Here is a 72,089-nt window from a genome sequence, read left to right on the forward strand (position 1 = left end):
ATTAATAGTGTGTATGCTGTTTTATGGTGACATAAGCTCTATACCATTTTCACTGACCACCATCTGCTTCAGTCAAGTGTGTGTGTGTGTGTGTGTGTGTGTGTGTGTGTGTGTGTGTGCGTGCGTGCGTGCGTGCGTGCGTGCGTGCGTGCGTGCGTGCGTGCGTGCGTGCGTGCGTGCGTGTGCGTGCGGCGTGCATGTGTGTACTACTGGAACTGTAGTAAATTTCTTCTGCATTAATGCAATATAATAAGCCATCCTCTCCAATAGTCCATGTTTTTAATCAAGCCATCAGTGGATCCTGTTTATGTCCAGCCTATCCTTTTGTGTTTAACTTGCTTCAATGTAGAAGCATCATTTTGTCCAGCCTCGGTTGGCTTGTGGCGCATGCCTGTTAATGGCATACCGGTTAAACCGGTCCTCACCAGTGGCACTTACTCACTTTCTAGCATGTTGAAATCCAGTCTGAAGATGTCCTCATGTGACCTCCCTGCCAAGAAAAAAATAATAGTTGAGACAGAGAAAAAAAGAAAACACATAAGCGGTGTTTCCTTCTCAGATTTCTCACTGTCTGTCTAGATAAAGAAGATATCCCAGGGGGAGTGGACAGGCAGTACAAAACAAAAAAAGTGGAGCTGTGTGTGTGTGTGTGTGTGTGTGTGTGTGTGTGTGTGTGTGTGTGTGTGTGTGTGTGTGTGTGTGTGTGTGTGTGTGTAGATCATGTGTACCGTTTTTTGTGGCATTTGAAGAAAATATGTAGGAAAAGGAGCAAAAAGTGTGTTTTGGAGAAAATTCAAGATGGCGGAAAATCTATCCTGGCGCAAATGGGCGTGGCCTATATGGGGAGATGCGTCTTGACCCAAGGAATCCAGGGAAAAAAGAATTTTAATTTTCCGATCTACGGTTCAAGAGTTACGGGGCAAAACGTAAAGTGGGCCGTTATAGCGCCACCATGAGGCCGAGTGATGTAATTATTTTTCGATTCATTCTTAAAATCATTGCAAAAAAAGTTAGACCAAGGCACTCTTGAGGGACAGTTAAAAAGCCTTTATTTTAGGGCTAATGCATAGCAAGAAATATAAAAAAGCACCTACGCGTTGCGGCACAATGCCTTCTTCAGGGTGACTCATTCTTAAAATCATTATGAATCTCCTCTCCGAGGTTTGAAACTGTAGCTCCTATGGTTTACGAGAGAAAAATACTTGAAAGTGATTTCTTGCATTGTCCCATTATAAGTCAATGGGGACAATTAAGCGTCGTTTTTTGCCGATTACGTCGGCATGGTAAGGCGGATCGGAACGAAAGGTAATAGAACACCATTCCCGGCCGAGCCGCACATTTTGATGTATATATTGCGCGAGTGGCGTAAATGGTGCGGCACTAGTTACGCGCCGAAGTTCAGGCTACATACACACAGACAGACAGACACACACACACACAGACCCACACAGCCACGTATAGGGAGCTGCACACAGCTCCAATAAAGGGAGGCTCTGTGCACATCAAATGCTAGGTTTCCCTATACTCCTCATACTTTGGATTAATATCTTCCCGATTCTAAATGGACACACAAGAAAACATAAAACAGTGACCTTAATGAACATTAATGAACTGCCTCATTATTACATGTAACCATGATGTGTCCAATACTGATGAAGGCCATTGTAGTCTAACATGGTTACAATAACCATGCTTTCTCCAATAATGATGAAAGCCATAATAGCCTATCTAAAACATGTGTGACATATGTTGAACTGAGACTCTGGGCAGCTCCCATTATGACTATCCTCACAGCTCACATGTCGAATCACCGCTCCCTGCCATATCCGATATCAGCAAAGCCAAGTAGACTTTTTGTCACACCCTGCGTCATGTGATGTGGGCAAACAACTCAATGCCTGACATCGGGAGGTGAGGAGGTTGGTAAGGAGATGGGAGGACACCTGAGCCCTGGCTAATCGTCTGTGCCTTCACACCCCGACGTGGGTAGCTTGTCACCTAATCTCCTCCTCACATCCGTCTCGTTAGTGTGGTTAGCCAGGGTTTAGCACGGTCAAGTCATGGGTCTGGTGACAATCGGATGTGTGTCTTATCAATGCGAAGCAATGCCCACACTGCAGGGTGTGGTTGGAATGGAGCTCTATTGCAGTGCTCGCCACCGTTACAGAGATTAACTAGAAGCAGTGCTCTTCCGAGCACAGGTCTCCACCAGGCCACACAAATCGGCCTGTTATAGCGCCACCATGAGGCTGATTTAAAAAATGTGGGGCAGAGGTTCTGAATTAGCATCCAGGGAGTGTGTGTGCTCAGTTTGGCAGCGATCGGGCCAACGGCGCCGGAGATTAGCTGGTAACAACCAGGCCACACAAATCGGCCTGTTATAGCGCCACCATGAGGCTGATTTGAAAAATGTGGGGCAGAGGTTCTAGATTGGCATCCAGGGAGTGTGTGTGCTCAGTTTGGCAGCGATCGGGCCAACGGCGACTGAGATTAGCTGCACAGAAACTGCGAGGACACACGGACACACGGACACACGGACACACGGACGGACGGACGCACGGACGGACGGAGGGGAAAACATACTCTCCCTCAGCCTTCGGCTGGTGGAGACAATGATGGGGGTAAAGGGGTATTTGTTTAAGTGGCTCAACCATTGTATTGATACTGCTCATGATACATGCCTAACCACAACAACGTGGGTCCCTCTGCTCCAGTGATTCTCAACCTTTCATTTCACTGCTCTATTCTATCTTTCCTATCATTCCTACTATTACTATTACTACTAATACTCATCATACTTAATGAGGTAATTAGTCTAACAGAAGGATTAATGATTAAGGGGAAATATGTGTGTAAATTATGTGAGCTATAGTGCCAAACTGTAATGAGCCATATGTGGTCATGTAATCTTGGGTAAGACAGTGTTACAGTGATTAAATATGACATAATTACACTCTAGAGATAGAGGTGGGTAGCAAATATGACCATCTGGAACCATTTCTAATGAGGAGAATAACATTGGAGAGTTGATAGAGCATCACAGAGTATACACATGGAAGAGAGAGTGAGAGTTACCCAGAAAGGGATATTTCACTTATAAAATATAAAAATAAATAAATATAAAAAAGGACAATATCAGTCATTAGAACCAGGATGGGCGTTTTAAATGAATCTATCATGCTTAAAATGGAGTTTGGAATCATAAACAAAAGTTTGAAAGTGAAATATCCCTTTAACATAAAGGTATAAAAAAAGAAAACCTCACAGTTCTTCCAAGCTGCAAACGGACAAATCAATCGGAATCCACTGTCTTGCTTTCTTGGCACAGTTTCTCAGATTCTCCAGTGTAACCAAACTTGGTTACACTGTAATGTCCACTTGAAATGTGACAACCCTGTTCAGCAGTATAAATTAATAATCTTGCAGACCTGGGTCTTGTCTGCGAATACATAAAGTTATGTAAGTGAATTTGTTATTGTTCAAATAGATGTTAAATAGAGCTAGATTCCGTGACAGGGAGGGAGCTCAACGACTCTCCAGCTCTTTAGTAAAAAAGTAATTTTATGGGAGGGAGAACTCATACAGGATAGGCTACAACATAAAAAAAGTTATATTGGAAGTGATAAAACCAAAAGAATAAGACAAAATTAGAGCTGTAACACTGTAAAAAAATGAAGCTGATAAAACGATCTTTGTGGAGTTATCTCTCCTGTGAATTGGTATCTGAACCTGAAAATGTATTTTCTGTTTACTAATGAGCTGGAGAGGACTGAACAATAACTGATTACTACCAGAATACAGAGCTTTCAATTTTTAACAACATTTATTTTATTTTATTTTTAGAAAGAAATATCACTTAGGCCTACATCAACGTTAAGACTGATTTGAGTGGGACAGACATTAGTTGTTCAATAATAGTTTCTGGTGTTGAGTCTACATGGTCCGCTGCACCGCATTATGCCTGTGGATCCTCACCTCATCATATCTCACCTCATCACGCATGAAATTTGACCTCCCAACTTGTCAAATATGTCAGCTTGATCAAAGGTGACAATTTGAGGTGAGAATATGTTGCAGCATCCTTTGTCAACCTTGCATTTTGTTTGTGAAGGCAGTATTATTGACAAACACAAATGTACCTATTCTTACATCATTCATTGCTCTCTAAACCACTTTGGGACAAACCTCAGAATGAAAACCACCCCATCATACACGTCGGTTTGCACAAACAAGGACTCTCTTTTGTTAAAAGTGAAGTTGATTTGCAAAGGCTTTAATGAGCAGGTTTACCACAAAGTGCCTCACAAGAAAAACAAAAACACGCACGCACGCACGCACGCACGCACGCACGCACGCACGCACGCACGCACGCACGCACACACACACACACACACACACACACACACACACACACACACTATACAAAAACATGAGACAATTGGGACTCACTGGTAGCTGAGTGGATTGTGCATCAACCACATAATCGCAACATCCCCAGGTCAATTTAGGCTGGAGAGACTTGTGCTGTCTGTTCCTCCCCACCCTGTACTCAGTTTCCCGTCTTCTTGCTATGTTGAATCTAAATAAATCAAAATAAATGCTTACAACAAAATGACAAACAGATGATCTATAATCTCAAAGTGATTATAAAATTGGGGAACTAAAGCACTGGATGGGCCGAAAACTTTCAAATATGGCCAGTGTTTGTGAGTTGCCTAGCTTCATTGGGCTATTATGATTTATGTCTGATCTGAGAGTTTGGGCAGCCTAACTGCATGTACAGTAGGCCTAATCACATTATGAAGGATAATATGATTATGTATGAGCGTGCCGGGTTCTATTGTCTCCTTCGAGGGTCGCAGCTGTGGGTCTGCTAACAGAAGGGTGCCAGATACATTCATTATGTGTGGATATTGGGAAAGGTCTCCTGCTGCTGTGAGACTCACATTTCCCCCAATGTCCCAACTTTAAGTGTGCTTGCGTGTGCTCACACGCACTTACGAAGGCAGACATGTTCCCCTGGCCCTCACACACAACACAACAATGTGTTTAGCTTGAGACTCTGCTGTTTAGCACTACTAGCCCTTACCCGTTCAAAGATATGAGCTCCGAAATGATGTGCAGTGTGTGGATTATGGGATGTGCACTGTGCACACAGTATATGAGGGATGGAAAGTAACTTTAACTGGTGCTTGCATGCTAATATGTAGGAGCATCAATGTAAGAAATACCCGTTCCATTTAACGGCTACAGAGATACTGTGTACCGATCTGCATGATTTTGGACAACATCTGTAACAGGGCCAGAACCACCCCCCCCCCCCCCCCCCCCCCCGCCCGCCCGCCCGCCTGCCCGCGTGCACACACACACACTCCCCCCCCCCCCCCCCCCGTGTGTGTGTGTGTGTGTGTGTGTGTGTGTGTGTGTGGGTTTGTGTGTGATTGTGCATGGCCTGAACAACAGCGCCCCTCCCTTAACATGTGTGGTCACAAAAGGTACTGTAGGCTAAATAGATATAGATACACCATAAAAATGCAATTATACAGCATACGATTTGTGAAAGTGACAAACGGGCTTCACAGTTATGTCAGGTGTGTTCATATGCTGATGGTGATGCGATTTCAGATCAATTGCTCCAGCCACTGAGGAGAAACGCGGTTTCAGACAGACAGACACTCAGACAGACAGACAGACATTCGGAAAATTATATGTTAGATAAGGATTTTAAGAATGACAGATGCAGTATCAAGGCCTACAGAGGAGCACACACCTGTTTTGTTGCACATGCACGTGTACACACACACACACGCACACACACACGCACACGCGCACACGCACACGCACACACTCACACAAACCGTCTGGCAAGTTTGTGATAAACCCTATATCCGTCGTAGCACCCTGTATGTCGTGCACACAATTCGAGGCGAGCGACAGACAGATAGAAAGTCAGAGAGTGTGACAGGGGGAAGAGTCTGACAGACGAGGTGAGAGTCTGGCATCCTGTGGTTCTCAAAGTGGATGTCAGGGACTCTCTAGGTTCCTTTATGGGGGTCTAAATTGACCATTACAAGTCTGTCACTTTCAGGGCCGTGCTTAGCGATTTGGAGGCCCCAGGCAAACCCCAGTTTGAGGCCCCTGGGTCGGGAGCCATAATGCGGGTCGCGGACCAATTTCTAGGGGTCGCGAATAAATACTCCCTTATGTTTTGTTTCCTATATTTTAGCTTTTAATTATTTGAAAATATATATATATATATATATATATATAGGCCTATATTTTTTTAATAACACAAGTTTAATAGCCTATAAACTCTAGCACTTTTTCAAAAGAATTCCAGAGAAAATAATAAGAGGAGGAGGGAGAAAACAGGGGTTGAGTGTTTTACTCAGGGACACTGCAACACATTGCTAACCTGGCCTGGAATCGTACCTGTGACAACCAGGGATCTGGTTCCCTTGGCAGGCTCACTAACCACTCAGCTATGGATGGCCACAATGTTTGACATAAAGATAAAGAATGAGCTTCAACTTCTCTCACCAGAAGCAACTTACACAGGACAGGTAAAGTAATAAGAATAAGAATACTGAGTTAAACATTACATTACATGACCATGTTAACAGCCTTTTGTTAAGGGCCCTTTTACTATTTATATATGAGGGTATTGAGAGCTTGAGTTTGAGAGCTGGTGGGGCACCAAATGAATTTGGGGGCCCTCAAAACGTTAAATATAAATATATACAGTATAAATCTTGTTTATATTTTTAAGGAGACTAAAGTAACTTGTGACATTAAAGCTCTTTTCAGATAATCAGAGCCCATTGTTGCAGCGACAGGCCAACTTCTTTCAGGTGGTAATTAGCTGCATGTCTGTGGCAGAAATGTCATCTAAGGATGGTTGCTTCATGTTAAATAACACACTTCAGCTCAAGTTTCATACACTATTAAACCTATGAATTGAATCAGTGTTATTACTTATAGTGTTTTAAAAAAACGTAATTATAATAAGAATAAGAATAACTTTTAAGTGCATGTTTTGCAGTGGTTTTCAAAGACAAAGTTTGTCTCACAGGACAGTCAGTGGGTTAAGGCTATACATATCCATTCGAAGTTAAACACATAGGCTACATTACATGACTATGTTAAGGGCCTTTTTACTGTTTATTTATATTTGACGATAACTCATGGAGCCCCCTGGGTGTTTCTGTTTGAGAGATTGAGAGGCCCCAAATGGATATATTTGGGCCCCTCAAAATGTTAAATATAAATAAACAGTATACAAACTATGCGTGCCATCTTTAAGAAGCCCCAGTAAACCCTGTGAAAGTATTTCAAGTTAAACATCACATTTCATGTTAAGGCCCTTTTTACCCTTCTTTTATATTGATCTCATCCCGGGCCCCACTTCAAACTATCTGGGGCCCCCAAAATGAAATGGAATTGATACACATATATTATATGTATATATAAATATGGGGGCCCTCAAAACTTTTTTTAAATATAAATATATACACACACTTTAGAAATAATGTATCCATTCCCTGCATCGATCCTTCTTAAAGTTAAAGTAATGTACGTGACATCACAGAACAGACACAAAAGAACCGCTTGGGTAATCAGGACCATTGTTCTCTGGTCACACCTTTGAGAGCCACGCTCTTTTCAGATTCTAATGAGCTAATGTTAACCCTCACCCTCACTTCAACTGTTCTCTGTCTCACAGTTGAGAGCTCAACTGGGGCCCCCTGATGGCCATGTTGGTTAAAAAAGAAAATAATAATAATCTCATGAGGCCCCCAGGCTGTGAGGGGGCCCCAGGCGGCTGCCTAGTTTGCCTGTATGGTAAGCACGGCCCTGGTCACTTTGACAGTGTACAAATGGAACCAAACGGTCCATTTGGTTCCATTGGTAGTAGGTACACTATGAAAGTTAAGGGGATTATATTGGCATTCACAGATATGGTCTTAATATTGACGACATCAGGGATCTCCATATATGGGCATAAAAGGGATTAGGGATCTCCATATCTCCATATATGGGCATAAAAGGGATTTGGTTCGGAAACCTTCAAATGTAAAAGTTTGAGAACCACTCTCCTATAGCACCCCTGGGGCACCAGGGCAGAAAGATATAGGGCGGTTGGGGGTTACGCTGACAGACAGACAGACAGACAGACAGACAGACAGACAGACAGACAGACAGGGGGAACACTGCAAGACGACGGGCTGTAATTTTAAGGTAGTGCCCCGCCCTGTTTTTCTTTTCCTCCTCCTTGTGAACAACAAAGCTGCGTCACCGTTTAGGAGGAGTCTGAGTCAGTCTGCTCTTTGCTTCAATCATAAACCGACGACTCGAGTCCATGAGGTAAGAAGAAGAGTCTAGCATTCCAGTCACTACAGATATGTAGCTAAAGTCGATATTATTTAATTGTCCACCTAGAGACACTATGGATCTATGGAGTCGTGCTCAGAAAGTGGAAACTGCGTAGCCCAAGTGAAGTTTGGACGTGAGCGTTTGAAGTGAACATTTTTTTAAAAAGAAGAAAAAACTAGTAGTCTATATCTTTTCTTCTCAACGCCGGTGGATGTACTGTCGGGGTTGGACTTTTCCTCAAGACGGGACTGATCGAGACCCAAAAGGAATAGTACGTTTCTTTAAACTGTTGACTGTGTGATCCTTGCCGTGGGAGGAGCGGGGGAAATCCATCTTAAAACTGCAAGGTATGTTGTTCGCGGTGTGTATATTTATGTGTGTCTCTTAATCGCCTACAATGACAGTCTTCTCTGGGAAATAAATGTGCTTTTAGTGGCGCTAATTCGATTGCCTAAACTTTTCTCGGAAACAAACAGCTGTTGATCCTGTAGCCTGGCATTTTTAAAGCAGCGCCCACACTGAATAGTACCTTGTTTGTCCTTTTAATATTTTCTAAACCCATTTTTGGCTCAAACCTGGCGGCCCTGTGTGTCTCTCTGCCTTTCACTCTTGGTGATGTCATGGGTTTACCCAAGATCTAAGTTTTGGGGAAATCATGAGCCTAACATTTTCCGTTAAGTCGTTGTGCAAGCTGTGTAAAGCTATTATAGCCAAGGCTTTAAATGGAATCTTATGACTGTCCGTAAGAAAAATCTAAAATCTTTAGTGTGTTCGTAACTTCGTAGACACTAGACAGACTATAGCCCCGTTCCGGGCTCCTACACCGCCTTCTACGGTTACCAGAAAGCTGTTGCTCGTTATTTACAATCTGGCGTCTACTAGGCTGCTATGGTTACTTACTATACATAGAGTTGATCAGCTGTCATTAATGTGAACAGTCAACTTTTCACCTTGTTTTATAATCCCAAAATATGTAGACCTAATGATTTTTTCCCCTCACCTTTTTAATTGTTATTGTTATTTTATTGTAATGCCCTAACTAGCTACATTGAACACATGTTAGGTGTATGGAGTGAATGAACCTGAATATGATTCTTCAATTGGCGTCCAGCTTGGTAATGGTAATACAACATGTTTTTCAAAATACAGCCTGATATATTCATTCCATTCCAAAATACAATTGCCAAAACACCTGTGGGCATGCCTGAGGAATTGACAAATTTACAAAACAATGTATTCTTTACTGCATTGTGTATTATAAGTGGTCATTCTAAGTGTGCAGTTGAGGTAGTAGGCCTAATTCAAAATGTCTCCATCTAAATTTGTATTATATTAAATATGACAATATGACATTTAAGTAGCAGACACTCTTACCCAGGGTGCAAGATCAGAGTAGGTTGTGGCATGAACCCATTTACCCCTGTCAACAAATGACAGGGTAAATGCTGAAGTAGTGAAAAGAATACAATTAAGTGTTAAGTAACTGGGATACCACAGGTAAACATCAAACCTAACATCTGTCTAAACCAGTGGTTCTCAACCTTTTTACACAAGTACCGCCTCAGAAAATATCTCTTTCTCCAAGTACCACCATAACAACTGATGTTAAAATACAGGTTCGTAGACCTATCCCATCCTGTTCAGCTATGCACAATTAACACGGGAGGCCAATTTTTTCCTTGTTTTTGTTGCATCCCTAAGCCAATAATTTGATGACCAGGACATCGGCCAGATTTAGCTACTACATTTGTGAACTTCTCGTGTAAACGGATGATATTTCTAATGTGACCAATTCTCAAATCCTAATAACGTCTAGGTGTGCTGACATGCTCATTTCAGCTTATTTCAACCAATTGCTTGTCAGAAGAACTACCTGTAGTATAATTTACATATTTCACTCAACTTATGACTTTTTTTCTTAGAACCAGTGGTTCTCATGTACCAATGAGAACCACTGGTTTAAACAATATGCTATCTAAATAACATGCTTATTATGTGAAAAGTAACAAATATATGTATACATCTGCATAGTATAACTGGGATTTATAAAATATATTACAACAAGAAGTGATACAAGGATTTGAGTGAGGTAAAGTATGAGGGGACGAGTTATCACAGTGGTTCTCAACCTGTGGGACCCAGGGGGGGTCGCCTAATTATTTTGGGGGGTCCCCAGATGATTAACTTAATGGGCAACATTGTTTTCTCACTCGACAGTAAACAAACCAGCGTACAGTTTAAGTGTATAGAGGGTATCTGAACATTTCCAAAGTGACAATTTGAGGACTTTTTAATACCTCTAAATTGACAAATTAAATATTGGTCAAATTGTCAAGTATTAGAGGCAGAAATTGTGAAAATAGCCGAGCTACATGCTCATGGCCTGAAAAGGTTGAGAACCACTGGGTTATCAGACTGTGGTGGAAAATGGGGAGTGAGTCTGCTGTCCTGACTGAGGGGGTGAGGCCACTCCACTGCTTGAGAGCTAGGATGCTTTGATCGATGGCCAGGGTGTCTTAGGAAAGGCAGTGACAGGCGTCCGGTGTTAGCTGATTATTATAGAGCAAACAGAAGGGGATGTCTGGCCAGGGTGTCCTCGGGATGGGAGGGATAGACTTCCTTTGTCAAAGTGAGCGGGAAGGGGTGTAGGGGGTGGATCATGTCATCAAGATAAGTGGGTGCCATGTCCCTGATTGCCTTGTGGTTATTGAATTGGAAATTCATCTCCACAATTGAATAGCTTTTTAAAAATTGTAGTACATTTTAACCTTACTGGGTCTAACATTAGTAACATTATTAATTAAAACATTTTTTGGATAATTACGTATTTCCGTGGAATATGGCTTTCATTACTGGTGCACCGCCTAATCGGTCGCCCTTAAAATCCCATAAACCACTGCCTGGAATAGAAAATGGCAGATGAAAGTGAAAATATTTATTCTGAACCGAACAGAATTCTAGCTAATGTTACGGTCAGTCATTACCATAATTCTCTTCTTTCATTATCATGTTGTTTAGGAGGCTGCTTTGAACAAAATTGTTGTGGTAATGAAAACACCTGTGCAGCTATGTGGTATAGTGAGCTTTAACTATACAATTATAAACCATTTATATTAGAGATGTTACCGATCAATCAGCAATGGATCGGATCGGGCCGATCAAAGCGTGATCGGCGATAATCGGTGGTTTAGATCAAAAGGTAAATTCACCGATCCGATCGGATCGGTGCATCCGATCAACCAACCGTTCAGTATGCCCACTTGAGGCCATTTTGGGGTATTGATTTCCACAGTGCTGAAGGAATAATTAGTTACTGCTATGATAATAAATACATAGTAATGCTGGTAAATAACTATAAGGCAAATATATAAATGAATTCATGAGTGAATGAATGAATTAAAGTTAAAACATTAACATTTAGAAAATATAAATAATAACTTGATCGGTGATTGATCGGTATCGGGTGATCAAACTTTTGTGATCGGTGCTCGCTGATCGGTTCCAAAAAACCTGATCGGACCATCCCTAATTTATATTATAATTCAATGAATGAATACTGAATATCCCCTGTCACTGCTGCATCTGTCAAGTTTATTTGAACTATAATTGTAGATCGTAATCTTATTTTGCACTGAATAAGAGAGAATCGAGCACTCGTCAGAAGAATAGTTCACAGTTTGTGCATATCAGGGGCACGGTTCTGGAAGAAATAGTATCTTAGAAAAGATCACCAGCACTCACTTTGATCCTTTTTTAGGATTTCTTTCACTCATTAGCCCCAGCAGCTGATCATACACAACGGATGTTGTGGCCCGCAGACCTTCCTCAGCGTGAAAGCCTTATAATGGAAGAAAGTTTTGCATATCGTTGGAATGAAAAAACTTGATTTGACAGCAGTAAACATTAATATTTTTCTTCTCTAGATTGATTGTGGAAGACCAGTATGAGGTAGATATGATGAACTGTGCAGAAGAAAACATTTTCTTTTTTGCTGGAGACAAAGTATGCTACTTCAAAGATAACATTAGAGGACATTATGCTTCATCCAATGCCAGACCATTAACATCATCTGTCAGGCATTTTAGTGTTGCTGTGGAGATTTGGGCCAAATGGAGACGAGGGCAGAGGAAAGGAGATAAGAGGAGAAGAGGGAGTAAGGAGAAAGGAAAGGAGACAAGATGATATAGGATGAGATCGGGCAGATGGAGAAGAGGAGAGATATAGGGCAGGGGTCTTCAACGTTTTCAGGCCAAGGACCCCTTAGTTGAGAGAGAGATGAAGCAGGGACCCCCCCAACCTGTTCATATATTTTCATCATTTGACAGTCACAGCACAATCATCAGTGTATTTTGGATTCATGTCAATTGGTGTTTTCAGATATTTAACCACCATACCTTTTACGCTATCTGCTCTTTTACCCCTCTACAACAAACCTCTTTGCCGAAAATAGCCGATCTACAAGCTCACAATGCCTCGGAGCTGTAGATCTGCTATTTTTGGCTACAATTCTCAGAATATGGACACTAGGGTTCAAGTTGTTAATATAAAAAGGATTGGAAGATTTGGAGGACCGCCTGTAGTAACTCTGAGGACCCCCTAGGGGTCCTGGACCCCCTGTTGAAGACCCCATATATAGGGTGAAGGGGAGAGGAGATTGGGGAAGAGCAGACAGACAGAGAGATATTATTAGAAAAGACAGGAGAAGAGAGAATTATGACGTTAATTGTTAAATGTTGGTTGTTGAATTAATGATGTTTATACGTTTTTTTGGTAGACTTCTAATTGTACTTGACATTCTAGTGTTCAATCCATTTGACCACACGTAATATGAAATATTGACCTGTATACAGTCATATTTGTTGGAATTCTAAACGAATGACTTCTGATACAGCCATTTAAGGTCAGGTAAGGCTTTGAGTCAGGCGAACGCCCTTATGTGTCATATAATAACAATATATCATGGCTGTCAAGGAGTCAACTGGTTTTATAAATCGTACATTAGGGCTGCACGATTTTGGGAAAAAACCTAATTGCGATTTTTCTGACTAATATTGCGATTGCGATTTTATTCGCGATATTTACAGGGGCTAAAGCAAAAAAAAAGATCCTAAGACGGAAATTTATTTTGACTTGACTAGCAAGTATTATGCTGCATTTTGACGATTTCGGTCATGTTATTAACATCACGGCTACACCCCCTCACCCCCATTTTTTGTTTTCTCTTTTTTGGCAAATCTGCCTCGATCTCATAAATGGCCCCTAGAGACTCCTCAGGACGAAATCCATCCCCAGGACAGAGAACCTTAACCCCTGTATTTATATATTTATTTCAAGGTAGGATAAGTGATAGTTCTTTTTTTGTTAACTGTTTTACTGCCAGATGTTGTTATTTATTTATTGGGTTTTGTGCCAGCAAAAACACCTTACCTTTGCGATGTTATAGACAAAGATGTTTTTTTTTTTTTTTTTTCACCATTATTATTTTATTTTCTCCTTAAATAGGTGTACCATGGCTATACCAGCAGTAGAGGGCAGCCTCATGCAAGAATTAATGTGAAAATGGCCTCGGTAGGCTGCCGTCCGTCAAGGCAGCTCAATCGCTACAGACCAATAGATCCAGAGAAAATAACAAGGAAGAGTGTTGTTACTCCATTGATGCTAACGTCCAGTGGGTTTTTTAGAGCACTTTTACGGGAGCTGTCTCTACGGTACACACCCGCGCGACCCCTCATCAGTTTACAGACATCAAACCAAGGTACAAAAGAACGAGCCAAAGAACGTACAATTGGCATCGCGCCGCCGGGAAAAATGGGGCGAACGGGAACGTCCAAAGCGTTGATAGAGTTAAAAGGATGATATAATAAATTATTTTAACCATAGGAAAATCATTTCACTACCTTAGGTCAAGCTTCCGTTGAATATTTATTGTGTAATACATTTAAAAAATAAATTGATTATTATTAACTAGGCTAATTGGCAATCATGTAAATGGTTTGATTCAGTTCAGTTATATTTCCAAAAGATTACCTTTTATTTTGCTTTAGCAATATAAAAAGGTTTTATATTCAGAAAATCTCAGTAATAACGCCTCTCATTGTCAAGGAAATTATTTAACCAAAGAACATCATTTAAGCTTCCTTGAATATTTATTGTGTGTTTACATTTAAAAAGGAATTGATTATCACTAACTAGGCAAATTGGCAAATGGTTTGATTCAGTTCAATTATATTTCCAAAAGATTCCATTTTACTTTGCTTATTAGCAATATAAAACGTTTTTATATTCAGAAAAATGTCAGTACTGGTTTTGTCTGCCTCTCATTATTGTCAAGGAAGAAAGTACCGTATGTGCTGCCTTGCTTAAGTTTTATCAAGGCAAAAAAAAGCACCATAAGACACACACCATAAGTTTCACATGTGTGCGGGCCCGGGGGAGCCGCAGCATGCTGCACAGAAATTACTTTCACTTTCAGTTTACGACAAACGGGATCTAATCTATGCACAAGGATTTAAGGATGTTATATTTATAATGATTACCAGAACATTCACTACCTGTAGCCATGGAGTAGGCCTACTCCTCCGTTGGAAGGGAAATACACTGTTACGTGCTGTTAGACAGACAGTGTCATGCCTTGGCTTGGCTCCTCTCCTCTGAGGAGATTGGAGCAACCCGTAATGCTAATCCTCGGTGCGGCGATGCGCGGGCACAAGGATTTAAGGATGTTATATTTATAATGATTACCAGAACATTCACTACCTGTAGCCATGGAGTAGGCCTACTCCTCCGTTGGAAGGGAAATACACTGTTACGTGCTGTTAGACAGACAGTGTCATGCCTTGGCTTGGCTCCTCTCCTCTGAGGAGATTGGAGCAACCCGTAATGCTAATCCTCGGTGCGGCGATGCGCGGGTATTTAAAAAAGACACCACAGTTTGATTTGATCATTGCTTAGTCAATTATGAACGGATTTCTAAAATTAAAACGTCTGCATAATGCTTGGGAAGTCAACTTTGATAAACCGTGCAGCCCTATCGTACATATTCCAATTAAAACTAAATTGGCAACAGCACAATCCATAGTTACACAGATACTTTGTGACACTTGTACAAAGTCACTGTTGTGAGTGCAGGGTTTTCTTAGTTGAGGAGCAGGGCGGGATCTAGCTTGCATGGCGCAATAGGCGAACACCCCCCCCCCCCCCCCCCCCCCCGCAACCACAGCATCCCTATTTTGAGCATGTCATAATATGCTAACATTTGGCAAGAATAGGTAATAGGTGAACAAACATGCACTGAAAATAGAAAATATACAAGCTCACAACATGTTACACAGCGATTTGACAGTTGCCAAATGTTGTGATCTTTTAGATTGTCTATTTTTGCTGAAGACATTTGGTTTAGACGGGGCGGGGTTTGGGAGGTTGGGTATAGACCCCTGGGGGTCCCCGGTCAACAAAGTATATATATCTATTGTATATACATTTAGAATAAGCCAATTATCTTTATCATGCCTATTAATTTCAACCACTGATTGTTGCCACTGCTGTTGTACTCTGCTGGCACACCTGTCAGTTAGGAGTCTCCAATGGCAGGACGGTAGTGGTCTCTGTCCTAATCCCCCTGTTAAAACATTCCCTGCTGACAGCCAGACAGCCTCAACCCATAGGGGTACTGGTACATGCAGTGACACATGCCTCAGCCCATAGGGGTACATGCAGTGACACATGCTTCTACCCATAGGGGTACATGCATACAGTGACACATGCTTCTACCCATAGGGGTACATGCAGTGACACATGGGAATCTGACAACCTAAATACATTTGCTGCACAATGATACATACATGTGCATATGCACAATTTACCAAACATTCAGAACAGGGACAAAAATATCTATACAACCTCCTTGGCTAAGTCTAGCCATAATATAACCCAAAATGCATGTCATTGTTTTCATAGGTTTGTGAGGATAGCCCAGTTACAAATCGGATAATACATTACATAATATGTAATGTATTATCCGGCTATATTATAGCCTACTCAACAATGATTTTTACTTTGGTGTCAGAAGTTGCTAACACATATTTCATATATATATATATATATATATATATATATATATATATATATATATATATATATATATATATATTTAAAAAATATATATTTTTTGTGCTTTTGCCTTTATTGACCAAGGGAGGTCCTGTAGACTGACAGGAAATGGGGAGAGAGATGGGGAGTGACATGCGGTAAACGTCGTCCGGATCGGGAATCGAGCCGCCGACACCGCGGCAACCATGCCTATGTGGCGGTGCCTATGTGTTATGCGCCTTGACCAGTAGGCCACCGGATGCCCCACATATTTCATATTTTTAATAGGCCTATATCTCAAAAATATCTAAGATGGTTATACCGTAAATATCAGTAGAAGAGATTTATGGCTCTTCTACAGAATATGCTGACTCCTAACACTGGTGTCACCTCATGTCATGACTCATGACATGAGGCAGAATATAGGGAACAATGTCTCATGACCGATTGCACCAGATAAAGGAAGCGTGTGTGTGTGTGTGTGTGTGTGTGTGTGTGTGTGTGTGTGTGTGTGTGTGTGTGTGTGTGTGTGTGTGTGTGTGTGTGTGTGTGTGTGTGTGTGTGTGTGTGTGTGTGTGTGTGTGTGTGTGTGTGTCCATCAGATTTACTGTATGTGTCCATCAGATTTACTGTATGAATAGTGTGTTTGTTGGTGGTACTTTTAGAATTTACAGGTCACTCGTGGTATCCTGTTGCCATGGCTGTTGATACTAGATTATGTGATATATCTATTTTGTTTCCATTAGTGAAATGAAAGTGTCATAAGGGGCAAAAGAGGGGCATGATTTGATCAATATGCTTTATCCAGAAGATTAGTTTATATGGCCTCTGAAAATATTCGCCCTCTTCCCACCCTTGCTATTTATCATGTTGTAGTCATGTGTTCTAACGTCTATGCGTTCAGATTCACCACATAGCCTGTTAAGCAGGAGGTGGTGTGGAGTCAACACATATTATAAGCAGTAACAGTCATCTACACTGTATTTAGCAGTAAGAAATGTACAATGTTGATGGGTTCCAGAACACTACCTTTTTTTGATGGACAAGCAGAGTCATAAGGTGAAAGCGGACAAACCTATGCTGCAATTCAAGTTGCATATTTGGTAATCATTGAAAGTTGGGACATTGGTTGTATTTTAACCACTTAAAGTGGAATGCCACTCGTTTTCAAATTTGAACTGTCATTAATATATCTTAGAGTTGTTGTGAGGAAATAAGAAAAGATTCCCCCCCTTCTGTGTTGCCTAGAACTGAAGGATTGATTGTGGGGTTGTGTGTTCAATGACATCATGAAGATGTACTGCAAGCCAAAGAGTACATCTTCATGTACTCACAGAAGGGGGGGACTTTTTTTTTCTTCTTATTTCTACACAACAACTCTAAGATATATGAATGACATAGTTCAACGTTGAAAATGAGTGGTATTCCCCTTTAAGCCCTATTTGACTAGAGTCCCCCAGGGGCCAGGGCTCTATAATACCTGACCTCCTCTGTCCTCCTGTCATGAAACCTATTGTCCCTGTTCTGTTGATTAAAAGTATAGATACAGTGTGGTGGACTAGTAACAACTGTACTAATTAGAATGAGAACCAAATGAAAGAATGGAGAATTTCACGTTTGTGGCATTTAGCCGTCAATTTAAAACAAGTTAGTGTGAGCAGTGAGTAATGAGCGCTATGTGTCCTGCTTATTTTTGGTGGAATTAAAACCTGGCACATCTTGATAATAAAGTAGTCTCCTATTCTCCATCCCACTAACACACTGATTTGCTCTGCCTTAGTTAGTTGAGCTAGTACAGGGGTTTTCAACAGGAGGTCTGTGGACCACTGATGATCTGTGAAGGTATTGCATGTGGTCCCTGACCATGCATTTATTAATGTAGTTGTGTATTATTTTATATTTATATACATGGTACACTACTCTACACTGTTCCATGGAACAGTGCACTAAATCACCTGGTTACCTATGAAGATGCGTCAATGTTGTCTGGGTCACTGGGAAGTCGGAGCTCAAGAAATTCCACAGCAAAGATGGGGAAGTGTACCGGATTGCCTGATTGAGTCATCATAATTATTAGGAACTGTGCCCATACTGTATGTGTCTGCTCACTCTCATACGTAAGATACAAATCAGTATATGAGTTAACATGAGTTTAGCGGAAGGTTGGATTAAGTAAGGGAATGGAATAAGGGTCAGTGTAGAAATCCCTTGTTCACAATTGGTTGAAACCCCCTTGGCTAGTAGGATACAGACTGAGAAGACCTGAGATATTGGTGGACACATTTATCCCATCTCTGACTACCACTCGAATCAGCCATAGGGCTGGGTGATAATAAGACTTCAAATCAATATCACGATTATTTCAAACTGTTGCCTCAATTACGATTAATGAACAATCGATTATTTAACAAATATTGAAAATAGCAGATCTACAAGTTCACAAAGTGTTGCGCTGCGAGCCTGCCAGCTTCTTCTAAGCCGAAGACCGTTTCATCGGTGCCTCCTCTGCAGATTTATTTTCATCACATAATTTCTTTTGGTTAATCAGACGAATCGATATAGTCAATTAAATCCCTTAGCATTATTTTGTCTATTTGTTGATATAGATTAAGTCAGTCGTTTATAAGTCAATTATTGGTTCTAAATATCGGTTTTGATATATATCCAGTTAATAGCCCAGGCCCCAGCCCTAACCTAATCAACATATTAAGACTCAACAATATTTATCTCCTCTTTGCATAATGCAACTGTGGGTGCCACTGCCAAGAAGTCCCCACACCCACACACTTAACGGCTGGCTTTCAGCCAGCTGAAAATGAAACGAAACCATGTATCAGTGTTGTGAAGGACTTGGGGAAGGTTTGGCGTGCAGTGACAAAAGAGAAGTCAGCTAGGCTTGTTCCTAACAAGGGAAAAAGAGATATTGGCTTGAAGGTGGCATAACCGTTACCTTTCCAGTTCATTTTCCCATAGCTTTTGTTTGACTGGCTTGGCAGCAGATTTGAAACGGAAACACATAAAGCTGTCACATGGTTCCAGATCTGCTGCCGTAACCATACAATATGACGGAACAGTGGAACAGTGGAATATGTAAAAAGTCTTGTGGTTAGTCTCTGGTTAAGCCCTGACATTGATTGATCCTTAGTTGCAAGTAATGCAAGACTAGACCTTGAAGTTACATACCCAAGGTAATACCATACCTGAGGCCATGTTAACTTAGCTTGTAGATACTCTGCTGTGTAATTAACACAGTTGTCAAAGTATTGTCATGCATTGTAAAGAAAAGTTTTCTGGTATGCTTGGTATTCATCTAGCTATTTACTTAAATGAATACCATGCATGCAAATGTGAAACATTTGACCTCTATGACAAAGGCTGTCGGCCTTTCTTAGCCTGATAATAATACTTATTAGCCTAGGTTACGCTTAAAGCAAGTGTTTAACATGAACTTAATTTAGTAATTGCGACCGTAAGGTCGCAGTTTAGTATGAAAACCTCCACCGGCCGTCCGTCCGTCCGTCCGTCCGTCCGTCACACACGTCACACCTTTGCCCTGCTCAATGTATACGTGTAACGCCTGATACTGAGGTGATGTGTCACTGTGACATCACAGATACTGAGGTGATGTGTCACTGTGACATCACAGGTGAGATCGCAGTGATGTCAGATACTCAGAGCAGGGATCTCCATATTTAGGCATAAACAGGTGACATCACAGTGATGTCAGATACTCAGAGCAGGTATCTCCATATATGGGCATAAAATGGATTCTGTTAGGGATCTCCATACTGTATATGGGCATAAAAGGGATTAGTGATGTCAGATACTCAGAGCAGGGATCTCCATATATGGGCATAAAAGGGATTAGTGATGTCAGATACTCAGAGCAGGGATCTCCATATATGGGCATAAAAGGGATTCAGATGGAGATTCAACTTCAATGAGTAACAATGGCAAACTGTCAACTGCCCGTATGTCTTGATAATTGGTAAAACAAACTTTTGGCCTATTTGTGGCTTATCATCACATCCAACCATCTTAAGATACTCAGCTAGTGGGGAATGCTCTCTTCCCTGGTGAGAATTGCCCCTTTATATAGGGCTTGTTTGTGTATTGTATGACATCACGCCACATCATCAGCTGTGGACTCTGTGATGTCATCGTATCTCCATATATGGCCATCTCCGTATATGGAGATATAAGTCGTCCATGCCCAGGTATGGGCTGGTGAGGTCAGACTTTGTGTGATGGGTAGGTTATCTCCATATATGGAGATTCAACATTCCAGGTGTAACTATGGCTGCCCGTATGACGTGAGAGGTGGAGGCTGTGATATTTGTGGAGATAAGCGACCAACTTATCTCCCGATTAGGGAGTCTTACTGGTGTATACAGTGCAAATTTCCATAAAGATGCAAGAAGGTAATAAAGGCTGAAATGAAAGTGTTTTCTTTGTATTCCTTACTAGTTGTGGCAGTAAAGAGTTAAAAGAGTTAAGAGTTGGCTGTTCAGAAGTCACCACTCTTCCTCATCCCGTTGTGTCTTCCTGCCTTCTACCCAGGGAGTAGCATGCTTGTTTGTCTGTTTACAATTAGACACATAGACATACATATACTGTGTGTTTATATACCGGAACCAATGTGGCACTATTCCTTTTGTGTTTTTTCGTGTGATTATATTTACATGTATTATTATTATTTCTTTTTAAATTATTATTATTATTATTATGTATTTTTTATATTGTAAAACAAAGAGGAAGTATAAAGAAAGAGTAAGACAGTTTGGAGGGACAGAGCAGGGGAGCCTATCTCTACACACCATCAAAGACAGCAGAACTCTTATTTATTTAATATGGTGGTTATTTGCAGCAATTCATCATCGTGGCCATTTATCATCATTGTGTTGTTGTGATGTGTGTTTGTTTGTTGTTATACTTTCTGTGTACCAGATGTCCTCACAAGGACAGAACGGGGGAGGAAAATCCTGGAAATTGGGTACTCATTTTCCATGGGTCTGTGTGTTAGGGTTAGAATTTGATTAGAAGTCATTGTAGGAAGGGTTTCACTATTATATGACAGTATGTGCGTTTAGCTTCGACTAGTTGTCACAACTTGTCAGCCCCCTCACCAGTGCACAATTGCACACTCCCTTATTGCCATTTTTCCTTTGCCTTCCCTAGCAGGCTAATTATTTGTTGTTGCTGAGGTTCAGTGTTAGTGGGAGGATGCTGTCTGCCTTACCCTGAGGGCCCGTGTTCTAAATTAGAAGCCACTTGCAGCCTTGCATAGCTGCAACTGGTCAGACTTCATGTACACAACATTTCGTACCATAAAGGCTGTAACACTGGCGCCATGTTTTTAAGCTTCCATTTAGTATTATGCACTCAACCCATTAGGGTGGTACTCAGAATACAAACGCATCAAACAGATGGGACTTCTTTCCTTCTTATTACATAATCGTCTGATCGCAATTATTTGACATAATCGTCTAATCGCAATTATTTGACATAATCGCAATTATTTGACATAATCGCAATTATTTTGTCATAATCGTCATAATCGTTTACATGTTGAAATATTTTCAAACATTTTCAAAAATAGTGGAAATAGACGATCTACAAGCTCACAACGCGTGAGCTTGTGCTGAAATGGGGAATAAGTTGGACTGTATGTTAGGTACACAAGCAAGCATTATTCATTCAGACCTGAATGACACACAGCTCCGGGAGACTTTGACACGACGACACGTTTCATGAGTCAATTACCACATTTAGACTTGTTTGTGTTACTGGGACCGCACCCAGCATCACCAAACGAGTGGTGAAATAACATATCACTGGCTACTATCTTCTACGATAACAAGCTGCCTATATCTCTCACTATCTATGTCTCTCTCTCCAACATCCTCTCTGTCTTTACCTCTCTCTCACATGCACAGAGGGCTGATGACAGAGATCTAGTACAAAATGTCCCTTTGGCTAGAGCCGACATTAGCTTGCTGGATTACCTAAGTGACCAGAGGTCTTTGATAATGAAGAATTCCATTCCAGGACATCAATCTAATCTCTCTGTCCGCGTGGGGGTGTTTGTGTCTGTAACTGGACAGGTTTGTTTGGAGTCAGGAAAGTCTTGTCAGTGAAAGCAGTGTCTTGTACAGTGATATCAGAAGTATTGACGTCCCCAGTTATTTGTCATTAACATTCAGTGGATGGAAGAACTGGTGGTTGGAATAATATGTTCCTTCTAGGGCTGCACGGTTAATCTTTTTCAAACCAAAATCGCGATGTGAAATCTCGCGATTAGCGAATCGCAAAGGCCGCGGTTTTGGCGATCTTCTGCGAAGTTGACTTCCCAAGCATTATGCAGACGTTTTAATTTTAGAAATGCGTTCATAATTGACTAAGCAATGATCAAATCAAACTGTGGCGTCTTTCTTAAATACCCGCGCATCGCTGCACCGAGGATTAGCATTACGGGTTGCTCCAATCTCCTCAGAGGAGAGGAGCCAAGCCAAGGCATGACACTGTCTGTCTAACAGCACGTAACAGTGTATTTCCCTTCCAACGGAGGAGTAGGCCTACTCCATGGCTACAGGTAGTGAATGTTCTGGTAATCATTATAAATATAACATCCTTAAATCCTTGTGCATAGATTAGATCCCGTTTGTCGTAAACTGAAAGTGAAAGTAATTTCTGTGCAGCATGCTGCGGCTCCCCCTCCTCCGTCCCCCGCACACATGTGAAAATTATGGTGTGTGTCTTATGGTGCTTTTTTTTGCCTTGATAAAACTTAACTCATCCAGAGCCCAGGACATTAACGGATTAGGGGGTCCAGAGTGCCCCCTCCCGGCCCCATTAACGGCCATTGTCTTATTTTGAAGGCCAGAAGTCTAGACCGGAAGTACTTCCGGTCTGACGTCATCGGATCCTGCGACGGAACTGATCATTGTTTACGTGGTGCCATGCTGGATTGCATAGGAGCGTTTATACATGTGTTTTATAAGCGAGCATCTGCCTCCATCTTCGCTTCTAAAGTGTTGTTTTGAGATAATGGACATTAAAGATGAGATCGGCCGTCCACCTCAATGTTATGGGATGACTATTGTGTGCTCGTGGAGCCGTGATGATGACAAATCAGCGCGGATTTCGTCTCCGGAGCGTCGGCCATTGTACTAGGTATTTTTACTCGCCGTTACAGTAATGTATTACTTTTCGCGCGACATCACGCATTCGGCACTATACGTACTCTAGTACTTATCGCGTGACATCACGCGAAAGGCACTAGATGAGTTAAGCAAGGCAGCGACATACGGTACTTTCTTCCTTGACAATAATGAGAGGCAGACAAAACCAGTACTGACATTTTTCTGAATATAAAAAAACGTTTTATATTGCTAATAAGCAAAGTAAAAGGGAATCTTTTGGAAATATAATTGAACTGAATCAAACCATTTGCCAATTTGCCTAGTTAGTGATAATCAATTCATTTTTAAATGTAAACACACAATAAATATTCAAGGAAGCTTAAATGATGTTCTTTGGTTAAATAATTTCCTTGACAATGAGAGGCATTATTACTGAGATTTTTCTGAGTATAAAACCTTTTTATATTGCTAAAGCAAAATAAAAGGTAATCTTTTGGAAATATAACTGAACTGAATCAAACCATTTACATGATTGCCAATTAGCCTAGTTAATAATAATCAATTTATTTTTTAAATGTATTACACAAATATTCAACGGAAGCTTGACCTAAGGTAGTGAAATGATTTTCCTATGGTTAAAATAATTTATTATATCATCCTTTTAACTCTATCAACGCTTTGAACGTTCCCGTTCACCCCATTTTTCCCGGCGGCGCGATGCCAATTGTACGTTCTTTGGCTCGTTCTTTTGTACCTTGGTTTGATGTCTGTAAACTGATGAGGGGTCGCGCGGGTGTGTACCGTAGAGACAGCTCCCGTAAAAGTGCTCTCAAAAACCCACTGGACGTTAGCATCAATGGAGTAACAACACTCTTCCTTGTTATTTTCTCTGGATCTATTGGTCTGTAGTGATTGAGCTGCCTTGACGGACGGCAGCCTACCGCGGCCATTTTCACATTAATTCTTGCATGAGGCTGCCCTCTACTGCTGGTATAGCCACGGTACACCTATTTAAGGAGAAAATAAAATAATAATGATGAAAAAAAAAACATCTTTGTCTATAACATCGCAAAGGTAAGGTGCTTTTGCTGGCACAAAACCCAATAAATAAATAAGAACATCTGGCAGTAAAACAGTTAACAAAAAAAAAACTATCACTTATCCTACCTTGAAATAAATATATAAATACAGGGGTTAAGGTTCTCCGTCCTGGGGATGGATTTCCGTCCTGAGGAGTCTCTAGGGGCCATTTATGAGATTGAGGCAGATTTGCCAAAAAAGAGAAAACAAAAAATGGGGGAGGGGGGGTGTAGCCATGGCCGTGATGTTAATAACATGACCGAAATCGCCAAAATGCAGCATAATACTTGCTAGTCAAGTCAAAATAAATTTCCGTCTTAGGATATTTTTTTTTGCTTTAGCCCTGGGAAATATCGCGAATAAAATCGCAATCGCAATATTAGTCAGAAAAATCGCAATTAGGTTTTTTCCCAAAATCGTGCAGCCCTAGTTCCTTCCAAGCGATACGTCCTATCGAGGAAATTCCCCCCTGTCAGGTGATAAGAGGCTCCACAGGTTGGCTGAGTAGAGCCCAGGATTACAGTTTACTTTAGACAATTGGTACTGGGTGAAAAATAGTTTACCAAATCATGGGATGTTTTTATTTTATTTGTAACACTTGCTTTGGCAATGTAAAAATATGTTTTCTCATGCCAATAAAGCTCCTTTGAATTGAACATTGAATTGATACAATGTAAAAAAATAAAATAATAAATCAACCAAAAAAAAAAGAAAGACAACTGTGATGAGGTTTCTGTGAGAAGACGAAGAGTGTGTGATAGCAGCCCTCCCCCAGCCCATGTCGATACTGGTGCCCTGCCCACTTTAGATATTTGGAGTACAGACAACAACTTGCCTAGAACGTGGCTCCCCTCCTCTCACGCCATGGGTTATTTGTGGCAATGGATCTCCCTTCACATCATGTGTCTATTACTCCCACACTGCTTTTCCGCTGTTTAAAGAGCCTTAGTCTTTGCCAGGCCTGGGTTACATAGCATGATATAGAGTTGTGAACAAACGTTTACTTGTAAAGAACATGTATGTCATGACAGTTTTGACTCCAATAATTTCTGAAACTCTTATTTTTCTGTGATAGGTTGATTAGGACAAATGCCACTTTGTCACACAAAAAAAAAATCACAAAGTTTATTTTATTTTCATGAATTTTCTGAAAATGGGACTAAATCTGCTGTGTACAAAATATACATACAGCTGTCAGCAATGCTAATATGAAATGTGACCATATCTCTTGGGTCAAAAATATACAAACAGCAATGCTAATATTTGGTTGCATCATGTCCCTGGGCCATTTTCAACCCAATTAAACGCCTTTTGGTAATCTGCAAGCTTCTGGATGAGTCTTTGACCAGAATTGGTGCAATTCATCAGAATTCTGTTGTCTTTCTGACATGGACGACTTCAGCATTGTCTGTATGTTCTCAATGGGGATTAGGTCAGGAATTTGGGCAGGCCACTCAAAAACCTTAATTCAAGCCTGATTTAGACATCCCTTAGTAGCACTCTCAACAAACTTCTAGCTGATGATTTGAGATTTTCCTGAAGAATTTTGAGATCCTCCTCTTTCATTATTCCATTTACTCTGTGTAAAGCACTGGTTCCATTGGCAGCGAAAAATAGGCCTTAACTCTCCTACTGCCAGATTATTTATTTATTTATTGGGTCTGGTGCCATCAAAAAGCGGCTTACCTTTGCGACGTTATAGTAGAAAGATAGACATTTATTTTTTTATTTTTTTTATTTTTTTTTATTGTGCAATAGTGCACTTTGGTCTGCCAGGCAGCAGAGGGCGGCGTCATGCGAGAATGAATGTGAATTTGCCTGTTATGTGTTGAAGAAGAAGAAGACCAGTCACTGGCTACAGAGCTCCGGGGCCAGAGGAAATCAACAAGGAAGTGAAATTGTCTCCGTTGATGTAACGCATAATGGATTTTTTTACACCATCACCGCGGAAAATGTGTTTACAGTACACGGCCGCGCGACCCCTCATCAGCTTACAGTCATCAGACGAACGAACGAACGAGCGCCGTATTGGCATCGAGGTTCTGTAAAAAATGGGGCGAACGTTAACGTTCAAAGCGTGGGGAGAGTTAATATGCTTAATACTACCATGTTTTTTCCCGTAATTAAAATGTTTTTATTGTATTTTTCTTAGTACAACATGTGGTTATGATACAGTGCAGCACAACATAAAAAATACAGATACATACAGTCAGTCCATGATACTACAAAAATACAAATAAATAAATAAAAGTTGGAATCCCTTCATATCTTCATATAAGATTCATATGCATTAGAAAACTATCCCATATCTCTTTCATTTTTCCCATACCATTCATTCTTCCCAGCATGTATTCATATGATGTAATATTGATAATTTCCTCATTCCACTCTTTGAACCCAGGCGTTCTTGGAATGCTTGACGGTAGGTGTGGTGTTCTTGGGGTTAAAGGCCTCACCCTCTTGCCTCCAAACATATTTCTGGTCATTGTGGCCAAACAGCTACATTTTTGTTTCATCTGACCACAGAACATCCTCTAGAAGGCCTTGTCTTTGTCCATGATGATCAGCCACAAACTTCAGTCGAGCCTACACAAGTATGGATGTTTTTCTAAACGTAATCTTTTTTGGGGGGCTTTCAACCACACACTACATCCCATTCAACCTTAATATGCAAACATGTTTTGTGTTGTTAATGTTATGTCATGATGGCGCAAGCAACTTGCCTGCATTCAACGTGTCACCAACTCTCACCACTTGGCACTTGGCAATCCATTGCTGCAATCAGACAGACAGTCACTGTGCTTGCTGGTATAATATCCACGTGATTCCACGACCCATAGAAGTTTGGGTCCCTATTTTATAGATTCCGCCCGGTGTTTTTGCATATCTAAAATGGCAGACATACAAGCTCACAACCTGGCACGTTGCTACGTGTTGTGAGCCTGTTGCTCTGATATTTTCAACGCATGACACTCGTTCAACGAATAGACTGATCTATAACTGAGCAGCAGAAGCGGCAGCAGCAAGCTGTCGGGAATTAAACCACAGTGACAGTGAGAGTCAGATCATGATAAAATCTTTCAATGATTATGATTTTTATTTATTTTTAATTATCCAAATAATATTAACAATAGGCTTAAATGATAAAATAGCCTAATAACAGCATTTTCCCAGCCGGCCACGGTTGCTGGAGGTTTTTATAGCCAATTAAACATTTTACTGGTCAATGGCCAGTAAATACCGGCTAACGGAAACTCTGGTATAGAGCATCGCAGTTGAAGCCCCACCCCGTCCTCACTCTGGTGTCGGAAGTGTTTTCTCCATTCATTTCTTGCTTAGACATTTCATAAAGTATTTATTTAAACGTTTTTAAGCCTTGGACAAAGCCACCTCGGCTGGAGAGGAATCATGACAATATTCAAATTTTTTTGAATGCAAAGATTAATTCGAAAGCTGAAAAAAATGGCAGGGTACAAGACTGTGTACATCATTATTTCTAAAATTGCGGAAACTACACTCCCAGAATGCTTTGCGAATGTTGTTGTTTCCTGAAATATAGCCGTTAAATCACGCTCAGTTTAGTTATCCAGGCCAGCATATGGCCTGAAATGTAGTGATTGTCATCTCTGTGGACTCTCTTATCGTCATCTTTAACTAGTGCATCATATTTGTAAAAGAACGTATTCGCTCACGGGAGTTCTGCTGACGTGCAATAATCTGCCGGGAAGACAGGGGGCAGTAAGCTACTTCCGCGGTAACCGCAAGATATGTGAAAGAAGAAGAAGCTAGACCAATCACAGACGTCGTTTTTACGTTTAGCAGTATGGGAAATGCAGTTCTTCTCCGTGCGATCTTGATTAAAACGTGTTTTTACTAAAACTAGAGTGATTGCATACATACTCGGGGGTTCTACAGGAGCATATGGAACCATTTTACAACTACCAGCCTAGCGGTAAGTGTACATTGAATTGCTACGACTTTGTGGCTGATAATGAAAAACCCTATGGTAAATATGAATGGCCAGCTTGCTTCCGACACCTCACTGCGATGCTCTATAGACATGAAAAACGGAGCTGCTGTGAAAACGATGACGTGCGTGTGTGCTGATCCATGCATGAGAGAGAGAGAGAGAAAGACCGCGTCCACGGGTGTGTCGCATTAACGACGATTAGTGTATTTTGTGTTGTGTTTTATTGTCAATTTTGACAAAATCACCGCACACGAGGCGCCGCTGCCATTAACAAGCGAGCTTGTTAATGGCAGCGCATGCATGCATGCACAACACAGACATGCACTCGTCTCAGACACAGGCACACACACCGGTCCGCTCACATTTGGAAAACATTAACGCTTATAACGTTTTTGAACAAGCGATTTTTCGACTCATACTTTTTGAGTCACAGTGAGCATGAGTCGATTCTTTTCACATCCCTAGTTGTTACATCAAACAAACAAATCGTTAGGCCTATTGGTACATATTATTCGACTCAGTGTGGATATATGGATGTACCGGTACCCCCATTATTGTGTTGAAATTGAAGGTACGTAAATAATAGTCAGTATGGCTGCTGGATGGATGAATATTTTGACACACCAGTCCAGGATTCTCTTCTTTGGGGAACAACACAATGACACACTTTAGTGTTCTGTCCATCTGTCTGGGGATCTGTACAGACAGACCAACCGTCTGTCTGTCTGTCTGTCTGTCTGTCTGTCTGTACACTGCTGTTCCTTGATCTGTTGTCCCTCCTCCTCTTGTCTGTGTTTGTTGAGAACCTGTGTGTTGGACTCAGACCATGGTATTCCTGCTGTCTCCCTATCTGCTGTCACCTCACCACATTTTGACAGATATTCAGAGACACCTATACACACATGGGTGTGTGTGTGTGTGTGTGTGTGTGTGTGTGTGTGTGTGTGTGTGTGTGTGTGTGTGTGTGTGTGTGTGTGTGTGTGTGTGTGTGTGTGTGTGTGTGTGTGTGTGTGTGTGTGTGTGTGTGTGTGTGTGTGTGTGTGTGTGTGACGTATACTGTATATATAGAGAGAGAGATTAAACTGACAGAAACATATGCACTCACTGACATTTATATTTAGAATGCACCCCGAATGACAGACATATAGTGTGTACACACACACACACACACACACACACACAGCAATTATACACACACACACACACACACTAGTCTACGACCGATATATCGGCCGCCGATATTATCGGGACGATATGACCTTATTTGGGCATATCGGTTTATATCGTTATCGGTGAAATATCCCGCCGATATAATAAAAAGTAAGCCCAGCGCATTGAACGCAGTGTTGGGAGAGCTCTAATATACATTGTCCAGCAGAGCGCGCCCTGCCACATGCCACATATAAGCAATGAGCCTTCAACATTTCAATCACCAGCCGTCTCGACATGACTCTTTTTAGAGACGTGTAATCGATGCGTTGCAGCCCTGCATGATTATGCACCAAATGCAGTGAGGTGGCATATGGCATAATAAACTAGCCGTTCAGTTCAGTGTGGATTCCAATGCAGTGATTCAATGTAAATCATGCTATGATCATGCTTCTGTTAGCTACCAAAACAAGCTAATAGGCTACTCTAACGTTCCATCCACCCTCGGCCTCGCCGCTAAAGAGTCATAACGTCTGTGGTTCTGTGTTAAAGAGTCATAAAGTCCATGGTTATGTGTTCCTTCCCCAATAGTAGGCTGTGTATAATCCATAGACTGTAGACCAGGGCTACTCAACTTGAGATGGCTCAGGGGCCACTCAGCAAAATACCAAAAGTCCAAAGGGCCGCAAGCTAAAAATGACGGTCCTATTTTGGACGTTTACATTGATTTTGTAACACACTTCATGACAAGTCTAATAATTAAGGAAACGCACAGAAAACAGACACATTTCCATTTATATAAGCCAGGCCAAACCTCATTGAACCAAAAGATTGTCATGGATGGAATGATGAAATTGATGACATTTGAAATTTTTATCAAATTAGGCTTTATTCACAAAATGTTAAGTGAAAATGAACAGATCTGGTTCAATCTTTTTGTAACCCCCCCTGTGTCTGGGTATGCAAGGCTAGTGAACTTTGGCAATGTAAAGGTATTTTTTCTCATGAGTCATGCCACTAACACTCCTTTTCATTAATAGGACACTTTTAAATAAATAAACGTTTATACTTATTATTCAATCACTCAAACCGCAGCATCCCTATTCTTGGGGGACATTTACCAAAAATAGCCGATCTACAAGCTCACCACAAGATGCATTGTGAGCTTGTAGATCGGCTATTTTTGGTGAAGAGAGTTATTGTATGGAAAAAAATAACTCAAGTACAGTTCAACTCAGCCTCAGATGCACTGTACTTGTAAAACAGTTTGATGCTTTGAGCTTTGTAAAACACAGCAGCTCGTTGGAGGAGATTTGTGGTAATAAGCATAGTTCCTTGGCTGCTGCGCGATCTTTTCATGCTTGCACTGTCTGTCCTGACTGGCGGAGTCGCGGAGGCAGAGACAAGCAGCGGAGGCAGAGACAAGCACAGACAAGGGCTACATCTTCATTAGCCTGAAACATGACGATCGCGACCGTTCATATATCGCACGACCGTCATGCGTCTCCACTCCAGTGAGCCCGACTGTGGTTGTCTGCTGCAAAATCTCCGCAGATTTGTCTGTCTCGTTGTACTATATATAGCTCTAGTGTAGCCGCCTGCATCTCCGCACTGCTGTGCTCTATGCATTGACTACATTCGCTTCCTGACTCTTATCCCTACCTACGGAGTGCACGGAGGCTCAAACATCACCGCGTTTTGCGTTACGCGTTAACTTTGACAGGCTTAGAAAAATCTTATTTTTATTGGCATGATCATGACGGGCCGCACAGACATGCGGAAAGGGCCGCATGCGGCCCGCGGGCCGCGGGTTGAGTAGCACTGCTGTAGACCATAACAAGTGAGCCCTCCTCCGGTACTGTATGTTGAATTGACAACGTAGTGAACGTACTGTGTCTGTGTCAGCCGAGCCCTGTCATATGAGGAGCCGTTTGGGCCAAAATTGCATAGTCAACGAGAAGCCCTTTAGGGCAGGGGTTTTCAAAGTGGGTGACGGGGCACCCTGGGGTGCCGTGACGGCAGTCCAGGGGTGCCGCGAGATGATTTGATGATATTTGGAATTTATTTGGACACTTGAAAAAATAATTAGTATCATTTTAAACTTGAAGTACAAAGTTATTTTCAGTCAGTTCTAAGCAAAATGGCTATTATCTCAACGTTTTCCTCGCAACATAATCACTAAAATATCGCCACTGTCGGGGAGAAACCTTGTATCTCCAAGTTTCAAATGTGTACGTCTTTTGGTAAAGCCCTGCTTCATCATACAAGACTGTCGCACAAAACTAATGAAAACAGCCGATCTACAAGATCAAAATGTTATAGATGATGAATACAAAACGAACGGTTTTGGACATACAAGGTTTCCACCGGACAACGACGATATGCTATCAATATAAGGTGCTGGGAGTGAAAATTATAATGTAGGGGTGCCTCGGATTAAAAAAAATATTCATGGGGTGCCCTGAGACAAAGAAGTTTGGGAACCCCTGCTTTAGGGCCATAATTGCATTGTCAAAAGAAGACCTTTAGGGCCAAAATTGGATTGTGTGTAGAAATATAATAATAATAACTCATTTGCTGCCCCCGCCAAGTTTCCAGAGTTGGCAGCCATTTTTTTTATTTAAAAAAAAATAATTTTTTCTTTCAAATTCTTTTCAAAACCCCCTTTTTTTTTTTTTTTTTACTTTTTTTTCCCAAAAACATTTTTTTTAATATTTTATATCGGTATCGTATCGGTATCGGTGATGGGCCCCCCTCTCTTGTATCGTATCGTATCGTTTCTAAAAAAAGTCTATCGGTCGGACACTAACACACACACACACACACACAGAACTATGTTTGTGTCTTTGTGCATGTTACTGCTGTGCATGTGTGTGCAATCTGTGCATCCTAAGCATACGTTGCCGTGTGTGTGTGTGTGTGTGTGTGTGTGTGTGTGTGTGTGTGTGTGTGTGTGTGTGTGTGTGTGTGTGTGTGTGTGTGTGTGTGTGTGTGTGTGTGTGTGTGTGTGTGTGTGTGTGTGTGTGTGTGTGTGTGTGTGTGTGTGTGTGTGTGTACAATACATTATGTGTGTACACATACTGTTTTCGCACTGTATTCTCATGCATACAGCATGTGTTAGATTCCCACGCTCTCCTCCAGTGACTTGCGTATGTGAATCTCTCTTTTTTCTGAGAGTTTGTTACTGCCAGATGACGTTCTCAGCTGACCAATACGAGTCTGTGACTGCCAGTCAATGGTCTCAGCTGACCAATGAAACCCTGTTGGCACCTTCACTCAACCATACTCTTTGATGTATAATGTTATGTCTCATTACCGTTGAGTCATTAGTGAAGTCATACTTATTTATACTTTTTTTGTGGGGGCTTTAAACACTTGACAGATATTACATAAAATATACATCAGAAATCGTAAAACGAACAAGAATAGTGCGACAAAGTATTAGCATGTCACTCAATTGGCAATTCATCTAAGAATAATAAAACATGGTAGCCGAGGTGACAAATGCTGATCGTACCATAAATATACTGAGAGAAACAGATTTCTTCTAATAGGTGCAGATGAAATTCAAACAACCCTAAAAGGGGGCCTATTCAATTTCAGCTTGAATAAAGGACAGTTTACAGCTGAACTTAACTGGATAAAAGTATATGCATTTACATGTTATGGGTTAAGCAACAGTAGAGCCTAGGCATAAGTTTAAATAAATTAGCTCAAATTCCTATGTCAGTGATGTTTCGGACATTACAGTAAGGAATGCAAAATGCAATGCAAAAGGTCAGAAATCACAAAGCATTGATAATCAATGTATTTACTGGATCCCAGTTTCCCATCATGAATGGGCCTTTATGGTGTACAGGAAGTGTAAGTTGTGAGAAATGGTTGGCATGTGATGAAAAGTGATTTTTGTTTGAAATGGGAAAGTGCAAACATAGAGGTCTGAACTTCAAACAAAGGTTATATTTAGACAGGTAGGAGATCAGTGGTGTACATGCTGAATCCACGGAGGCATTCCATGACTTATTCATGCACTATGCCCTGTGTGTGTGTGTGTGTGTGTGTGTGTGTGTGTGTGTGTGTGTGTGTGTGTGTGTGTGTGTGTGTGTGTGTGTGTGTGTGTGTGTGTGTGTGTGTGTGTGTGTGTGTGTGTGTGTGTGTGTGTGTGTGTGTGTGTGTGTGTGTGTGTGTGTGAGTGAGTGTGTGAGAGCCTATGAATCTGAATCGGTGTGAGAAAGATAGACAAGACAGTATATTTTGTATGTGTGTGTTTGTTGGGTAATAAGTTAATCATTCCACACCGTTTGTACATTGACCCACTCACAGTGAGGTCATGTCTCCTGTCGCCTCACAGTTTGTTGAGCCCCAGTGTTTACTCTGACCCAAACACACTTAATGATTAAATGGCAAACCGCTTTAAAAGGAAAGAAATATGGAGCCTCAGCCTAGAGGTGCATACTTTCTACCACACACACACACACACACACACACACACACACACACACACACACACACACACACACACTACAGAGGTTTGCGTGAAGGTTGGTTAAAGTTTTAGAAACTGTCTATTGACCAGAAGGCTGCTGGTTGGAATCCCCAGGTAAGCTGGAGAGAATCTGGGTATAAATATCCCATCCCCCAATTAATTCAATTGATTTTTAAATGTTATACATTTGTACAAGGAGAGGAACATTCCCTCTTTAGCTTAGGATGAAGTGTAGATAAGATAATGTTGTTGCTGTGGCAACGCAGTAGGCATGGAACTAGGGGTGGGCGATATTGTGATAATTATCGTTGAGACGATACAATGTCTCCACGATATGCCTTTTCAGAGATATCGTATATATTGTGATACAATTGAGGGAGCCTTGTAAAAAATCATGTTTAATCGTTAATACAGAGATTCATTGCAGAATTCAATTTAAACCTAACCTGACTTGCGTCAGATGGTGGCAGTAGTGCGTAGGCTACCGCTCTACTTTACCATCTGAGATCTCTCGGGCAGACTCGATGTAAGGGGCGGGCCATTTTTTGAAATTCTTTAGCAGGTGATTGGATGTGGCCGTCTCTCTGTCACAGTCTGGGAGTGCCAACTCCAAACACTCATATTGGCCTGTCTGCATCCACGTGGTCTGCAATCAGACTCTATTGGCTCAGAGCCGCTCAGAGCCCGCCCGTAGCTGCCGCTGATTGGTCCGGCCCGGGGCTTTACGAGCGTTATCAACTCCCACCGAGAGATCTCAGATGGTAAAGTAGAGCGGTAGCCTACGCACTACTGCCACCATCTGACGCAAGTCAGGTTAATTTAAACCTGCATTTTGATTTAAATCAGTAGTTCTCAAACTTTAAAATGTCAAGGTCTCCACTAGTTACAGTACATACTTGTAAAGTTAAATTTAGACCTCCCAAAAGGAACCCAGAGAGTCTAGTTTTTGTCAAGTAACTTGAAAAATAACCATAAAAAACAACGTGAAAAAGAATTGTGATAAAATCGTATATCGTGATACAGCTTGGGAAAATATTGTGATATTGTATTTTTCCATATCGCCCACCCCTACATGGAACACAGGGATCGATACAGATATGAGTAGAGAGATACTGAGCTAAGATTCAAGAATGCAAAAGAATTAAGAAGTTGTACGGTAAGATACAAATATTATATGGGAGTCTTGAGCTGGCTTGCCATCTGCACGGGACTGACCGGGTTAGCAAATTAACATGTATATGCATCTATACAGGTTTCATTTTTTCCCTTTGTCACGTTTCTCTTTATTATTATTGTCATGTGCTTACAGTTCAACTGTTGCAACATTGCAGGCTAGTGGGAGGTTATCTGAGGCTTTGTTTTGCATGGCCCAGCAACTGAAACAATCACGTTGACTTCCTGCAAAGACAGGAAGGGAAGTTCAATAAAAAGGACGTTTGTCTTAAGCATTTCAAATAAGTTACATCACACACACGTACGCACACACGTGTGCACGCACGCACGCACGCACGCACACACACACACACGCACACTCTTCTGTCTCTCTCTATTTCCTCCCCTCTTGCTTTCCCTCTCCACTTTTTCTCAATTATTCTCCCCGCTCTTCCAATAATTATTTGAGTTGGTGTACAGTATACTGTATATGCCCCCTATCAAGGGGGAGTTGACTTACTCTAAGTATCTTGTTGTTCCTGTACATACTAATCCTTAGATCCTTAGTGTCTAATCTCCAAGAGTGGACATTTTGTGCACTCTTTGGAAACAATGGGAATTTTGTGTGTGTGTGTGTGTGTGTGTGTGTGTGTGTGTGTGTGTGTGTGTGTGTGTGTGTGTGTGTGTGTGTGTGTGTGTGTGTGTGTGTGTGTGTGTGTGTGTGTGTGTGTGTGTGTGTGTGTGTGTGTGTGTGTGTGTGTGTGTGTGTGTGTGTGTGTGTGGTGAGAGTTGTTTACACTTTATGTCCAGTCTTACTGGCACTGTTAAACACCTGGTCTCTCTTTCTGTCTACAGGTTTTTCCTTTGGGTCCTTCCCATCCTTACTTGACTCCTGAGTCCCTATTGGCTGCTGTTTCAGAGGGGGTGGAGCTCAGTATGGGGTAAGGGAGCCAAGAGGAATCACTTGAGCAACAATACCTGAAGACTCACCTGCAAAGGTAAGCTCTCCTTCTCACACACTCACACACTCATGAACGACACATCACACACACACACACACACACACACACACACACACACACACACACACACACACACACACACACACACACACACACACACACACACACACACACACACACATACACTATGGCTGGCCCTGAAGCCATTAATTAGGGTTCAGACCTTTGTTTGATTAATTTAAAATCATTTATTGGGGGTGGTGCGGGCAGGTTGGGGGGGCATAGTGACGTGCCATTAGAGGTAAATAAACGTGAGTTGTTATGTGGGCTGCCTCTGTGGACATATCAGGGCTGACAGAGAAGTCCATGGACCTTGATGATGGGAAATAGTTGACTGTATGGATGGAGACATATTATCCATCGTCATATTCGTAATTTGTTCATGTTTGCTGCAAAATATTTTAATGTAGCCTACTGGTGTTACCAACACTGCTAGTGTAGCAATGCTAAGCTAACAAAGCTAACTAGTGTTACATGCGGTTTGTAAACCCCCTTCGATGGTATGGCGTTGTTCAACCTCTGTACTCCAGCCACTCCCATCATTAACGTTCAACTTGTATCATGTCACCAATCTTCCAGCACCTTTACTGCTCTGTGCTCAGATCCAGGATCCGGTCTACAATCGTAATGTGGATGCCTACAGTAATTTCAGTTTTTTAATTTTTTTTGCACAAATGTAATGACCTAAGAATATGACTTTTGACCACACATGACCTTGAAAGTAATTGAAGAGATTGTGAGAACATTTCTCACTACCACTGATAATTGAAGACGCACGCACACGCACACACACCTTAAGATGGTGACATTTCTGCTGTCTATCCTTCCACCTCATTTGACCCTTTATCAGGTTGAACATGCAGACTCATCAAACAGTTCCTGGCATTGTCCAGTAGACTACTGCTTTGATTTAATCAATGAGGTTTAGAAGCCTTTTCCACAGTGATCGATGACAGATAACATCTTGGCCCATCTGGACTTGTGCGTTATGCCACTGCACTGCTTGCAATCTACCAGTGTCCATTATCGTCATTAGGTTATTAAAAGAGAACAGTGGGATACTGGCAATGCGCCATTGTGAAACTTGGTTTTGGTGATTGCGATGGGAATTGAGATAGCGATGTGGTTTGGGGACTGCTGTAATGAAAATAGTAAAATAGTCTCTACTCCCAGGTCAGAGGTTCTGCACAGCACAGAGAATTACTCATGTGGGACAGAGGCTGTCTAGTTTCATTTGGAGTGAAAAGCGGTAGTCATTATCTTGACCCTCTTTTCTTTTCACATGGTTAATTGTGTAGCCAAACCGGAAGACGGTAGATGTTAGATGGAATAGACAATCTCCAGCATCTATCTGTTAGAGTTACTCAGTATTCAGACCTAGTTTGGGCATGTTTGCTTTGCAACTTATTGTATTCACAAATGTTAATGATTATTGTCATTATACTCCTCCAAGAACACAGTCACAATATGTTTATGACTAAAACTGCAGCTAGACTAGCCACTACTATGTTTTTAAGATGTTTACTGTAGTCCAGGGGCCTTCAACGTTTTCAGGCCAAGGACCCCTTAGTTGAGAGAGAGATGAAGCAGGGACCCCCACAACCTTTTCATAGATTCCATATAGTTTCTTCGTTTGACAGCACAATCATCATTCATCAGTGTATTTTGGATTCATGTCAATTTGTGATATTTAACCCCTTCAACCACCGTCAATACTTAATAAATTTGACCTTTCACTCTGCTTTTTTTTGCCCTCTACACCAAACCTCACAACACCTTGCGCTGCAAGGCATTGAGAGCTTGTAGATCTGCAATTTTTTGGCTAAAGTTCTCATAATATGGACACTAGGGTTCAAGTGGTTAGTATAAAAAAAGGAGAAAAAAAGGTTTCTATCACACAAAGATTTGTAGGATCCCTTTAGTAACTCTGAGGACCCCCTGTTGAAGTAATTTTGCTTATTGTGTGGTATGTCTATATTTGTTGATGCTAAGTAATGTTTAGTGTATGCTACTGTATGTACAGTATGTGTTTGCTGTATACTACTCTAGGTGCGTATTTGATGTAGGATAGGAGTGTATTTGGTGGTGTAACTATTGTAAGTAGCTGTCAGCGTTTTACTATAAACAAGATGGGGATGGAGAGGCAGGGACGGTCAGCATGATGGACAGACGAGAAGGGAAAGAGGAAGAGGAAGTAGGAGGTAAATCCAGGACAGGACGGGGAGAGAGTGACGGGGACACACTACCTGTATATCAGGTGTCTTCAATGTTTTCAGGCCATGGACCCCTTAGTTGAGAGAGAGATGAAGCAGGGACGCCCACAACCTTCTCATAGATTCCATATAGTTTCATTGTTTGACAGCACAATCATCAGTGTATTTTGGATTCATGACAATTTGTGTTATCGGATATTTAACCACTTGAACCGTCAATACGTAATAAACCCCCTGTAGTAACTCTGAGGGGTTGAAGACCCCTGCTGTAGAGTCCTGTAAAATTGGCCTTTAAAACTGTAGTTCTTTCTTACCATGTCTTGCGATTGGACAAGAGACATTCCCAGAGTTATAATTACGGTATTGCCAACATGTGAAAACAAAAAGAGACCACCCAGTTTTGTGTAATTTCACCACCTATATACGTAGATACACAGTATTATGGTGATAACTGATAACATACAAACTTGTTGAAGTGATTATAAGAATGATTACTACATTTTACTCAACAAGATAGCACTGTCTGTTCCCCGGAAACTTTAGCACTGCAGTATTGTTCTGCCTTGTTTACATGTAATTAGCCTAATTCCTAACGCTATTTTCTTAACGGTGGAGCACAAAATATTTATTTAAATCAAAACAAACACAGCTTCTGTCTTTAACTAGGTTATAGAACCGTACAGGCATCAATACATGTCATTGTCTATTCACTATACTATAGTATCTAAACATAGATACTTTTGCCATTCATTTTAAATTACGTTTCTTTATATTTTGTCAGTTATTAAAACATTACCAAACTTAACTGAATAATTGAGTCCGTATTGGCCAAACGTAATTGCATGGGGTTAATGGGTCAATCTTGTTTGGAAATAAATGTGTCCTCCAGGGGCTATTTTAGGCTAGACTTTAAAATTAAACCATGATTTAAAATGCATTAAAATGCAACGATAACATGACTTGCCCCAAAAAATAACCACACAGCTATATTTTGTGTGCAGGATTACCCATCTCAAGCAAGTTTTCAAGTTGTTTTTAATTTGATAATCTTGAAATGAACTGAGTCCAGTGGCTTTCCCCGAAAATCAAACAAACCATAACATTCATTGGAAAATGGTTGGCAGTACCATGAGTCATAGTCAGAGGGCCAAACATGCCAGACCACCCGCATGAGCCTGTAGTGCGGAGAACTATGATAAAGAAAAACATTATATGAAGCCAATAACATTCTCAAGGTTAGCACAAGATACTGTCTGTGTCTGTGATGACTTACAGCTGCATCTCCAGTGCCAGTATTTTACACGATAGCCAACCTTTCAATTATTGCTTAGATTTGTTGTGAAGTCTTGTGTTGCTCACTTTTGTATCTCTCGTGGTGTTTGAGACACCATGAGAGAGGTTAGGAAAGGCTGAGGGAAGGCGGGCGCGAGGCAGATAGAGGACTTCAAGGAAAGTGATGGGGGCATGGAGGGTGATGGTAAGTAAAAGGCAGAGGAAAATAACAGGACAGGGAGATGAGAATGACAGAGAAGTAGGGATGGGACGATATGAACGTTTCATATCACGATTATTGTGACAAAAGAAATCGTGATTTACGATATTATCACGATAATCAAAATCTATTATCCTGTATGTATTATACATTTGCCCAAAAATTGCAGGTCTACAAACAATTTTTTGGCAAAGACATTTGATAGGAGTGAAAAAAAGACTGTATCAAGTACGTATATATTGTAAGTATCAATTATACTGCAGTACCAATTATAGAGGGTTTAAGTGGTACCGGATATGCAGCCCCGCGAATAAAAGGTGAATTGATCCCAGTGCATGACAGAGGACGATATCACGATAAATTAAATCTCCACGATACGATTATCGTGAGTGTTTTTTTATCACGATAAACTATAATATCGCTTATCGTCCCATCCCTACAGAGAAGAGCAGAATGCGAAGGGAAGAGAGGGATGGGGTTAAGGAGAGAGAGAGAGAGAGGGTAAATAAGGGGAGGAAAAACAGGAGGCAGCATGGCTGTGTTGTTGCAGAGATGTTGCTAGGAGGCACACGAGCAGAAACCTAATACAGAGTCATTGAGGCAGTACGAGGAAATGGCAACAGCGTGGCGGAGAGAGAGCCCACCTCGCCTCACGTCACCAACCTTTTTACAACGTCATTTAGTTTATTCACGTGATTCTTTTTTGGAGCTGATTGAGAAATCCACTGCGTATTTTATTACGTAATATCAGTTAAAGACGGTTAAGCATCATCTTCCCTGGGATTAACCTGTAACAAGCTGTTTAAGCAGCTGTTGAATGAGCTGTTGAAGCAGGTTCCATTTGATGTTTTTTTTAGGGACAGACTTTTGGGGCTACAAGCTTATTTGAGCCAAAGCTGTGTTTGTGGTTATTTTCCTCAGATGCTCTGTGGCATACCAGTTTTCTTCTGTCATTTTCTTCTGACGTCACATTTCACAAATTAATAATTATATCATTTTGTTGTGGCAAGAATGAATGTATACCAACTTCAAAATGACATTCCCACAATAGTAGAGAGGAAGGAATCAATGTATTTAATTTTTACAAAAGTCAAGAGCTCTCAGACTGCCACATGCGAATACATGTCTCAATATCAGACATGTGTTTGTTTTATACACAACAAGAGAACACTAGATGGAGGCTTGGTTAGTGGACAGGGCAATACATGTCTCTTTCTACATGACCAGGCTAGATTTACAAATGGTTACTAATAGTGACAGGCTGCTGACTGGTTTGGTTAGACCTGCCTAGTGACCGGATGTCCTCTTACTTAAGGCATAACTATAATCACTGACATCATTAACATTACATATTCAGTAAAACAATTAATAATGTCATGCCATGAATGTAACTTCTATTAGTTCTTGACCCCAATTTTGTCTCCAGATTCTTTACGTCAGAGGACACTCGTGTACTGTATAAATGAGGCCACTGTCAAGCTTCTCTGAGCAACAAGCTTCAACAAGGAATTTAATCTAATACAGAAAAAGACTCGAGGATGTAAAAAGAGGAAAGGGAGAGGTAGAGAGAGGAGAATGTTATCATCGCAGAACGTGTTCCAGTGGAGAAACCTGAGTCAGAACCACATGTGGTGAAAGGCCGTATTGTTCTCTGTGTTTGCTCCGTTCTTCATTCAACGTCACATTTTTCTTTTTCTTTTATTGAAATTCATCAGGCTGGAACAGCAGGTACCAGATGACAATAAAGCCCTCAAATATTTGTCTTCCTTAAAATCACATCATAATTATCGTTGGCAAGGCCAGATTTCATCGTGCTTTCTAAACATGTCATACTAAACAAAATGAACACAGGCAGCAAGGTGCACGTATGGAAAAGATCACAGGTTCAGTCCCCATAATGGACAGTGAGTGTCCATCAACAGCCAGTGTGTCCTGTCTGTGTGTCCTTGAACTAGACACTGACTCTCTTACCTGCTCACTCATTGTAAGTAACTCGGGATGGAACGTGTCAGCTAAATGCCCTAATGGAACAGTGCTCAGTCTTTATTACCACGCGACCAGGGGCAGTGGAAACTGCGCTCTCTATATAGCGTGGTGAAATGGAACACCTCTGCTGCTCAGAGTGCATAGAGCAAACAGAATAGAACGGTCTTTTATTGCTAAATGACCAGGGGCAGCTGAAACGGCTCTGGGTATAGCACGGTTGTTGTTTTTTCCTTCACCTCTGTAGCACTTTTTGAGATTTACAGCTTTAATTAAAAAGTGCACGACACACCGCTTCCAGCCAGCAAACTGGTGCTGTGGGAGCCAAGTCAGCCAACACACAGGGATCAATCAATATTCCAATGTATGTGGATGTACCAAAGACAGATGCAGGAGCAGAAAGTGCTGGCGAGCTGGCAAGCTAGCCAAGTACATGGAGGATCAAGATGACTGAGAAAGACAACCTACCTACATAGACGAATGAAATGTATTTATTATTAGTATTATTATGGCATGGAATAGCTCTCTTACTTTACTACATACTAGACCGGTGCAATCCGTCTATCTCCCTTTCATGCCGTCTCCAGGATAATCTGTGACGTCAGTACTATGGCGTCAGAGGACACACAGACAGACAGACATTCGGAAAATTTAGTGTGGTTGCCCCGCAACCAGAGTAAGACTATTGTTCTTGTCTATTTTTCTCATCATCTGATGTAACCTTTTTCTCGAAGGGTTTTCCCATTGAAGTACTTGTCCGAGTTACTGCTGTAACCCTTCACCCAATCAGACATCACAATACCTTGATATCATGATGTCATCCTTTTTCCCCTATCTGTGTGTGTGTGTGTGTGTGTGTGTGTGTGTGTGTGTGTGTGTGTGTGTGTGTGTGTGTGTGTGTGTGTGTGTGTGTGTGTGTGTGTGTGTGTGTGTGTGTGTGTGTGTGTGTGTGTGTGTGTGTGTGTGTGTGTGTTCCCCCTCTCTGATTGGCTCCCCATTAGAGTCAACGGCAACCACACTTGCAATTTCCGATTGCATCTTTCTAGTTTTATATAATAACAGAATATCAGAACAGCTATAGTCATACAGGCTTAAAACAAAGAAGGACACCGAAATACATACCCAGGCGATCGCAGTACTTGCGCGCTCTGCTGGCACAAGTAATTATAATAGTTGGTTGAATAATATGGAGAAATTGACTTCAGTACAGCATGATAGAATGAACTCGGCTCTGCCAAGTATAAAACAAAACAGGAATTGGAATCTTTTTTTTTTCATATTTATTTATTTGGGTACAACAGGTTACATGTTTTGTGTTGTTTGGAGTTTCAATATAATTTAATCGTGTCCCTTTTTTCCCCTTTTATAACAAACACCACCTACACATAAAACGAAAACTGACACAAACAAATGCAACAGAATATACATGAAATAAAAGCAAATATACTCAAATTAACAAAGCAAAAAGGAGGTCACATAGAGAAAGGAAGGGGTCACATCAGCTACAACAGTCACCAGACATGTCTGGTTTTCCCTCTATTGGTGTGGCAGTGGATCACTGCCCCAGCCAACATAGGTTGCCAGACATGTCACTTCAATCACTATCTGTCGGGAGGGGGGCAACCGTATCAGATGGTAAGTGATCAAGTAGAGGTTTCCATATTTTGGTAAAGAGTTCTCATTGCCTTTAGACCTAGCACTCATTCTCTCCATAGGTAAGATCTTATATATATCCCGGTACCACTGAATTGGAATCTTAATTGCAATATGACCATGACCAATAGAACATTCTAGCAGTAAGTACATGAAACTGAATTGACAGATATTTTAGTTTTAAGGGTTGTAATGACGTAGTCGTAGTAGGTCATTGGTATAGAGACGGTTAGGGGTGTCCCCATCTCTCCAGCTCTTAAGTAAACGGACAATACTCTGTCTATTCATGAATGATGCAAGTACAGTACTTGCAAGTTGGGAAACCATTGTACTTGTTGTCAGAGTACCCTGTGTAGTACCCACCACAATAGAGGGTATGCGCATGCATAAAGTGAATGGAAAATCGAGTGGCAAATTTAGTGGCAAAGTGAGTTGCAAAGTGAGTTTAACATCGTTTAACGTTGTTTAAAGCAATCAGATAGGATTTTTTCTGTTTGGATATGGGCTGTCAAGGCCAGAAAGTCGTTTTTTGCCACTCAGTAGGCGTTTCTGCATAACTTCCTGGTATGATGATGATGTCACGCGCATACCCTCTATAGTACTTTGAGGCTAGTCTATGGCGTCAGTACTATGATGTCTGATGAAATCAGGGACGTTGTTGGGGACAAGTCATAACTCTGAACACGCAAGCATTCCTGGTGGTGACCATAGTGTAGTTCTTTCATAGCATAATTTTAATTAAGCAAAATTGCGTTTAAGGTTAAAAAATAAAAACGGATGTTGTGGAGATTATCTTGCATTATAATAAAACATTGACCTTTATTTGCCACTGAGCTTATTTATTCAGCAAATAAATGTCCTGCGCCTTCACTTAGTTCAGGCACATACCTCATATAGGCTTTCCTGTCACTCTACTGTGTTCAATGAAGGCAGAAAAGCTATAAATAAATAAACAAATATCCCTTTGACTTTTCGAGAGTACCTGGAAGGTGCTATCATGCTGCTTCAAACTACAGAAACACCTACTCTATTATCGTTATACGACTTCACTCTAGTGTGATCTAGGACAATGTTTATTACAGTCAGTAACAATTGGTGGTAGTCTAAATTGAATTGACCTAGCATTGTCCTTGGCATGAGCCAGGCCACAATGCAATTGGATTTTGAAAGTCAATCAGTAAATGGAGGTCTCTTACTGTCAAAATAAGTTGCCACAAGGGGTGGCACTTCCTGTTTGAACCTCACTAGGCAAATGTAATAGAAGGCTGTTTATATAATTCCTCCTTCCTCTTATGTTTATCTAGGCTAATCCTGCCAGTGAAATACATTTTAAGAGCACACTTCTAAGCTTTGTTGGGCAATGTAATAAACCAGGTTCACACACCTTAAGTGAACTTTGTACAGTGCATGCTTTATCTAAAGGGTGTTGTGGTATTTAGTTTTGGGAAAAGCCATATAGTCTAGTAGTTTATGTTTGTCTTAATGGTTATGACTACTTAAGCTAATTGTTAACATGCACACTCTTGGACAGCGAGAGAATGCTAACCATAAAGGAATGTACCCTTCACAAATGTGCATGTGCCATGTGCATTTAGCCAGTGGCGTCTGTTCAGAAAAAGCTAAGGTATGGCAACATGACTGGTGGGCGCGCGTGCAAGACACCAGTCATGTTGCCATACCTTAGCTACAGGCATGATACATTTATTTTAAGAAGTACATTCTATTTTCCCCCCGTTTCTACGGTTTCTTGGGCTGGATATGGCAGCCTGGAACGGTTGTTCAAGTGCAGCTAAACTTGGCATGTTAGTAAACGTGCCACAATTAACAATAATGCATTGCACCTGTGCAGCTGACCTGCGGAACCTGGGAATAAACCATTCTGTCAAGATGGGGAGAATACAAGTGTGGAGAATATAATTATAATACCTTGTTAAAGTGACCATTTTGTAAAATGTTGCATTTGTAGTTATTTTACTGTAATTTAACAACATAATAACCAGCACAGATAGACAAAGATTTATATTTAAAAGTAACTTTTATTTTCCCCCCTGGACCCTGGGTATGGCAGCTGCATACCCCTGCCATACCCAATTGACGCCCCTGCATTTAGCTGCTGTGCAACCTACAGAACAATGAATACACCCACAGCATGAGCTTCATTCCTAGCAGCAAACTGACAAAGATGCATAGGAGTTGGGTTTTTATGAGTTAGCAGTCCGCTTGCCCTCTGATTTGTTTACTTTTTTAGGTTGAAAAGGTTAAGCGGGAGAATTATATATGTGGTTCTGGAGGATGATGATCTTAGAAAAACACTCAGAGTTGCTACACCAACACCACATGCTCTGTTGGGGTCATTCTAATATAAGCATAGGGCTGAACCTTGACCTTGCGCTGTGACCTTAACCTTTGACCAACATCGGGAGTTAGAAAAATAAGTAGCACTGGTCTTGACCTTGTCGGCCAAGTTTGATCCAGATCAGTTTTAGTCTTAACTCTCTTTTGGGTGTGGTTGGCTTCACTATTTTGCTAGTTGGGAGACAGCTACTGTGAAGGGGAGATAGGATCTCATGCTGTATGTGTGGTATCAGTGATTGATTGAAGAATCTATTAGTAAGAAGTACAGTTTCATGACAGTACAAATCACTGGTACAAGGTCAACAAGGTCAAAGGCTTATTTATTTACACAGGAACCGTTTATGTATCTCATATAACATTGAAAGACAGACTGATACTATGCATAGGATATTATCAATAAAAAAAGGGAAAAAAAGAAAAGGAATAAAAAAAGGGTATATCAGTCAATTAATAGATACTAGAAAGGACGGCCGAGCGTCTTGTCGGGGGCCGGAAAACTCAGGAACGATGTAAATAGGGAATGAATGCCCCGCCCTTTAATGCAAACACCATTATACCTGTTGTCATAGGACCCGTTTTGACCATTTGTTTGCCTGTGTCCATTTATGCCCATATATGGAGATATCTGTATCTGTCTGTCTGCGTCCATTTCATGCACATATATGGAGATCTCTGTATCTGTCTGTCTGTTTCCCTTTTATGCCCATATATGGATTATGGAGATCTCTGTATCTGTCTGTATGTGTCCTTTTATGCCTATATATGGATATCTCTGTCACTTTTTGTTTGTTTCTTCTTTAAGCAGAATACGCAGCCTGCTTAAATCTGCATCATTCAAGTCATCCTCCCAGTCCCATGCTTTGTTGCTTGTTTTATGTTTGCCTTTGTCTCTTATTTTTTTTATTTTTTTGGAGCGGGAGAGTTCAGCTGTGTACTGTCTGTGTGACATCAGATTCAGAACACATCATAATGATGTCAGCAGCTAGATGTGTAACACATCATACTGATGACATTCATTACGTAACCATGGCATTTTTTGTTGACTCATGTGGCGTATGTGATGTCAGAGCCTTTTATGAAGTGATGTCACAATGAGTCAGTGCTTGCGCCGATTTCCTCCGGAACAGCCTGATGTCAACAATCAGCTCAGCTGAAGGAGATTCCGAACGTTTCGCGCCGGTTCGGGAAAACCGCGCGTCGGGTCGGGTCGGGTCGAGGCCCGGCACTGCCCTCCGCGCCGTGCCGTGGCGGGGAACGCGCGTGCCGAATCTGAAGCCGGTGGGACGAACGGTTCTCGAGATACGCGGATTACATACACACACGCATGCACACACGCAGAGACTTCTCGCATTTATAGATAGATTAAGCATGTTTGGTAGAGGGGGGAGAGGTGAGGTAGTAATGTGTCATCATGAGAAATGTCATTGCTATGATGATGTTCATAAGGGAGTGGTATGTCGCACAACAGGTTTGCCTGTAGATCATGTTTCCATTAGAATGCCAACTGTCAACTGTAAGGAACTGTCTTCCTTACCACTGCTTCTTCCATCTTCATGGACTGTGTTGCATGGCTGTTGTAATCTCTGTTTCTTTGCCATAGGAACAGTTCTGTTGTTGCCCCCAAACATGTTAATTTGCCTAATTTTAGGCCCCATGAGGAATTCTGGACGCTGGAAAGTTTAATTCCCTGACAGGCATGTCTTTTTCAGGCACGACTGCCCCACATGTTCTAAATTAATTTGATATGCATGCTAAATTTATACTTTCCTCCTCTGTGTACCCTATCGTTCCGCTGTGAAAGATAATAGACATATCAAATACTGCTGCCCTTACTAGATTGTTCTGTTGAACAACCAGTTTAGTTAGAATGAACCCAGTGTGTAGACATAAGGCAAGGCAAGTTTGTTTGTATAATACATTTCAACAACAATGCATTTTGAAGTGCTTTACACGAAACATAAACATCAAGAGATTAAAGCGGAGCATTAAAGGTCTCATAACATGCTGTTTTTCCCCCCTCTTTATTATCTGTAAAATGCTGTGACTTGAGCTTCAGTTCAGCTTTAACATAAAAGAGCATAAGGGAGCATTTTATTCTCACCCTCACGCCTTTCTCTCTCTCTCTCTCTGTGTGTGTGTGTGTGTGTGTGTGTGTGTGTGTGTGTGTGTGTGTGTGTGTGTGTGTGTGTGTGTGTGTGTGTGTGTGTGTGTGTGTGTGTGTGTGTGTGTGTGTGTGTGTGTGTGTGTGTGTGTGTGTGTGTGTGTGTGTGTTTTCAGTGCAGGTGGTGAGCGGCGGAGGCGGGCCTTCATCGCTGCCATGGCATTGCTGCGGCGAAGCAGGTTAAAGGTGGTGGGGATGGTGATGATGTTCAACCTGTTCATCTTCATCCTGATCTCGCGTAACAGCGGCCAGGACAAGAGCGGCCGCAACAAGGTGCGCCTTCCCACCAAACCCTTCTGGGCCAAACTGCTGCCAAACAACGCTTACTGGAATCGCAGGCAGCAGGTTCTAGATTTCCAACGAAACCCCATCCTCACCTTCAACGACAGCACCGGCGAAATGCCAGACTGGCTTAACGACACAGGGTTGAACTCTGACCCCTGCCATCCTGACCTCAGGGTCACCACCCAGGTGAAGGACTACAACTCCCTACCTGTCCGCTTCAAGGACTTCCTGCTTTACATGCGCTGCCGTTCCTATCCACTATTGGTGGACCAGCCTCATATATGCCAGGACCCGCCTTTTCTGCTGCTTGCCGTCAAATCCCTGGCCTCGCACTTTGACCGCCGCCAGGCCATTCGTCAGTCGTGGGGACGGGCGGGAATGCTGGCCAATCAGACGGTGGCTACTGTTTTCCTCCTCGGCAACGCCACCCCATTCGACCACCACCCGGACCTATCGGAGATGCTGGGCTACGAGAGCCAGCGACACCGGGACATCGTCCAGTGGGACTACAGGGACTCGTTCTTCAACTTGACCGTCAAAGAGGTGCTGTTCCAGGAGTGGGTGCAGACTCGCTGCCCGGGGGCACGCTACATCTTCAAAGGGGATGACGACGTCTTTGTCAATACCCACCGCATCCTGGATTTCCTCAAGGGTCTCTCGGGACCTAAGGCCAGGGACCTGTTTGTGGGCGACGTGATCACTAACGCGGGGCCTCACCGCGACAAGAAGGTCAAGTACTTCATCCCAGACAGCATGTACGTTGGCACGTATCCTCCGTATGCTGGGGGAGGGGGGTACCTGTACTCTGGTGATCTGGCTGCACGTTTGTACAATGTATCGGAGCATGTGGCGCTCTATCCCATAGATGATGTCTACACAGGCATGTGCCTCAGGAAACTAGGTCTGGCGCCTGAAAAACACAAGGGCTTCAGGACCTTTGACATAGAGGAGAAGTACAGGTCAAACCCCTGTGCCTATAAGAGTCTGATGCTCGTGCACCCCAGGACCCCACAGGAGATGATACAGATCTGGACTTGGCTCAGTGACCCTGACTTAAACTGCCAGTAACATTCCAGAGGTAGCCATTTTGGATATGTGACCAGTGGTTGAGATTGCACAGCTGCCAACATTTGGGGTTCCGGACATTTGGGGCTAACATTTCCCAGCATTTTTTTGTCAGACTAAAATGGTAAAGATTGTCAAGATGCATTCATTTTGTGTTTGTTCGAAATGGGCAGGATCGCCCAGTAGAAGTCAATTTGTGTCTGATGGAAATGATATACCTAGGATAACCAATCTTAAGCTTGCCCTGCAGAAGTCATTTGGCGTCTGACTTGTTGGCAACTGTGTGGTACTGGCCTATATCAGCTATTGATATAGGTTGATACGTCTGAATGGCCACCATTATTTTATTTTGTGGATACGTTTGGCAGCTTTATGTCATTAAGATATATTTTATGGTAATTTGGGTCACCTGCTTCTCAGTGCAGGCCAATAAATGCATTGCACCCCTTAAAATAAGGATTGCCTTGCACATTGTTGTTTAAAAAGGCCACCATAGTATTTTCACTTGATGTCAGACTTTGGTAGACCCAACTGCTGTCCTTTATTGTTGAACGAGCTTCATCCAAAGTGAGCGTGTCTGTCATTTGCGTGCACATATTTATAATACATCTATTTATATGGCCTTTGTGATGCTTTAACACTGTGTATTGGCTCCGCAGTAGAGCCTGTCAATGCTGTATTACAATGAGACTTCGACTTAGGCTTGATTTATACTGAAAATAGACGATCAACAAGCTCACAACTTATTGCACTGCGACGCATTGTGAGCTTGTGGATCGGCTATGTTTGGTCTCTGCGCGAAACTAAATCAGGCATTAGGCTGTGTGTCCATTGGAAAACTCTTTTTCACTTTGCTGGTTTCCTTTTCTCAGCATTGTAATGCATTTGGAACTTTAACTCAATTTAGTCGTCTCAATGGATTAGCAGGTTTTTCTTTCTGTTGGTCGTCAAAACTTTAGAACTTTAAGACCATTGGGCTTATCTTAGAACCTGTTTTGATTAGTCTCATAGCAACAGCAGGAGCCAGCTCTTACCAAAGGCCTTCCGCTGAATGCTGAGAAAAAGAAGGCTCCCGGTGGACACTGGCATAATGGTTGCTTGTGGCTAAGCATGTGCTCCTATTCCCATCCACACTCCCATGAGTATTCAGTCGCTCTTCTCTCTGTCCTAGCCCCACGCGTTCTACAAGTCATTTGTAGAATCGGCCTCAGGTCTTAATGGGTGAAAAGAACAGTAGCATAACATCTTTAAAATGTTCCTGTACAAATCAATATTGAGTGCCATTTTTCCATCTTGCAATGATTCTCGTCACATTTTTACAATATTAGAAACCTTACAGTGCATACACCATTCTTTTTTTCTTTTTTTTTTCAAATCCATCATTTTCAAATGATGGATGTCTCTCTTGGAAATGAAGCCAATTACACATGAATTTTTTAAGGCATGTGGTGGATGAAGAGAGTATTAGCTTCAGGGAGGGAAAAGAGAGAGTAGGAGCCTTGCCTAGCGAAGCCCAGCAGGTCTGGGCTTGGTTTGGGATTGGTACGGAAATCCAAATGCTGTCTATTTTGCTTTAATATCTTGTCAAAGCCCACTTCCCCCACATGCAAAATGCCAGTATAAATGTTAAAATGCATATGTTCCACAAACATTTATTTTAACCTACCACACAAAAACCCTAGCTATTTTTTATCGTTTGAATGTGTTGGTGAGTTTTACACTTTTACTTCCTTACGTTATCGGTGAAGGGGAAAGGGTTTGCGTTTTTAATTATTGAACACAACTTCATAACTTCCGCTTCCATAATTTTTCCACTGTTTTGCATTTTGGGGGTCTGGCAATTATGTTGTTAATGTGTTTGTAAAATTAGTATTGTGGAGGTATCGGGTTGTCAGGTTAAGTTCTTGGCTGTTTAGCTTTTATCGCACATTGTTTTAGTTTTTGTATTATATATGTCACAAAATGCTGCACATATAATTTATATATATAATATACTGTAATATATATATATATACATTCACATCCAACACTTGACGTTTTTGAACTGCACCCATTACACTGTGCATTGTCATATCATTGAGGATTGTTTGGGTCCAATGCAGTTTAGGCTTTAAATTGTCCAAAAGGACAATTCTTGTCCAACATTAAGTTTGTCTGTACCAGGGATTAGGATTGTCAATAATTCACTTTTAACCAAAAGCAAAACATGAAGTAATTTCTTGTTCTCCATTAAACATTGCTATTGTTTTTAAGTCAGTTGCTGACCACTGCCATGCCCCCCGATTGGTAGCCGTGACATAGAATGTTACAGTTTATAGTCCTAAAACCCAGAAGTGAGTTTGCACCCTGGGTTCCTAAGGCAGATTTCCTATGCCTTTTATGTAGGGGTTTCCTTTTATGCAGAATATTACGTTTATAGTAATCTATGCCAAACCCAATGCCAAATTCAATTGGAAATCTGCAGAGCTAACTTCCAGGTCGGCCAACAAAAAGACATCTGCCCTGTAGTAACATGCTGTTAGGCTGCCACCTGCTGGTCAGGTTGGTCAACAACAAAGTTGTTGCATAATGCTCCAATATGCAACATCTTTATTATACTTCATGCCAGTACTTCATCCCAGTACTTTTCTTTTTTTAAATGTCTCATCTTCTCTGTTTGTTTTTGGGTTTTTGGGTTTCAAAAATGTATTTGCAGACAGTGCTATTCAAACGGAAATTATCAGTTTGGAAAATGAAGATTACATTGAGGATCCCTCTCTTAAAGGTAGGATAGGTGATTTTTTATTTATTTATTTATTTTTTGGTGAAAACCATGTTTTGTTTTGTTTTTGTTAAAAGGCTCTGTATTGTGATAGAAATCATTGCCTTAGAGTCATTGTTCAGTAACGGGTCTCCCTGTCACTCCAGCTCTTTAATAAATAGAAAGTTGATTTTCAGGTGGTTTGCAAATTTTCAGCCAATCAGTAGAGACTACCCATTTATCAGCTTAAAGTGTTCCACTTTTGTCTCGTCATTTCCAAAGTCACTTGTTAACTACTATGAAAACCTCCACCGGCTGTCCGTCAGTCAGTCAGTCCGTCCGTCCCTCCATCTGTCAGTCACGTCACACTTTTGGCCCTACTCTTATCTCCGGCACCGTTGCCCCTATCCATACCAAACTTTGCACACACACTCCTTAGCTGGCAAACCACAGCCCTGACTTATCACATGGCCCTCTTCTAGAGCCACCATGAGACACATTTTTGGACACTGCTCCCACAGATTTTGCCCTAAAATCACGCAAAGCGATACACAGTATCCAAGTCATGCCATCAACATGGATCTGTCCCATTTCCCATATTCCCTCCTGATTGGCTACGATTGCCTTCTAAAGTTTGTTTGTGCGACCTGACAGTCACTTATCTCCCGATTAGGGAGTCTTGCTTGTTTATTCTGTATCCTGTGTAGTTTGTCTTTCCTGATTGAATAAAATTGTGTTTTCTGTTTACCAAAGAGCTGCGAGAAAAGAAAACTCCTGTTACAGAACAGTCTATTCTATCAATGAGTACTATCAGAATATAGAGCCTTTTTTAACAATAAAATATCACTTACACTACCTTTTTAAATATTTAACTTGAATTGTCTACTTAACTATTTGGCCTGATTTATACTTCGTCGATCACGTGTTGTGAGTTTATGGATCTGCTATTTTCGACAAGCAAAATAATTGTATGACGGAGTATAAGTTAAACATTATTGTTCTGCTGCAGGTTGTGTCGGCTTCCACTGTTCTCCTTGTCTGCAGGTCCACAAGTTCGACCAAAAATGCCATTATAAACTCTAGCCTCCTTTATGTGTTGTTGTTGGGTGACGAGCTGAAATGTTTACAAGTTGAAATAGTCATTTAAAGTAGTTATTTTTGTTTTTCTTCACTGCACATTATCATTACTTAATCTCTTGAAATCTAACCTCTAGTTCCCAGCATGTTTATCCAGACATTTCGGCAGAAAACAAAGTCAAATGGAGGGCAATAGTGCCCTGGCATAGAATCTTTGGACAATGATTACAAGGGACACACACTTCGGTATTTCAGAGGAGTGACAACAAATGGGATGACTTTCACTGTGATGTATTCCATTCCCTTTTCATTGTGTGATTTGAAAGCCCTGTCGTTGTGCAGAAATGGGTAACATGTCCTTGGTTCGAACTCCCTTTGGTCCGACCACCTAAACCTAAGTAAAACTAACGCTGGTGAATACTAACCTGGTGAGTAGCTAACCTGCCGACGCTGGTGAATGCTAACCTGGTGAGTAACTTGGTGAATTTTAACCTGTTCGGACAAATGGGAGTTCGAACCATGGAGCAGTCCCCCAGAAATGAGTGGTTTTCAATATTTAATCAGGGAGGAAAAGGTGATGGCATTGAAATATTCCTTTTTTCTGCCAATTCTCCAACATGGTGGCATACCCCTTGTAACCAATGGCGACCATTGTCCAGACATTACATGACATTCTCCACAGTGACAGTTTTATTGTTATGCATGATGGCCTGGGAGATTCTCCTTTTCGTAAAATTGTCATGTAAAATTGTCACTTCGCTTCACTGTTTTGACAAGGAATGTACTATTATCAGTCACGTTAAACAGATATGCTGTCATATTCAGCTTTTCAACTTCTACACAGTAAAATATCATTTACAAATTAACACTGAGGCATTTACTCTGCATAATCTTGAATGGCATTTGAGACAGGGCAACAAAATGTCACTGTACTTGTACACCTCCAGAATTTTCTCCGATTGACTTGACCAGAAGTCAGTTCTGTCCATGTCAGCAGTCAACACACCAAAGAAAATTCCAACATCAAATGAGACTAGTCGAGAGTAGTTTTAGAGTGAGTCAAAAGAGAAAATAGTTCTAGAATGTTGCCCAGAAAACAATGCCCTTGAAAGCCTTTTCTTGACTGTGTTTCGCATTAAAATAATCAGCCATATCTGATGAATATCATTCCTTTGCAACCCTGAGAGAGACATGTTATGTTCCTTAATTGCTGACTCAGAGAATGTTTAACTATTCTAAACTAGCTGTTGGATCCAGAAACCTTGATCCCATATTTAGAACTATATATTTGTAGTCCTCTGTCATTCACCTTCATACCTGGGTATTTCAGACGCCTGTTGTAATTTCTGTTTTGGACATTCTCTGCACTAATGACATAGTAGCGTATGTATACCAAAAATGTGTATGTATGTGTATGTATGTATGTATGTATGTTTAAGATACTCTCAAACGTTGTCACGTGTGATTCCTTTTCTATAACTTTTGAGTGTCTTTGATTATTTCAATAAAGTATATTTTGCTGTTTTTTTTAAGTTCTGTTCAATTGTTTTTCTTAAAGCTTCATGGTGGCGGGACATTTTGAAACTACTTGGAGCCCCTGTTGCTGCTCACCACCTCCCATACACAGTAGAATCCTCAGTGTTACAAATGTAACCAAATGAACACTTAAGCAACCGGGACACAGGAATACAGTACAGTATTGGGATTTGATAGCAGGAGGACCCTCATTACTTGCGCCAGCAGAGCGCAGTAAGTACTGCGATAGGCTGGGTATGTATGTCGGTGTCCTTCTTTGTTTAAGCCTGTAGCCCAATCAGGGACCAGCATTTCTGGCAACGTCATCATTAACAGCCAATGAGGGACCAGTATTCCTGGTGATGCCAGTGGTGATGTCACTGCCATTGCCAGTGGCACACCGTGACCTCATGGCGCTCTCTGCTGACGCACCTACTTGTGCACAAGATGCAAGTTGTGTACACTAGTTGTAGGCTCGCTGAAAGTCGAGACCAGTATGTTATACCAAATCTTAATAGGTCAAGTTTATTCTCCTAAAAAATGGGACCAACAGTACAAAGGCAGGGCCCTTGGCTTAGCCAATGAGGAGCAGTGTTCTTGGTGACATCACCACCAACAAGTGCGACCTGATATAAATAACAACACGTGGGCTTGAGACCAGTAATATCAGTGTGTTATACCAAAACTAGACCAAGGTTATTCTCCTCAAAAAAATGACCAACAGTACAAGGCAGGGCCCTTAGCCAATGAGGAGCAGCCAAAGGGTAGATTTTTGTGCCCATACATGGTGGTGTTCCATTCGAGCCCACACTGTTTCGTATACAGTATTTCTAGTAGAGATGTTACCGATCAATCGGCAATGGATCGGATCGGGCCGATCAAAGCGTGATCGGCGATAATCGGTGGTTTAGATCAAAAGGTAAATTCACCGATCCGATCCGATCGGTGCATCCGATCAACCAGCCGTTCAGTATGCCCACTTGAGGCCATTTTGGGGTATTGATTTCCACAGTGCTGAAGGAATAATTAGTTACTGCTATGATAATAAATACATAGTAATGCTGGTAAATAACTATAAGGCAAATATATAAATGAATTCATGAGTGAATTAATTAATTAAAGTTAAAACATATAAAATATAAATAATATATAAATAATAACTTGATCGGATCGGTGATTGATCGGTATCGGGTGATCAAACTTTTGTGATCGGTGCTCGGTGATCGGTTCCAAAAAACCTGATCGGACCATCCCTAATTTCTAGTTATAATTTGTTTTTTCTTTACTTTTTATTTAACCAGAGAAAGCACATTGAGGTTTACATCTCACAAGTGACTCCTTTATTAATACAGCAAATTAAGACAGCATACATTAATTCACAAAACACAAAATCATAAAGGCCAAACAACATAACATTAATGAAAAAAACAGGCTAACTAGTGATTAATAAAACAAAACGTTTATAAAATACCATCCTCAAATGTGGACTCCATGCACACAGTGCAACCACTGAAGGTTCATCTAGTTTGAAATATCCAAAACTTCTTAAATAATAACAAATAATTTACCACATTTTATAAAACAGACCAAACATAATACCCTATTAATCACATGGCCACGGACCAATGGTTTTCAACTCTGATCTTTAGGTTACTTACGTTACAGAGTGTACTGTTAGTTTTCTATTCAATTGCTGTTTGCAGTCTTGCTTCTTGCACCGTTTCTGGTTCCTGCTTCCTGGTTGGACTATTTTAATGGCAACCAGCTGTAGTCCTACTGGATTCCTGGGACAATTAAGTTGAGGATTCCTGTATAGAGAGAGAGAAAAGACTGGCCTTCATGCACTTGTTGCATACGGGACAAACATAATGCAGGCATACTGCATTGCTATGCAGTCAGTGGTCACTGACTCACTGGTCGTGTTAGTGTTGTTGCAACCTCACACCAGAAGAGGGCAGCAGTAGTGTGCAGACTCAGACAGGATGCTCACACTGTCACAGTTTACATGGTGTGGATTGCAATACATGCTTCACTGACAATCACTTAGGCCGGGCCATCAGGTCTTGAACTTGATGGCAAATACGGATTAGATTGTAATCAGCCCCTGACACTCATGTAAACACGCACGCACGCACACAACACACGCGCGCACACACCAGACTAGCCAGGATGTTGACAATCAACAGAGGCAACCTCTTTCAACTTTACCTCCTGAGGTTTGACCCTCTCATCACAGGACCACAGGGATGGGGGTTCTGGTTGCCATGACAACCTTGTTCCCAAGACACTAACAGGCATCTGTTGTTTGAGCCCAGGAGGTAAGTGTTTGTGTGTTGATTTGTTTCTGTTTGTTTTGTATCAGTTTGTGTGTGTGTTCTGTGTTTGTGTATTGTCCATACTATATGAGAGTATTAATCTCTCACTGCATGCTCTGCATATCTTCATTTACTTGATATCACTACCTTATAAGGAAATGGAATTAACAGAAGAGAAGAGAATGGCTATACTACTAGGACTTTGGTTTGTGTTTTTCTTTACTTTTATCTATGACAGACCTAAATAAATAAGTTTTTTTTTCAGTCACAATTTTTTTTTTGATTTTACACAACAACAAAGACAAAAGACAAGAACAAGAACAATAAAACAAAACAACAAACAAATAACCCACCCACCCAAACACACCCCAGGTACAGTATAGTTTCTTCCCCTACATTTGTATTATTAACAGCACATTACATATTACAATATCCCATTTAGTTACAAGGGCGCAATGATGGTAACAAAGACATAAAAGGGCCCCATATTTTCTTATATGTTGCTGGTTTCCTCCTGACATTATACAGGATCTTTTCAGGAGTACAGTAGGAAGTTAATTCGTTCAACCAATGTCTTTGAGAAGGAGGATTTTCAGCTTTCCAATTTTGGAGAATACACTTTTTCCCAGCTGTACCTGCCAGCAAAATGAAGTACTTCTTGTATTGACTTAACGAAAGTCCCTGTACGTCTCCCAAAATCCAAATCCTAGGGTCAGGTAACAAGTCAGACTCCACTATTTCTGAAGTTGTTGTAACTATATATTTCCAGAACTCCTCCAAACATGGGCAGTTCCACAGCATATGGAGTAGATCACCATCAGAGACTTTACATCTCTGACAATTGGGGGAATCATTATTGTAAATTTTATGTAACCTGTGTGGAGTATAGTAGGTTCGATTAAAAATATTAAACTGCATTTGTCTGTGTTTAGTGGAGATCAAGACAGTCTGAGAACCCTCAAGCATGTTACACCAGTCAACATCATCATAGGTGCACCCCAGATCAGATTCCCATTTTTGTTTTATAGGCATGGTGTTATAGAGTGGTAAATTATTAATCAATATGTTATATATAGAAGATATCAAGCCTTTAGTGTTAGAGTAATGTTTACTCAGAAGCCGAGTCTCAAATGGGGAATCGGGTGGCATGTTTGGGAAGTCTGAAGAATTAGAGCGAACCCAATTTCTGATCTGGAAGTATTTGAATTGAAATTGCCTTGGAAGGTTGAATTTTTGACAAAGTTGTTGGAAACTTGCGAAGATGTTATTGCAATAGAGGTCTTCAACTGTCATAAATAAGTTGTTTTAAGCAAGTATAGCCTACTTTGTTGACTGGAGTCCTCCAGGGATCTAATAGGTCCTCTCCTATTTCCCGCTACACCAAATCAAAATTTGTCCCCAGAATAGGGACCCTGGGATTCATATAATCACACCCAATGTGAAGTGAGCGGTGGTCGTGCTTGCATAACGTCTTCAGACTAGGATATAAGTCTAGGATGTACAGGCTACAGACACACACACACACACACACACACACACACACACACACACACACACACATTGCTATGGCAAAACGCTGAGGAGTACAGGCTACAGGCTACAGACACACACACACACACACACACACACACACACACACACACACACATTGCTATGGGAAAACGCTGAGGAGTACAGGCTACAGACACACACACACACACACACACACACACACATTGCTATGGCAAAGCGCTGAGGAGTACAGGCTACTGACACACACACACACACACAGCCACTCTATGGAGCGGTCTACCACCGCTCAAAAATGTCCCTTCCCATATCTACTCATATACAGTAACTATTAGAAGAGGAGTCACTGGATAAAATGAATGTCTGAGATGCTGTGGTGCTTTAACCTTATCTCAGATGTCAAATACAAATGGATTGAATAATGGAGTTGAGTCTGCTGAAGAGGCAGGAGGAGTCTGTTTTTATATTTAGTATATCTTAGTGCGTAGCAGAGAAAGAGAAGGCTGTGGCGATGTTCAGCCACCTTACTCACATTATGTGACACACTGCCCACACACTGCACCACAAACATATTGTTCTATTGGACTTGTTGAGGGCAGGAGATCATGAGACCGAATTTGTTCAGTCTGAGTGCAGGCCTGGTTTATAGAGCAGTAGGTTTAATACCCTGGCGTACGAGAATCAATGTGTCATCATGACTTTCACAAGCAAGTGCAGTGAAAATTGAGTTCACATGTGCAAGATATCAAAATATCACATTCACATTAAGTGCTTAAGGAGAAGAGCTTTCTCCTGGTACTGAACATATTGTTCCTATCTCTCAAATCTCTCATTCTCTTTCTCTTTCTGTTTCTATCCTTTTTTGGAAATACTGTAGTGTGATTAGAAGCTGCTCCAGATGAGACCAGACCTGGGCCAAATGGTATTCCCAAAATAATATTTCTGTTTCTTTTCATCGTACTGAAGTGCCAGACGGGCGTGGTTTACTGCTGGTCAATGCATTTGTGGGCCATCTAGGTAAGTGTGTGTGCGTGCGTGCGTGCGTGTCTCTGTCTCTCTCTCTCTCTCTCTCTATTAGTCTCCCAGTATTTAAACCCGGCTCCACCCATCCCCAGATCGTTGAACAACCACAGTGACAGTTCGAGCCATATAGCCTATACTCTTTGTAGAGATTGTTCTCTGTGAACTTATGTATCCCCTAGTAATTTCGCCTCACTTTCTCTTGCCATTTATTAGGCTCTATCCATCTGTTGGAGTTCTTCTCCCATGGCCTGCATGCAAGGAATGTCCCTAAAATATTTTACTTGGTGGTGTGTGTGTGTGTGTGTGTGTGTGTGTGTGTGTGTGTGTGTGTGTGTGTGTGTGTGTGCGCGCGTGCGTGCGTGTGTTTGTGTTTGTGTGTGTGTGTGTGTGTGTGTGTGTGTGTGTGTGTGTGTGTGTGTGTGTGTGTGTGTGTGTGTGTGTGTGTGTGTGTGTGCGTGAAAGTAGGGGTTGATGAGTTCATGAGGTTAGTTCGAGTCCAAGTTGGGCACACAGGGAATGATAGACTGTGGTTTTAGCAAGACAAAAAAATACACATTCCGCGAAACACACACACACACAGTTTCTTTATCATTTTTAAAAATCATAATCCTATATATTAAAATTGGCTTAAGGGAGGACCGACTGGGGGACCTCTGATGTCACTCTGACTCAGACATAACCATAAACAAACCCGATACGGCCATGTATAGAGACATGCGTTTGTGTGTGCGTCCGTTCGTGAGTGCATGCATGCATGCGTGCGTGTGTGGCATGCACACACAGAATTCTGTGGTGGAATTCTGGGAAATTGCCTTGGCTTTGCAAGTGTGGTTGCACTGATGCGAGTCGCGAGGAATTCACTGGGAAATAAATTCCTTCTTACCATTTATTTTATATATTATGATGTCAAGTGAAGCACGACTAATCCTGTCTGATTGGACATTATATTGTCCAAGATAACTTGGAAGATAACCTGAGTTAACTATTTCAACCTCCCATTTAGGCCGATTTGAAAAAAGCCTTAAAAACCTCAGCCTCTGTAGCAGCTAGAAACAAAATTCCAAAACGATTTCAAGAGAAAGTTGCTACATACAGTACTGTACATGTACTGTACTACACAAAAATGTGTTCCCACCTTCCCGGCCTGAGGGGTAAAAGCACAAAAATGTGTTCCCATCCATAATGGGTAAAGGTTAACCCAAGGTCAAGGTTCACTTTAGCTGGTGTGTTGCCTATAGCAAGTACACTAAAAAGGACTTCATACTGGAAAATGTATGGTTGGTATCCCCAGAGCAGTTGGGAAAGCAGTGGATGGAAAAAGTGTATAAGAGATTCCCTGCCCTCCATAACAATTGTGGAGGTGCCCTTGGTCAAGGCACACAACTTCATGAGAGTATGAGCAGTGCGTGGACCGCGTTAGGGCTCTCCTGCACAGGGGTGTCGCACCAAATTCTATCATAATGATAATTAAGGCCCCCTCCACCTTGGGCCCTAGTAACTCAGTCCCACTTTTCCCCTCCTTGTGACACCCGCTGCTCCTGCACAGACACCTGCAACTCTGGAAAGAGAGAGAGTGAGAAAGTCAGCTTCTTACCACGTTAGACTATTACTTTAATTACTGCGACAGAATGTCTGCTTCTATCCGAAAGGGCACTAAAGGCTGTAAGAGCGTTAATTCCTGTCCTGCCATCCTGTGTTTGTGGGTTCATTATCTCTGAATCTACTGCATCGTCCCTCCCCTTTCAATTTGTGCCCCCATGGGAACTTTCTTCAAACAGGAATGCCTTAGTGTAAACTGTTAGATAAAGGCTTAAAAATCGGATAATTAAGTCGACAAGAAAAGGGATTCGCTACATTTCCTGACAGCGTTAAGCGATGCCACCATTTATCATTTCCTGTAAGGGTATCATTTTAGGGCATTGACTCACCCAGAATAGATGACATCATCATCAATGTGATGCCAGGCATACTGCATACGGGAAGCTGTGATGATAAGCTGCGGTTAAGTTGCCACAAATTGATGCATGGGGGCAGTTTTTCACCCGCAAAAAAAAGAGAAAAACGATCTCCTTCTTCCAAACCTACACAAACTCTATATGGATGCGTGCGCGGCGCGCACACACACACACACACACACACACACACACACACACACACACACACACACACACACACACACACACACACACACACACACACTCACTCACTCACATTGATGAGCTATTCTTTAGACAGGTCCCAGGAGGAGAGCTGGTCATCATCTCTAATTGAGATTAAAGTCTTCTCTCTGGATCTGAAGCAAGAGCTGTTGTTGCTCATCACCAAACACACACGCATGCACAAACACACTCACACAGACACCCAGGGCTCTATTGTGATTGTCTTAAGTACCAGCTCTTATGCCTTAACTTGAAGGCCTGTCCATACTATCTTGACTACAAAATGACGTCACTTGCATCTTCTGAAAAGCATTACCCCGAATTAGAGTTCGGAGAGCTGCACGTCGGGAAGTCGTAACTCTCCGACGAAAGGTTTGTTGGTCGGAGACAGTATGGACAGGCCTTTAAGTTATGGCATAAGAGCTGGTACTTAAAAGGGCCACTTCACCTCTGGCACAACCCTATCTTATTTTATTGTTGTTTGGGACACGATCAACACAATCCTGAGCCTCACTAGTACATGCTGAAATACTAAAATATCTCAAAAAACAGATTGAACACAAAAAATAACTGTGTTGATCGTGTCCCAAACAACAATAAGATAAGATTGGGTTGTCCCAGAGGTGAAATGGCCCTTTAAGAAGACAATCAAAATGCAGCCCACATTCTCTCTGAGTGACTCAGTCACTCCCTCGTGCTGAATCTCAACAGGTGCCCCAGGACTGTTTTGGTCCTCTCTCCCTGCATATAAAAACATCAATGTACACAGTACACACATGTACATTTGCAGCCTCTCAGAGTTACATTAACACTCAAGATTTTACAGTGTGCAGCTTGTTGGAGAAAGCAACAACATCCATCACATGGAGTTCTTACTGCAGACTGTTGAATAATTCCACAGGTCCTATCTTCATAAATAAAGGATGAAGCATAGAGTTATAATAAGTAGGGATAAAGAGGGAGAGAGGGGGCTCTATGGCTTATGACTATTAGTAAATGATTACACGAGGAGGATGTTTTTCCCAAAAAGTGTACAGAAAGAGTTAAACTTAGGTTTTTATGTGGCCACACCCACTAGTTCATTAAGTATGCCTGGTTGTCATGGTGGGTGGTGACCCAGCTGAAGTTAGCCACACCCACAGTGTTGGGTGAATGGTAAAAGGGGAGGGGATGATTATATGATGTCATTTAATCACTGTTTTTGGATCGGCACTTTTGACCCACAAGGTGTCAGCCTCCAGGAAGAAACCCCAGATACAAAGGGAATACATAACAAGCGGTGCGTGATGCTTAATGAAATGAACTCATAAAAAGCATAACTTCACACCGTATTTTTGAAGCGGTGGAAACCGCTTCCAATGAATGGCTTTGTGTGTATCACGCCCATATATGGTCATTTCAGTCCAGAATGAACAGGCTTTTTCAAAAACAGAATGTCCGTTTAATTACCATATATGGTGATCTCAGTCCAGAATGAACAGGGTTTTTCAAAAACAGAATGTCCGTTACCTTATGTTCATATATGGTCACTCCAGGCCAGAATGAACAGGTTTTTCCTGTCCCGTACGTGTAAAATATCAGTCCAGAATGAATAGGCTTTTTCAAAAAGCAAAATGTGTGTCCCATGTCCATATATGGTCATTTCAGTTCAGAATGAATAGGCTTTATATGTCCTGTACATCTAGAATATGTGTGCGGTGTCCCTCCCGGTCAGATGAATGGATACTTTGAGGATTGGTCAAGCTTCACATGATAATTTGGCCTTCAGGGTTTATCTGTCTTACAAATTCTTATTTTAATGTATGTGTTTTAATCTATTTTATTTTTTAAACCTATTATACCAACTGTCATACCAGCTCTCCAAATACATTCAGAATAGAAGTTTTATCTGTCCACCGCTTCAATTCGAACCGAGGTTTGATTTTTTACCAACTTGCAAAGCTAGTCAGCCAATGATGTCATCCAGTATGCCAAAATCTCCTGAATATTTACCATATATGGCTAAAAGGCAGGAGACAAGTGTGAATGTATTTATATTATTAGATATTATTATATTCTTATGATTTATATATTTATTAAAATATAAATGGTAAGACAGAATTCAGTCCCCAGTGGATTCCACAAGGCTGGTCCACAAGGCGCAATCTGGTATAAAAGCACTGTTTAATTTCTTGTTCATTTATTAGAGTATTAGTGTATATATAAGAGGACCCTAGCCAGGTAACTTTACTCCATGTTGAGATAACAAGCCCAATGCCTGTTGGGTACGATGCCCCTCTGGTTATGCAATACCCATTATAGCTGTCTGTCTGCCGCTAACTGATGTTGCCTCCTCTTATTGTCTTGCATGTGATCTGTCCAAGTTTGGTCATCAAGTGGTTCTGCTTCCACTGGGCGACGCCCTCCTCTGACACCTTCAGGTCCGCCTGTAGCTTCTCCCAGACCTTCTTCTTTGGGTGGAGCATCTCGTCTGGTTCCCCCGCCTCGTATCCTTCCACAAACACCCGGTCTCCTGGCCTGGAGCCCTCTGGTGGGTCCAGAGGCTCCATCCTCCTGGGCCCCTCCCCTTCCACTGTGGATGAGCACAGAAGCATGGCTTCAGACTCCACCCCCCGCATCTTCTGAGGCTTCAGATTGCAAAGCATTAGCACCATCCTGTCCTGCAAGTCCTCCTGGGAAATGTAGGCCACCAGCCCACTAACTACTGTCCTTGGCTCCGCTTCTCCCACGTCGATCTTCTCCAGGTACAGCGAATCGGCATTGGGATGCTTCTCCACGCTGACAATCTTGCCCAACCTGATGTCCAGTCGGGAGGGCACCAACTCATCATCTCCACCTCCACCTTCTCCTCCAGCTTTAGCAACACCCTTCTTCCCAGCTGATGCTACCGCTTTCTCAGAGCGGCCGGTGGGGTAGGCCGCGGCGGTCAGTTTGCGGAGCTCAGGAGACTCAAACCTCTTCCTGATTGGCTCCAGGAGCGCGTTGAGCGAGACCTCCACCGAGGCCTTCAAGTCTCCCGGGTGGATCGACTTGTCCGCAAAGTCCCGCTCCACCTCCTCGTACGTGCCATAGACTTTGTCTCCGCCATACTCTGCGTCCCTCTTGACGCAGAGCTCTCCGTGGAGTGGGAAGAGAACATGCTTGACAAAGGACAGCACTCCGTTGTTCTGGACGTTGCCCGGCTCGCAGAAAGCCCTCTTCAGCTTCATCTTCACCTCCCGCTCGTCGTCCAGGAGGTCGATCTTCGACTCGTCTTGGGAGGAGCTCATCTTGCCGCCTGTCAGTCCCGGCACCATGGGGTTCATCAGATGAACGCGTTTGGCGTAGCCCAGGGCGGGCAGGTGCTTCTCCGCAAACGTGAAGATCTTCCTCTGGTCGACTCCTCCGAATTGGGCGTCCACTCCGAGGTACTCCTCATCCAGAGCCTGCAGCGCTGGGTACAGTAGACCGCTCAGCAGGGGGTGCTCCACTTGTTTGACCACCTCGGCTCCGGCTTTCTTAGCGTCGTGCTCGGTGACGGTGGACGATAGGCGGTATACGTCCAGCGTGTACTCTCGGCCCAGCTGGTAGTCCGTTCCCTTGACGAACGTCAGCTTGTCCGGCGGCGCCCCGACACTCTCCAGCATGGCCTTGATGACCTCCTCGTAGTACTTCACCCGGAGCTCCAGCAGCTCCCAGGGTGCCTTCATGTTGTCCAGGTAGGCGTGCAGGTCGGCGAACAGGACGGTCACCTCACAGCCAGCCTTGAGGAAGTCGGCGATCTTAGACATGGGCACAAAGTAGGCGACGTGGGGTCTGCCAGTGGTGGCCGTTCCCCAGTACAACTTGAGCTCTCGCTCTTGGAGAACATGATTCAGCCGATCCTCGCCCAGGACCTCCTGAAGGTTCCTGGTGATCAGCTGGAACTTCTCCTCTGGACTCAGCTCTGCCATAACCGTTCAAATGCTCCGTCGAGGTGTTAACATTTATCTTTTAAGCTCTCCAATACAGATGGATCTGCTTGTCTAGATTAAATGACATCTTACGTTGCTCTTATCATCCTGATGAGGTCACGACGATCTCATCACCACCACTGTCCCAAAGCATAAAAAAAAACGTTAATTAATTAATTAGTAATGCCAAGCAGGGCCTTGGTGAGTTAGGGCCTTGGTTTAATGCCTGTGGATCTCCATATATGGGCATAAGGGGGTACCCTAACATTCTCATTTTCGGCCTGGGATTTATGACATCAGAAATCTCCATGTATGGGCATAAAAGGTTTTTTCTTTTTCTGGGAATGACCATATATGGACTTTTATACCCTGAGAAATCTCGTAGCTTGTCTGACTGTCAGTATAAGAAGGATGTCACGTGACATCCTTTTTATGCCCATATATAAGTAATTCTGAACCACATCACTGTGACTCACTGACATCACGTGACATCACTTACTGTACAGCCAGACAGTCAGACAAGCTACAAGGTTTTTCAGGGTATAATGCGACCTTCGGTCGCAACAATTAATAGTTATTATAGATGTATGTCCCTATCAGTATGTCCCTTTTCCTATTGGACAATATTAACTCCTGTGACATCATGTGGGTCTATACATTATCATACTACTTAGCATGCTACTCAAACCCACACTGTTTCTTCAGGAACAGTATTTTATATTGTGAACTGTTTTTACATTTTCATATACATGCAGGTTACGCAGGTTTGATTTGAATTACATTAGATTATGGTAAATTAGGCTAAATTAGGTTAGGTTGTACTTTACTTTATTCAGCCACAGTATATGGTTGGGTTTGGTTAAGCTTGGTTAAATACATATACAGATTTGACTACAGGTACAGGTAATGTACTGTAGGTGTTTCAACATCATATCATGCCATCCATCTTCTACTACTGTGGGGAAAGAAAATAGTAATGGTGACATGCATAAAAACAACCTGGTAGACTCACTTGTGAGGGAGCTGTATCCCTGTCAAGTACCCAGATGGAAAGTGTAAGGTAATGGCATTAATTGAATGCATCCTCCCACTGAATTATGGCTGGGTCCTTGCTATTATGTCACTGTTTTATGGACTTGAGAGACACCTTCTCCTCTGTCTGCCCCTATCCGCCTTTTACATTGAATAATGCCTAAATTATGGTCCATCATCATATGACAGTGTTGTGCTGAAAATAGCCGACCTACAAGCTCACAAGGGCAAGGCATCTAAATCCTACATAGTACTTTATCGGGGTTGACCACCGGTAAAGTAGTATATCTATATTAGATCTGTTCCTTTTTTCCCTTCACAAAAGCTCTTTGCTAAAAGATTTCTCATCTACATATCCTACACAAGCTCAGAACGTGTCGCGTTGGAGATTATAGATCAACTATTTTTGACAAATGTTTGCCACAGAATCTGCAAGTTCTGAATGCTGGACATGCATGTGCAATTTACTGCAACATGAAGCTGATCAACAAAGAGCATTGTCTTGCAGGTGGAGGTGTTATGATGGATGAACCGCCTCCCTGTTTTAATGAACACAGCTTCTCCTCAGCTCTCCGCTCCCAACCTCTATACCCTTAACAAGGGGTCATGAGGGAATGTGGGAAAGGAGAGCCCGTTAGTGAGGCCGCAGGGAAAGAAAGAGAGACAAGAGAAATATTGGGAGAGTAGAGGAGTAGACTTGTAGAGGTCCAGATTTAGCATTTTTTGTAAATGCTGTAAAATACATTTCCAAAATAACGGATGAAAAGAGCAAGAGATGGAGAGATGCGAGCAGTAAGAGATGAGGAGATTGGAGAGAATGATAGAGAAAATTTAGTGGAAAAAAAAGAGCGCGAGAGGGAGGAAAAAATAGAACAAAGTGTGTGGGGGAGATAGAAAGTGTGTGATAGGAAATGGGGCTATGTGCAGAGAGATGTGTGAGAGGATATCATTACCCCAACAGCGGAGAGGAAATTCATATCAAAATGCAAAGATTACCATTCAGACAGTACAGTGTTGTCACAGGACACGCTCAAGGACACACACTCGCTCATGTTACCATTCTGGGAATGCAAAAGGAGAACATCTATCCTCTGTAACCTACAGTACCAGTAAGACTCCCTAAATCGGGAGATAAGCGACCGCCAGGTCGCATACACAAACTTTGGAAGGCAATCTTCTTTTTCAGATAATATGTGATTGTGTGGGTTATTAAGAAAGTAATTAAAACAATATCTATCTATAAATTAGGGAAATCTACATCTGTGTGTCTGCGTCTGTGCTTCTGTGCGTCTGTGTGTCTGTGCTGACGTCATCCAATGGGAAAGCCCTTGAAAACAAACATCATGAAGTCATCCAATGGGAAAACCCTTGAAAAATCCAATGGGAAAAGTCCAATGGGAAAACCCTTGAAAAAAGGGTGATGTCATAATATTGAGGCATACAGTATATAAAGGTCATGAGAGGGACTGTCTATGCCCGTAGCATAGCATATGCCAGATGGTTATAAATGGGCATAAACGGATTGGTGGATTGATGAGCTTCACATGACACTCTGACCAGACTGTATGTGGGCCAAATTCCATGATTGGTTAGGTTTCACTTCACTGTGAAATGGGCGAAGCGGATACAAACCTCTAGTATACTGCATTGGTATTGAATCTTGAATCTTATTACTTGCACCAGCAGAGTGCGCAAGTACTGCGTTCGGTGGCGTATCTGTTGCATATCTGTTTGTGTTTACCCCGTAGCCAATCAGAAACCAGTATTCTTGGTGACGTAACCATCAACAGCCAATGAAGGACCAGCATTCTTGGTGACGTCATGCTACCGCTTTCTCAGGCTGACACATTAAGGTGACTTGTCTTCTTGTCCTTGGGGGATGAGGGGGAGAGTGGAATCCAATCCAATTCATTCCCAGTGGAAGTCACATGGTTTCATGTCTCTTCCAAGCCTCTTGGCTTAAATCAAGCTTGATGAATTGGACGACGCCCTCCCCCCCTCATCCCCCAAGGAGAGTGAAAGGGTATCACTCAAGAGTGTGAATGCACCCTCGGTGGGGTAGGCCGCGGTGGTCAGTTTGCGGAGTTCAGGAGACTCAAACCTCTTCCTGATTCGCTCTCTTCTCTTCTCTTCTCTTCTCTTCTCTTCTCTTCTCTTCTCTTCTCTTCTCTTCTCTCTGAGACAACTTTCTCATACCACTGACTTGTCAACATGTCGTGTTGCAACACGTTGTGAAGTTGTATATCTGCTATTTCGGCGAATGTTACCCCCCCAAGTTAAACTACTGCTTTGAGGGACCACAGACAATAAGGTTTCACTAGTGACTGTTTCATCTAAATCACATATTTTTAAACTTCATGCCATACCTGAGAATATTACATTAAGAGAATATTATTAATGTCACAATTGGTCTAAAAGTTCACAGGCAGATCTACAAGCTCACAAGCAGATCTACAATTATCTTCTTACTGGTCTCCCTAAACCTTCTATAGAAATGCTGCAACTTATGCCATGACAAACAAAAACAAAAATAATAACCCCAGTCTTGGCCAAATTGCCCTGGCTCCCTGTGGCATACAGAATCGATTTCACAGCTCTCCTACTCATATATAAAACTCTAAAGTGCCTAGACTCCCTAGTGCCTTACCTCCCTCATGAGCCCTGACTGACCCCTGAGACCCAATAAACGACTCCAAAAGGAAAACTGGAGATGCAACCTTTTCCAAATAATGCATCCAAACTATGGAACAAACAATCTAAAGATAGAATATTTTCAAAGCAGCTTCTGCATGTCTACTGTCCACCCATCTGTCCATCCGCAGACCCACCACGATGGAATTTGGCTCAACATCCACTCATCATCCCAGAGTCCACAAGGATGAACTGATTAGAAGTAGGTGGGCAAAGGTCAAGGTCACTGTGAACTCACAAAGCATGTTAATTAAATTCCTGTGGACAGACACAGGTGTAAACTGCATGTTTGATGGAGGCAGGTATACAACCGTGTGGGGTATTTCTAGTTTATTTTTCACAATTAAAGGAAATTATTTACTGTAGGACAAAATGATACTGCATCACAGTTCTATGACTCTGCCAACTAGCTGCAGTTCACAAACATGTAGTGAAGCCTTGGCTAAATGTAAGCTCAAATGAAAGTTATCACTTTATTGAAATGAAATATGTCTATAGTGAGGTCACAGTGAACTTGACCTTTGAACTTTGACAAACCTTTCTAATCAGTTCATCATTCGGGTCCAAGGCGATGCTTGTTCCAAATTTGAAGAAAATCCCTCAAGTTGTTTCTGAGGATGAACATAATATGTACAGTGCATGTGCGTATAGGCCGGACGGCGGACGCACATGCAACCTGGCCATGAACATAATGCTTCTAGCCGTAGCTGTTGCTAGCCGCGCGGAGGTTTAAATGGAGAGGCAAGACAACCTGAGGTGCTTGTACTGTATGGCCTCTACCTAAATACCAACAGAATAGTATAGATCACCATATTACATAAAGGTATATAGGTCCTACTGTATATCACATTACAGTAGAATACAAAAGATTACAATATTACATGAAAAGATTAAGGACAATTATAGATTTAAAACTAATTAAGAAAAGGGTGTAGTGTGTGTAAATGTGTGTACAAGAATTGATGAATGCGCTTCTCATATCAACTCTCTTTTTATCATCTCTCCCATACTCATCCCATTTCTCCTCATCTCATCTTAACACTACATCGCCCCTTCTATCTGACTGCCCCACTTTGGTCTAATTCAGGAAAGTGTTTGAAACACTTTTTCAATAGACCCAATCTGGAAGAGTAATACAATTAGTTAATCGAATTAGATTATCTGGAGGCCCCAATGTATGCTAAAGGAAATCCAATAGGTGGCCACGCTGTGTTTTCTCTGCCCGAGCTAGCTCCAGATGCCTGTCTTCCAAAGGGGAATGAGAGCTCATAGATGAGCTGCTGCAGTTGGCTCAGCAGTAACTGCTGTTTGAAGCCTTTATGTGGTATGTGTCAACAAGATGAACAACTCTGGTTAACAGCACAGAGTAAAAGCCATGGCAGCAGTGAGTACAGGGCAATCTCTCTCTTTCACACACACACACACACACACACACACACACACACACACACACACACACACACACACACACACACACACACACACACACACACACAGTGGGAGAATAAAGAATGCTCTGTCATAGTCATACGGATGCACACACTGAAACATCCGCACTAACGCGCGTGTGCGCACACACACACACACACACACACACACACACACACACACACACACACACACACACACACACACACACATACACATACGACTGAGAAGGGATAGGGAATGCTCTGTCATAGCTTTTATTTAGCTTCATTTTGGTCTGGAGAGTGTTATCTGCATACAGAGAGAGAGAGAGAGAGAGAGAGAGAAAAAGAGAGAGAGAGCCCTGGAGCCATTCAGTGGGCTGTTCTAATGAGTCTTGTGTCTTGCGTCAGACCTATCATCTGGCCCACATGGAATTTGGGGACACAGCACTCAATGTCTGTGGTGTTTTTGGTCAATAAAAGGAAGAAAAGTGGATTTGTATTACTTTTGTCTTCTAAAGTGCAGCATTTATTTATGCATAAATGTTAAGAGACCCACGGTGTGACAGTGTGATCCAAACACAGAGGCTGCTGCCAGGCTTGTTGCACAATAGTCTATCAAAGTTCAACAAAGCTCCTTCTCAAGGAGAGATTTGTCAGTCCATATCAAATCGATGCAGTGGAGTAGAAATAAAATAATCTAATCGAAGATTAGAAATACTCAAGTAAAAAGAATACCTCAAAACTGTACTTGAGTACTGTGCTTGAGTGCATGTAGTTATTTTCCACTAATGCGGGCCGGGGTATAGATCTGATCAGTGGTTCTCAACCTGTGGGTCGGGACCCCAAATGATTTTAGGGGGTCCCCAGATGATTAACTTAAAGTGATAGTTCACCTATTTTTGACATAAAGCTGTGTGAAATACTTGCCATTAAAACAGTGGTTATAAATGTATTAATTGATTACCAGAGTCCTGTGGTCAGAGTTCTGGTCAGTTTCTAATGAATATTAAGTAGT

General features: G+C 41.9%; 2 protein-coding genes across 3 annotated transcripts; one reads left to right on the plus strand and one right to left on the minus strand.

Moving 5' to 3' along the window:
• Positions 1 to 8,356: 8,356 nt before the first annotated feature.
• On the plus strand, positions 8,357 to 54,938 carry b3gnt2b (UDP-GlcNAc:betaGal beta-1,3-N-acetylglucosaminyltransferase 2b). 2 transcript variants are annotated; one of them, XM_080740971.1, is made up of 3 exons: positions 8,357 to 8,720; positions 36,296 to 36,438; positions 48,436 to 54,938. In XM_080740971.1, the coding sequence occupies exon 3, from the start codon at positions 48,476 to 48,478 to the stop codon at positions 49,670 to 49,672; it is 1,197 nt and encodes a 398-aa protein (XP_080597097.1). In that variant the 5' UTR covers positions 8,357 to 8,720; positions 36,296 to 36,438; positions 48,436 to 48,475; the 3' UTR covers positions 49,673 to 54,938. The 2 variants fall into 2 exon arrangements, with proteins under 2 accessions (XP_080597097.1, XP_080597098.1); XM_080740972.1 differs by having other exon boundaries at positions 48,441 to 54,938.
• A 9,384-nt stretch (positions 54,939 to 64,322) lies between these two features.
• Positions 64,323 to 65,939, minus strand: LOC308296627 (tyrosine--tRNA ligase, cytoplasmic-like; the record flags this gene model as incomplete). Its single annotated transcript, XM_080739957.1, has 1 exon — positions 64,323 to 65,939. One exon carries the CDS (start codon positions 65,937 to 65,939, stop codon positions 64,323 to 64,325), a length of 1,617 nt encoding a protein of 538 aa, XP_080596083.1.
• Between the last annotated feature and the right edge of the window lie 6,150 nt (positions 65,940 to 72,089).

This window comes from Nannobrachium achirus, assembly GCF_963921795.1.
Source record: "Nannobrachium achirus genome assembly, chromosome: 13".
NCBI classification, from domain to species: domain Eukaryota; kingdom Metazoa; phylum Chordata; class Actinopteri; order Myctophiformes; family Myctophidae; genus Nannobrachium; species Nannobrachium achirus.

Bases quoted from the DNA above. Each gene is read 5' to 3' on its own strand.
- b3gnt2b (XM_080740971.1), top strand. From the start codon at position 48,476: ATGGCATTGCTGCGGCGAAGCAGGTTAAAGGTGGTGGGGATGGTGATG.